The 72,089-nt window shown below is 36.4% G+C and overlaps 2 protein-coding genes across 8 annotated transcripts in view; one reads left to right on the top strand and one right to left on the bottom strand.

Annotated features, from left to right (window-relative positions):
* The first annotated feature begins 16,106 nt into the window (after positions 1-16,106).
* On the top strand, positions 16,107-70,679 carry KCTD3 (potassium channel tetramerization domain containing 3). 7 transcript variants are annotated; one of them, XM_009441479.4, is made up of 18 exons: positions 16,107-16,570; positions 22,647-22,700; positions 22,937-22,982; positions 24,767-24,840; positions 26,540-26,598; positions 26,871-26,951; positions 27,906-28,043; positions 28,819-28,909; positions 35,393-35,583; positions 44,217-44,332; positions 50,837-50,924; positions 51,055-51,171; positions 53,098-53,268; positions 56,986-57,141; positions 60,791-60,887; positions 67,836-68,020; positions 68,109-68,241; positions 69,007-70,679. In XM_009441479.4, the coding sequence occupies exons 1-18, from the start codon at positions 16,488-16,490 to the stop codon at positions 69,566-69,568; spliced, it is 2,442 nt and encodes an 813-aa protein (XP_009439754.1). In that variant the 5' UTR covers positions 16,107-16,487; the 3' UTR covers positions 69,569-70,679. The 7 variants fall into 7 exon arrangements, with proteins under 7 accessions (XP_009439754.1, XP_514196.3, XP_016794128.1 ...); XM_514196.8 differs by having other exon boundaries at positions 68,103-68,241; XM_016938639.3 differs by lacking the exon at positions 26,871-26,951 and having other exon boundaries at positions 16,360-16,570; positions 68,103-68,241.
* Positions 70,680-71,822: 1,143 nt separating this feature from the next.
* USH2A (usherin) overlaps positions 71,823-72,089 on the bottom strand; it is a 798,713-nt gene continuing 798,446 nt past the window's right edge. The window contains exon 71 of the mRNA XM_016938662.4: positions 71,823-72,089. This exon is cut by the window's right edge and continues 2,712 nt beyond it. The gene's annotated coding sequence lies outside the window, so the exon portion shown is untranslated.

Below are 72,089 nucleotides of genomic sequence, written 5' to 3'. Positions count from 1 at the left end.
TTGGTGGATGAATAGTTTGCAAATATTTTCTCCAACTCAACATGTTGTCTCTTCATTCTGCTGATTGTTTCATTTGCAGAAACTTTTCAGTTTAATATAGTCGTATTTATCAATTTTTTTGTTGTTGCTTTTGAGATTTTAGCCATAATATCTTTGCCAAGGCCAACATCCTGAAGTGTTTTCCCTATGTTTTCTGTTAGTAATTTTATAGTTTCAGGTCTTATGTTTAAGTCTTTAATCCATGATAAGTTTATTTTTATATATGGTGAGAGTTAGGGGTCTAGGTTTATGCAGATATCCAATTATTCCAGCACCTTTTATTGAAGAGGTTGACTTTTTACCCCCAATGTATATTCTTGGTGCCTTTGTCAAAAATCAGCTGTCTATAAATATATGGGTTTATTTCTGGATTCTCTATTCTGGATTCTCTATTCTCTATCCATTGGTCAATGTGTCTGTTTTTATACCAATATCATGCTTTTTTGGTTTCTATAGCCTTGTAATATATTTTTAAGTCAGGTGGTGTGATGCTTCCAGCTTTGCCCTCCTTTTAATTTTTTTCTTTTTGAGACAGAGTCTTGTTCTGTCACCCAGGCTGGAGTGTAGTGGTGCCATCTCAGCTCACTGCAACCTCTGGCCTCTGGGTTTAAGCAATTCTGCCTCACCCTCCGGAGTAGCTGGGATTACGGGCACATGCCATGATGCCTGGCTAATTTTTGTGTTTTTAGTAGAGACAGGGTTTTACCATGTTAGTCAGGCTGGTCTGAAACTGCTGACCTCATGATCTGCCTGCCTCAGACTCCAAAAGTGCTGGGATTACAAGCGTGAGCCACCACACCTGGCCCTGCCCTCTTTACTTAAGATTACTTAAATAAAGCTATTTCAGTTCTATTTTGGTTTTATACAATATTTAGGATAGTTTTTTTCTATTTTTGTGAAAAATGTCATTGGTATTTTGATAGAGATTGCACTGAATTTGAGGATTGCTTAAGGCAGTATGGTGATTTCAATGATATTAATTCTTGTAATCCATGCACGTAGAATGTATTTCCATTTGTTTGTTCCCTTTTAAATTTCATTCATCAGTGTCTTGTAGTTTTCCTTGCTGAAATCTTTCATCTTCTTGGTTAAATTTATTCCTAGGTACGTTTTTTTGTTTTGTGTTTGTTTGTTGTTTTTTGTTTTGTTTTGTTTTGGGTAGCACTTGTAAATGAGATTGTTCTCTGGATTCCTTTTTCAGCTAGTTTGTTACTAGTATATACAAACACTACTGATATTCTTACATTGATTTTGTATCCTGCAACTATACTGAATTTATTTATTTATTTAATTTTTTGAGACACTGTTTTTACTCTTGTTGCCCAGGCTGGAGTGCAATGGCGTGATCTCAGCTCACTCCAACCACCACCTTCTGGGTTCAAGCGATTCTCCTGCCTCAGCCTCCTGAGTAGTTGGGATTACAGGAGCCCTCCACCATGCCTGGCTAATTTTTTGTATTTTTAGTAGAAATGGGGTTCACCGTGTTAGCCAGGCTGGTCTTGAACTCCTGACCTTGTGATGTGCCCGCCTCGGGCAGATCCCAAAGTGCTGGGATTACAGGCATGAACCATCATGCCCGGCCTATACTGAATTTATTTATGAGATCAAAGTATTTTGGTTTAGTTTTTAGGTTTTTCTGGATATAATATGGTATCAGCAAAGAGGGACAATCTGACTTTCTCTTTTCCAATTTGGATGCCTTTTATTTCTTTCTCTTGTCTGATTGGTCTGGCTAAGACATCCAGTACAATGTTAAATAAGAGTGATAAAAGTGGACACCCTTGCCTTGTTATATGTCTTACAGGAAAGGCTTTCATCTTTTCCCGATTCAGTATAATATTGGCTGTGGGTTTGTCATATATGGCATTTATTACATTGAGATATATTCCTTCTATGCCTAGTCTGTTGAGGGTTTTTATTATGAATAGATGTTGAATTCTATACAACATCTGATGCTTTTTCAGCATCAGTGGAGATGATCATATGGTTTTTGCCCTTCATTCTGTTGATGTGATGTATTATATTTATTGAATTGCATATGTGGAACCACCCTTCTATTCTTGGGATATATTGGATTCAATTTGCTATTATTTTGTTGAGGATTTTCACATCTACGTTCATCAGGGATATTGGTCTGTGGGTTCCTTTTTTTTATCTGGTTTTGCTATCAGAGTAATGCTGGCTTCATAGAATGACTTAGGGAGAAGTCACATTTCTTCAATTTTTGGAATAGAAAAGAACTGGTGTTAGCTCTTCTTTGGATGTTTGATAGAATTTGGCAGTAAAGCCATTCATTCATGGACTTTCATTTTTGGGAGAGTTTTTATTACTGACTCTATTTCATTACTCTTTATTGATCTGTTCAGGTTTTCTAATTATTCCTGATTCAATCTTGGTAGGTTGTATGTGTCCAGGAATTTATCCCTTCTCCCTAAATTTTCATGTTTGTTAATGTATACTTGTTCCTAATGATATTCAATAAAATTTTTTATTTTTGTGGGATCAATTTTAATGTCTCCCTTTTCATTTTAATTTTGTTTATTTGGATCTTTTCTCTTTTTTCTTGGTTAATCTATTAAGTAGTTTATCAATTTTATTTCTCTTTTAAAACATCAACTTTTCATTTTGCTGATCCCTTCTATTATTTTTTAGTCTCTTTCATTTAATTCTTCTTTTCTTTATTATTTATTTTCTTCTACTAGTATTCGGTTTCATTTGTTCTTGCTTTTCTAGTTCCTTGAGGTGCATTGTTAGATTGTTTATTTGAAATATTTCTAGTTTTTTTATGTAGGTGTTTATTGCTATAGAGTTCCCTCTTAGCACTGCTTTTGCTGTATGCCATACATTTTAGTATGTTGTGTTTCCATTTTCATTTGTCTCATAAAATTTTTGCTTTTATTCTTAACTTCTTCCTTGGCCCAGTGGTTATCCAGGAGTATGTTGTTTAATTTGTATGTATTTGTACAGTTTCCCTAGTTCCTCTTGTTATTGATTTCTAGTTTTATTTTATTGTGGTCTGAGAAGAAACAATATGATTTCAATTTTTTTAATTTGTTGAGACTTGCTTTGTGTCCTAACATATGCTCTCTTCTGGAGAATGTTTCATGTGCTGATGAGAAGAATGTTTGTTCTGTAACTGTCAGATGAAATGTTCTGTAAATATCTGTTAGGTCCATTTGGTCCTATGTGCAGTTTAAACACAGTGTTCCTCTGTTAATATTCTAGATCAACTGTCTAATGCTTAGAGTATTGAATTTCCCACCAATTATTGTATTGGAATCTCTCTCTCCCATTAAATCTAATAATATTTGCTTTATACATCTGGGTGCTCTAGTGTTAGGTGCATATATGTTTAGAATTTTTATGTTCTCTTGCAGAATTAATTTCTTTATCATTATATAATGACCTTTTTTGTCTGTTTTTACTGTTTTTGATTTAAAGCCTTTCTTCTATTCTGACATAAGTATAGCTACTCCTGCTCACTTTTGATTTCCATTTTCATGGAATGTCTTTTTTCATCCCTTTTCTTTCAGTCTATGTGTCTTTATAGGTGAGATTAGTTTATTCTATGTTGAGCCTTTTTTCCCTTGTCCACTCACAGTCTATATCTTTTAAGCTGTAAGTTTATATTCAATGTTATTGTTGATATGTGAGGACTTATTTTTATCATTTTATTAATTGATTTCTGGTTGTTTTGCATATCTTTTGCTCCTTTCTTTCTCTCTTACTCCTTATCATTGCAGTTTGGTGGTTTTCTGTAGTGGTAACATTTGAGTCTTTTCCTTATTTAAGTATTTGCTGAATCAGTGGTTTTTATTTTTTTGTGTGTTTTCATGAGAGTAGATATCATTTTTTGGTTCCCAGCATAGGACTCCCTTAAGCATTTCTTGTAAGACTGGTCTAGTGGTGATGAATTCTTTCAGTTTTTGCTTGTGTGGAAAATACTTTTTTTCTTCTTTATTTATGAAACATAACTTTGCTAGATATAATATCCTTGGCTGACTTTCTTTTTCCTTCAGCTCTTTGAATATATTATCCCATTCTCTCCTGGCCTATGAGGTTTCTGCTGAGAAAATCTCTGTTAGTCTGATTGGTGTTCCTTTATAAATGACTAGATACTTTTCTCTTGTTGGTTTTAGAATTCTTTGTCTTTGACTTTTCACAGTTGGACTATAATATGCCTTGGAGAAGATCTTTTTTTAAATTAAATCTATTTGGAGATCCGAAGTTCCTGTATCTGGATGTCTGAACCTGTTGCTGGACTTGGGAAGTTTTCATTTGTTATTTTGTTAAATAGGTTTTCTAACCCTTTGTCTCCTCTTCACCTTCTGGGAGGGACATTGAAAATTCAAAAACGTGGTCACTTTATGGTGTCCCATATGTCATATAGGCTTGCCCATTCTTTTCACTTTATTTTTGTCTCACTGGGTTATTTCAAAAGACCTTCAAGTTCAAAGATTCTTCCTTCAGCTGCATCTAGTCTATTGCTGAATATTTCAAATATATTTTGTATTTCATTCAATAAATTCTTCAGTTCTAGTTCCAGAATTTCCATTTGGTTCTTTTTAATGGTTACTTTCTCATTCATATCCATAATTGTGTTTCTGATTTTTTTGGTATCTCTTTTCGTATTCTCTTCTATCTCACTGGAGCTTCTTTAATATCAATATTTTGAGTCATTTTACCAGGATTTCAAAAATTTTTTTTGATTGGGATCTGTTGCTGAAGAATTAATGTGTTCCTTTGGAGGTGTCATATTTGCTTTTTTTCATGTTTCGTATGTCTTTATGTTAATATCTATGCCTCTGGTGGTAACAGTTGCTTCTTCTATTTCTTTTTTTTTTTTTTTTTTTTTGAGATGGAGTCTCACTCTGTTGCCCAGGCTGGAGTGCTGGGACTATAGGCACCCGCCACCATGCCCAGCTAATTTTTTTGTATTTTCAGTAGAGACAGGGTTTCACTGTGTTAGCCAGGATGGTCTTGATCTCCTGACCTCGTGATCCGCCCGCCTGGGCCTCCCAAAGTGCTGGGATTATAGGCGTGAGCCACCATGCCCGGCCTGAATTTGCTTTTATAGGGGAGAATTTTTTCCTAAAGGTGTACCTATGGTATTGGATGGGTAGGGCACTTTGGCTTTGATATTCTGGATGTGTGCAGTATTGCAATCTCTGCATGATTTCTTTGGCTATAAATAGTGTCAGTGGTGTCTGTGATTTCCTTGGTGGCTCAGGATGGTGTTGTTAACGGAGGCTATGGCAAAGTTTTGGGATGCCACGATGTCTAGTCTTCAGGCACCAGTGGCGGCATCAGTGAGCTGAGTATGCCTGTCCTTCTGTCCCAGGTTGGCATACACTGACACTGGTTTTAGCAGATCTAGGCAGGTCAATTTTGGGGCCTCCAGATAGCCTGTGTGAGTTCCAGAAATGGCAGCAATGGGGTGGGCAGGTGGGTAGATTCTTGAGCCCTCAGTAGTAGGCATGGTGTGAGTGATGGCAGTTGCAGTAGTGGAACAATGCTCTGGGACCCAAGCTGTCAGTGCTGTTGTTGTCAGTGGCTGCAATAGGCTGGGCGGGTCAATTCCCAGGCCTGCAGGTGACACATGTGGGTGGGTGCAAGCTGTGGTTGTAGTGGTAGTTTGGGTGGGCCTGACCTCAGACCCTGGAAAAATGTTCAGCTGCCAACAGTGTTGGACTGGGCTGAGCAATTCTCAGAGGCCTAAATGGCATGCCCTTGTACTGTGTGTAGGGGAGTGGCAGAGGTGGGCTGAGTGGGCCCATCCTTAGGCCCCCTGGTGAGGTGGGCATGCACTGGCTGTGGTAGGCAGAGGTGGGGTGATTCCCTGGCCTTCAGAAGAATGCTCTGGTGGGAGCAGCAATGGGTGTGCTGCAGCCTTGCTACTGAGGAGAGGTGCATTGTTTTCAGTGGGAGCAGCTATAGGCAGGCAGCTGGCAGGGCATGCTTTGCTCATATTTCGGCCCCTCTGTAGCCTGTAGTGGCAGCTGCTGCAGGCAGTGGAGTTTGTCCTCAGGGCACATGAAAATGCATGGCTGCCCTTTGGCTGGGGAGTCAGGATAACAGCCAGTGGCTCCCGCCTAAGCCCTGGTGGCAGCAGTTGCAGGAAGGGAATATCACTGTGGCTCCAGGGTTATGAAGATGCAGGGGTTTGGGGCCCTAGGTTAGAACGTAGCTTGATGAGAGCTGGGCTCTCAAAAAGGCACCGTGCTGCAGCTGCTCAGGACTCAGGGATTTGTGGGACTCAGCCTGGGCTCTCTCTTTGAATTGTCATTTGCAGCCTCCAGGAAGCTCCCTATGTTAATCTCAGGGCCTGCAAGGGTAGAGGGACTCTCCAGTGGCAAGGATTGTAGGAGTCTGTGAAAGGAATCTGGACCACTAAGGGCTCTCTCTTACCCTTTCCCCATTTTAGGGAGCTCACCAGGATCCCAGCCAATCCCAGCTAAGCAGGCTACCTGGCTGACCTCTCCTTCCATGCTTTCAGTGCTTCCCAGCACTTCTCTGTAGAATGCCAGTGTTCTCTCTTAAATAATCTATTTGAGTTATGATTATCTATTTGCTATTTCGTTTCTCCTCCATAGAAGAGACAAGTACCAGATGCATCTAGTCAGCCATCTTGAAGCCCCTCTACCAACACAAGTTTTTCCCATCTTTTCTCAAATACCAATACATTCTAGTAGCTTTACTCACCTATACATTCTAGTAGCTTTTTAATAGATTCCTTTAGGTTTTCTACATAAGTGGTTGTGCTTTTCTAAGCAAAGAAAATTTTATTTCTTTCTCTTCATTCTGGGAGCCTTTTGTATGTTTTCCTTGCATTATTATACTGACTAAAACTACCAGTGCAATGTTGAGTAGAAGTGGTGAGGAAAGACAATCGTTGCTTTGTTCCTGACCTTTGGAGGAGAGCAGTTAATCTTTTACCATTAATATGATAACAGCTGGGTTTTCATAGATGTCCTTTATCTAGTTAAGGGTGTTTCCTCATATTCATAGTTTACTGAGGGTTAATATCAGGAAAAGATACTGGATTTTTAATGAATTTTTTGTTTTTTTTTTTTGAGACAGGTTTTTGCTCTTTCACCCAGGCTGGAGTACAGTGGCACAGCTCACTGCACCCGCAACTTTATGGACTCAAGCACTCCTCCTGCCTCAGCCTCTTGAGAAGCTGGGACTGAAAGCATGCACCACCATGGCCAGCTAATTTTTTCTACTTTTTGTGGAGGCAGAATTTCACTAAGTTGCCTAGGGTGGTCTTGAACTCCTGGGATCAAGCAATCGTCCTGCCTCAGCTTCCCAAAGTGCTGGGATTAAAGGCATGAGCCACTGTTCCTGGCCCATGCTGGATTTTTTTCAAATTCTTTTTATGTGTTATAAACAATGACTTTAATTTTTAATTTCTTAATATGGTGTATTACATTGATTTATTTTTAAATTAAGCCAGTCTTGCATTCCTGGGATATACCTCACTTGGTCATGGATATATTATTCTTTTTGTGTGTGTTAGATTCATTTTGCTAATATTTTGCTAAGCATTTATGTGTCTACTTTCATGAATAATATTGGTTTTTAATTTATTTATAATGTCTCTTTGTGATCTTCACATCAGAGTAATACTGACCACCGAGGATGACTTAGAAATTCTTCCCTATTTTTAAGTTTTATGGAAGAGTTTTATAGAAGGAATACAATGTTTTCCTTTAAATATTAGTAGACTTCACCAGTGAAGTCTTCTATGCCTGCAGTTTTCTTTTGGGATGGTTTTAAACTACAAATTCTTTTTTAGAAATAGAGCTATTTAGGTTATTTGTTTCTTTTTGAATTTTTGTAGTGTATATCTTTCAAGGAATTTGGCCATTTCATCTAAGTTGTCCAATGTATTGGCATAAAGTTGTTCATAACATTTAATATTTTTCTTTAATATTTGTATAATCAGTAGTGATGTCACCACCCTTATTCCTGAGATTGGTCATTTGTACCCTCTCTCTTTTTTCCTAATCAGGCTGGCTAGAAGTCTATCAATTTAATTGATCTCAAAGAACCAGGTTTTTGGGTTTTTTTTCCTGTTTTCTATTTCACTGGTTTCAACTTAGATTTTTGTCATTTTCTTTCTGCTGCTTCCTTTGGGTTTACTTGGCTCTTGTTTTTCTGTTCTCTAAAGGTTTCCCCAGAGGGAATTTATTTTAGAATTTTCTTCTTTTCGGAGATGAGTTCAATGCTAAATATTTCTTCTAAGTTTTACTTTAGTAGCATCTCATACATTTTTGATAGCTATACATTTTTGTGTTGTTTCAAAACACTTTCAAACACTTTACACTTCCCTATAATCTATACATTATTTGAACTATGTTATGCAATTTCTAAGTATCTGAGGATATTCCAGATATTTTTCTAATATAATTGCATTGTGGTCAGACACCATAATTTATATGTCTTGAATCCTTTTACATTTATTTAGACTTGTCTTATGACTCAAAATGGGATCTATCTTGGAAATTGTTCCGTGAGCACGTGAAAAGAATATGCATTCTGTTGTTGGGTGGAATCTTCTGTAAACGTCAAAAGTAACATCTAGTATTATTTGCGTTGTTTTACTCTTCTATATCTTCACTAATTTTTTATCTATTTGTTCAATTAATTATTGTGAGAGGGATATTGAAACATCTGACTATAATTGTGGATTTGTCTTTTTCTCCTTGCAGTTCTACTAGTTTTTTTCTCTGTATTTTTAAGTTTTCAGTTATCAAAGGGATAAATGTTTAAGATTGTTATGTTTCCTGAAAGATATGATTCCTTTCTCATTTATAAAATGACCTTTTTTTATCTCTGATCATATTTTTTGCTTTGACATTTATTTTCTTTGATATTAAGATATCTATTCAGGCTTCCTTTGATGTGTGTTAGAATGGCTCATTTTGTTCTGTTCTTTTACTTTAAATTCATTTGTGACTTTATATTTAAAGGTTTCCCTTTCTTAATTTTTTCATTTTTATTTATTTATTTTTTTGAGATGGAGTTTCACTGTTGTCGTCCAGGCTGGAGTACAATGGCGTAATCTTGGCTTACTGCAACCTCTGCCTCTTGGGTTCAAGTGATTCTCCTGCCTCAGCCTCCCAAGTAGCTGGGATTACAGGCATGCACCACCATGCCCAGCTAATGTTTGTATTATTAGTAGAGACAGGGTTTCGCCATGTTGGCCAGGCTGCTCTTGAACTCCTGACCTCAGGTGATCCATCCACCTCAACCTCCCAAAGTGCTGGGATTACAGGTGTGAGCCACTGCGCCTGGCCAGGTTCTCTTTTAGGTAGTTGATATCTTTTGGATATTCGTTCCCTTCAAATCTCATGTTGAAATGTGATTCCCCAATCTTTGAGGTGGGGCCTAGTGGGAGATGTTTGGGTCATAGGGACAGATCCCACATGAATGGCTTGTTGCTGTTTTCTCCATAATGAGTGAATTCACAAGATCTGATTGTTAAAAAGAGCCTGGCACCTCCTTTGCTCTCTGTTGCTCCCTCTCTCACCATGTGCCACATCTGCTTCCCCTTTGTTTTGTGCCATGAATAAAAGCTTCCTGAGGCCTCACCAGAAGCTGAACAGATGCTGGTGCCATACTTGTACAGCCTGCAGAATCATGAGCCAAATAAAACTTTTTTCTTCATAAATTACCCAGTCTCAGGTATTCCTTTATAGCAATGCAAAATGAATGAATACAGCAGTATATACTTAGGTCTTGCCTTTTCATCCAGTCTGCAAAACTTTGCCTTTTAATTGTGTTGACACGATTTAAATTTAGTGTAATTATTGATATGGATGGGTTTACATCTATCATTCTGCTCATTGTTTTCTTTGCTGCTCATGTTCTTTGTTCTGAGTTTCCTCTTTTTTTGGCTTCTTTTGGATTATTTTTATTATTCCATTTTTATTAAACCATTTTGATGGTTTAGAAAAATGAAGACCTCTCTAATAAGGTGATACTTGAACAGAGACCTGCAAGAAGTGAAGCAGCAAGCCCTTTGGTTTTCTCAAGGAAAAGCTTTATAGATAGAAGGAAGAGCAAGTGCAAGGTCCTGAAGCAGAAGTATATTTGACATTATGGAATAATAACAGGTGACTGGTGTGCCCAGAATGGAGTAGAGAGGTAGGAATAAACATAGGGAGGAGAGAGTAGAGAGGGATTGGGAGTTTGTGGGTGAGTTAGAAGCTCATTTCTGGGCACGTAGAAGTCTTTGGAAGAATAGAGTTTTCTGAACTTCCATTGCTTCAAGCAAAGGTGCCTGCCGCCATCCCCCTACTCCCACAAAGTAAAATGAAGCTTTTTTCGAATCACCACCACGATCTGCCTAATATAACCTCTGGACTAATCTGTTTATGCCTATTTGCCCATTTTATAATGGTCTGCACAAAAGTCCAGTACCCAGGTCATCACTCATTCATCATTCTCTTTCCTTCCCCAAAACATGAGCTTTCCAATGTGCCCTTTGAAATTCATGATTCATTATCACAAAAATCCCCTTTATCCTCATACTCTTTTTCTGAATGTTGCGGGTACAGAGTGGAAGCCGGCACTTCCCTGTGGACGCTAATTCTTTACTTCTCTCTCAAATGTTTTCTTTCCAATGAGCTTTATAACATTGTCCTGGAAGATAGATAGCACACTGGCCTTTCACTGTTACTTCCAAATAATTGTCTTTCCCACCTGTCCCAAATCCACACCTTTTGGTGACTGTGTTATCAGACTAGAAATGTATATTCATATGTTTAGGTTTGATAGACGAGATCCAGCAAACCTTCTAGTCTTCTTCCTATTTGCCAACGTCTGCCTTTAAATATTGACAGTTCTGTGGCAGAAAGTTTTCCCTATTTTTGTTCCCAATCTCAAGCCTGTGGTTTTAAGGGCTCTTTTGCAGAGTATATCATTAGAGTCATACCCAAAATAGGCTGGGGGTGGTGGCTCACGCCTGTAATCCTAGCACTTTGGGAGGCCGAGGTGGATGGATCACTTGAGGTCAGGAGTTCAAGACCAGCCTGGCCAATATGGTGAAATCCCATCTCTACTAAAAATACAAAAGTTAGCCAGGCGTGGTGGCAGGCACCTGTAATCCCAGCTACTTGGGAGGCTGAGGCAGGAGAATTTCTTGAACCCAGGGGACAGAGGTTGTAGTGAGCCGAGATCATACCACTGCACTCCAGCCTGGGCAACAGAGTGAGACGCTGTCTCAAAATAATAATAATAATAATAATAATAATAATAATAATAAGTATATCTAAATATAGAGTGGGTTAGAAGATAACAATAATAGCAGCAACAACGAACACTGGGCAAATTACTGATCCTCCTTGTGGCTCAGTTTCTTTATCTTTACTTGATGCCTAGATATCTTCCTCATTTACTCAAAGATGTTACTCTAATAATTATCTTCTGCCTCTCTTGAATGGTCAGATTTTTGCTACCTACTGATTGCTTTTCATCAACGTGGTTATTTTTTTTTTAAAACATCTTTACAAAACATTCTCTTGGCCTTACTTCCTTAGCTTGCTACTGTCTGTTTCTTAGCTCTTCTTTATAGCAAAACCCCACCAATTATGCTTTTTCTCCCACTTCTGCACTAGAACTGCCCTTACTTCCACCACACTATTTTTCTTCATGTCACTAAATCCAAAGTCAATTCTTAGTTCTTATCTTACTTGTCCTGTGATCTCATAGGACCCCATGCTCCCTTGGTTTTCCTCCCATCTGGCTGAAACTCCTTTCTAGTTTCCTTCACTGGAACTCCTCCCCAGTCTCTTAATATTGGATAGTCAAGGGCTCCATTCTGATTTCTATTTTTGTCTCATTCTACACTCACCTCCTTATGATTTTAGGCAGTCTCATGGCTCTAACAGCCATCTATATACTACTCATTCCCAAAGTTTTATTTCAGTAAAAATAAGAGAATTTTTAGCTTAGTTCTCTTTCTGAAACTTCTAGGTCCTTTATACAACAGCTTACTCAACACCTTACTTGGATATCTAATACAACGCTACTTTAAGTGTGGTTACTACTTTTAGTGTACTACTTTTAGTATAACCACACTTCAAGTAAATGCTACTTTAAGTGTGCTACTTAAGTGATAATAAACGCTACTTTAAGTGTGGCCACTTAAGTGTGGTTCATGAATTGATGCCCATCCACAAACTGTGAATAGTCTGCAATTAAATAAGCACAAAAATGAGACTAAGAGGTTGGAAACTTTTTTTTTTTTTTTTTCTGAGATGGACTCTCGCCTTGTCACCCAGGCTGGAGTGCAGTGCTGCAATCCCAGCTCACTGCAACCTCCATCTCCCAGGCTCAAGTGATTCTCCTGCCTCAGCCTCCCGAGTACTTGGGATTACAGGAGCGTGCCATCACGCCTGGCTAATTTTTGTGTTTTTAGTAGAGACAAGGTTTCACCATGTGGCTAGGCTGGTCTCGAACTCCTGACCTCAGGTGATCCGCACACTTCGGCATCCCAAGTGCTGGGATTATAGGTGTGAGCCACAGTGCCCGCCCGAGCTTTATATATATAAAGGGGAGTTTACCCATCACAGAACTAATGGAATATACATATATATATATTCCATATATATAATATATATTTATAAATACATATATTATAAAACATATATATATTCCATTAGTTCTGTCCCTCTAGAGAGTCCTGACTAAATCACCCCATAAATTGGAAATTGAACTAGTTCTTACCTGAGATAGTTTGACAAGGACTGGTCGAGTAGACATCACAAATTCAATATAGTCACTAAAGAAGGTAATATTATTTAAATAATGTTTTATTTACTTTGTATTGCCTAAGTATTAAAATAACATAAACTTTAAAAAGCTGTCATGGGGACAACCTTGAATGTATCTACTCTATTTATTTACACATTCATACATACATACGGGTAGTACATGAAAGAAAACTCACTGTAAACAATTAAACAATATGAAAGACCATAGGGGTAAAAGGTTCTATCCGTTCACCACTGCTACCTTCTCCTCACTGATTCTAATGATCTGTCTAGAGGTTATGTTTCTTCGTAGTTTAATATGTATTTTTTATATAGAAATATAAGTGGATATACACATGATTTTAGTTTTTCCATTATTTAAATGAATGAGATTGTACTCATAATGTATTATTCTGTAATGTGATTATTTTCCCCACTAAATCATATACTTGGAGACCATTTCTGGTCAGTTCACATGAATTTGCCCCCAAAATAGTAATAGCTTCCAAAAGAATTTTAAAAATTATTCCCTTATTGTTGAACATTCTGATTCTATGTTTTTGCTATTATAACACTACTACCATGAATATGCACTTACTTCTTTGCATGTACCTTTGCCAATTGAGCAAAATGTGTGTAGGATATACTCTTAGAAGAAAAGTGCTGGGTCTAGGGTATTTACATTTAAAATGCTGATATTCTTGAGGTGCCCTCCAGAAACTCTGTACCCATTCATAATTTAATCAGCAATGCATGAGTATGATCATTTCACACTCTCACTGTCCTTGAATTTTATCAAACCTCTCTTAATTTTTGCTAATCTCATGAGTAAAAATACATTTTTTTCTGTTTTATTCATTTATTTATGTATTTATGTATTTATTTTGAGATGGAGTCTCGTTCTGTCGTCCCAGCTGGAGTGCAGTGGTGCGATCTCAGCTCACTGCAACCTCCGCCTCCCAGATTCAAGCGATTCTCCTGCCTCAGCCTCCCCAGTAGCTGGGACTACAGGCGTGCACCACCACGCCTGGCTAATTTTTGTATTTTTAGCAGAGACGGGGTTTCACCATATTGGCCAGGCTGCTCGCGAACCCCTGACCTCGTGATCCACCCACTTCGGCCTCCTGAAGTGCTGGGATTACAGGTGTGAGCCACTACACCCAGCTTTCTGTTGTTTTAATAAGCATTTTAGTGTTTTTATCAATTGGCTGTTGATATTCTTCCCATATTTTTCATTACTTGTTTTCTCAATTTATTTGTAGAATAATATATACATATATGATCAGATATTATATATTTTCAATCATTTGATATATGTTGCAAATATCTTTTCTCATTCTGCTATTTGTTTTTGTTAATGGTGTTCCAATTTATTCTTAAAAATTAAGTCACACCCTAACTTTAAGTTTTATGAGCAAGAAATGCCTCAGATATCTCTATATTGTTCTGGACATATCAAGAAGTCATGACCATTTGCCTTATAAAATACTGAGAACTTTTCCTTCTCTTGAAGAGATGTTCTCCTAATTTTTAAGTACAGTATAATAAAATGAACACGGTTTCATTTATTTCAGGAAAAATAAGAAGCCTTTCACAAATATATATATATTTAAATTTATAAGGCCTTATTCTAACTCCAACTTGCCTCTTGGATTCAAAAGCTGTTAGCAACTATTCTTTCATATTCTTCCAAGGTTTGGACCTAAGGAAAATTAAATGGCCCTTTTACCACTTAAATCTTCGCTGCAAATTTTAAAGCAAAGTTTCAGATCCTGATAGAACCAGATATTTATGTGTTAGGGCAAAGGCAGTTAACATTGTTTAAAGCAAGCTTGTCCAACCTGCAGCCCCATGGGTCGCATGCAGCCCAGGAAAGCTTTGAATGTGGCCCAACACAAATTCATAAACTTTCTTTCTTTCTTTCTTTTTTTCAGCTCATCAGTTATCGTTAGTGTTAGTGTATTTTATGTGTGGCCAAAGGCAATTCATCTTCCAATGTGGCCCAGGAAAGCCAAAAGATTGGACACCCTGGTTTAGATTCCTAGTTGCTGCTGCTTTAATCTGAACTGTTACTCATCTTCCCTGTCTAAAGTGAAGATAATGAGGTACAATGCAGTGGTAAGGACGGTGAACAGTGGCCTTGAATTCAAGCTGCTTGCGTTGAAATTCCTGCCATCCCACTTGCTACCTATGTAATTTTGAGCAAGTTTTCTGATCATTTTCATTCCCAAATTTCCTTTTTTAAAAATAATTATAACATTAGTTGTGACGAAGAAAGATGACAAAATATCTAAACCACCGGGTATATGATAAACGCAAATTAGCTATTATTAATCTTATCATCAACTGGGAGAAATAATACTTATCTTACATCCATATGTACTATTAACATCTTTCAAGTCGAATCTAGATAGAGCATATCACAACATTGGTATGCTTGCCAGAGGCTATTTTTTATTTTTTTGGTAAAAATTATGACAATGAGAATAAAAACTTAACATCAGATACATTATCAGTTTGAATTATTATGATACAACTATGACAAAACAATTCATGTTAAGAATTTAGTACCACAAACTAATGACTTCTGAAAATAACGCACTATCTTTGTTAGTCTTTGTTAGCAGGGCATCAGGTATTATAGTATTCCGATTTAAAAAATATTTTAATAGCCACTAAGGTTTTGGGTTTGAATAGATACCGTTTAAAGCAAAAACAAATAAATAAACAAGCGCATAAAATTGTGTGTTTTCTGCGTGTGTCTAACATTAGTTGAGTGCTTACTATATTCCAGAAATAGGTTGCTGGGCATTACACAGTCTAGGGGTTTTTGTCCTTTGGTTTCCTTCCTGCTTAACAAACAAAAACAAAAAACAAAACAAAAAAACTGCTTGGGAGATTGGGGATTAAATTGAAGAGGGTAAAGTAAGCAGTTTTCTGGGGTAAATGCTGTAAGGTTTTAAAATCTCCAAATGTTCCCTGCATTTGCACTGTCTACATTTAGGCATCAACTTTTACCACCTCTAGGATTAGTTTTTCCTTTCCCAATCCATGTTGACAAAGTGGGTCATAAAGATCTGTAGATCGTTTGCCCAGATCTGCCCTCAATCTGCGAATCAGCTTCCTCGTTTTAGAAAATCTGAAATGTAAAAGGGAAAGGGGCTGGGATCGCGTGGGGAGGAGGAAAGAAATGGAATCCCGCGTGGGCAGGCGGCTGGCCAGGAGCACTTTCCCCTAGCCTCCCTATGCGCCAGCCCCGCGGCGTTGGGAAGCTCCTCCCTGACCTTTCCTTCCTCCTCCTCCTCCTTCTAGGCGGCAGTGGCGGGCGAAGCGTGAGCGCTGCGGTATTTTGTCCCGAACGGTGACCCCTCCTCCCAGGCAGGCTGCGGCGGCGTCGGTGGCAGCGGAGCACGGAGAAGAGGCCCGGGCGGCCCGGCGGCCTGGAGGCCGCGAAAGGTGGAGGCCGGGCCGCCCTTGTGCACCGCAGGATTGACCCGGGAAGGGGCAGAAGCTAGCGAGCCCCGCCCGGCCGCCGGGAAGGTGGGGGAAGCCCCGTGCACCCCCCGCCCTCCGGCCGCCGCCGCCCCACTGGCCCTGCAGCCGTCGCCGCCGCCTCGGGCTACGGCCCCGGGCTCGGCGGTCCCGGCTGGGGAAGGAGGGCGGCGAGCGCGTCCGGAGCCGCCGGAGATGGCGGGAGGGCACTGCGGCAGCTTCCCCGCGGCGGCGGCCGGCAGCGGCGAGATCGTCCAACTGAACGTAGGGGGGACCAGGTGAGTCGGCGGGTAGCGGGCTTGCAGCGGGGATGCCGTGGCGGCCTCCTCCTCCTTTGGTGTCGACGGGGACCGAGAGTCGCAGGAACGAGGGCGAGCGTGGGAGGCCAAGCCTGGAGGGGGGAACGTGGGGGCCTCCAGGCGGCAAGAACGTCGGGCGGATTTTGGAGCTGGTGAAGCATCTGCTCTGGGAAGGGAGAGGCAGAAGGGACGCTTGGAATTACCGAGGACCAGGCCCATGTGGCAGAGTAGCTGCTGTCCTAGAATGCCAACCTTTGCCCCTCCCAACAGGCAAGGAGAACCATTACACAGCCTTCCTTACCTCATCTCAGATTAGAGTGTATTTGAGGACTTTATTTAGTAGAAACCTGGCTTTGTGGTTTGGATGTTGGAGATGAACTTGCCTTCCTTTCTCTTTGGTCAACGAGGTGTCGGTTTTCTTAGGGAAGAGTGCGGTGTTCTTTTCCGCGCCTAATTAGGGGATTTGTAATTTGAAAGATTTCTGTGATGGGAGTGCAGTAGGTTTGCAGTACCTAGTTATTTATTTTCAGAATTTCTTGGTGCATGGGCCTGAAGGATCTGTTCAACTTTTAGGACAGTGTGTCCAGAAACTGCAGTTTGAACATTTGCTTTTAGGAAGCTCTGGATATTGGCACGGTCTGACGCCCTTGGAGTAAACAGACTGAATGCTCTTCTCTGTCTGTTCTCTTTCTGGCCTTCCGCCCCCCCCCCCCCCGCCCCTTCTGTGCCTGTTATTAAGTTTGTTGGGGGAAAAAATCGTAGTTTTTGTGGATTTCCTATAACTTATGAGTCACTCCTCTCAGAAAAGGGAGTTTGCCAGCTGTTTGAAAGAAGGATTAGTTGAGTTTTAGGCTTGGTAGGAGATAAACAAGGAAATGCTCTGGAATACAGTTAATTTTTCTGTGCTTGAGAATATGATTTTCAACCAGCATTTTAAAAGTATTTTAGTGTCTTAGAACCATAGTGATAAAAAATGTCTACTGTAGAGCTTTAATCCTAAACATTTGATAGCTTTCTAGAATTTAACACAGAAAACCATGGTACTTCGTTCTTAGGGTTTTTCCTCTTCCCCCAAATCAAAACTTAGATAATTTACAACGTTATTGCAGTTGTATAGAAACCAGTCTTATGGAGATTTATGTCTCCTAATGTAAGAAATGGAGTTTTTCCTAAAATCACGTTAAAATATTGGAAGTTTGGTAACTTGTGGAATACCCCTAAAGAGGAGGCCTGCAATGTGTGTTGATTATACTGAAGAGTAGCAGTATAATCATTTACAATCCCTACACTGGTTTCTACTTGCTATTGATAGTTAATGTATTTCTTTTCTTTAATTTTCTTTTTTCTTTTTTTTTTTTTTTGAGACGGAGTCTTGCTCTGTCGCCTGGCTGGAATGCAGTGGCGCGATCTCGGCTCACTGCAGCCTCTGCCTCCCGGTTTCAAGCGATTCTCCTGCCTCAGCATCCCGAGTAGCTGGGTCACAGGCGCGCGCCACCACGCCCGGGTAATTTTTGCATTTTTAGTAGAGATGAGGTTTAACTACGTTGACCAGGATGGTCTTGATCTCCTGACCTCGTGATGCTCCCGCCTCGGCTTCCCAAAGTGCTGGAATTACAGACGTGAGCCACCGCGCCTGGCCGATAGTTAATATATTTCTATTCAGACATTCACAAGGACATACAGTATTATTGTAAAAATTAAGCAGTATTGTTATTTACTATGTGGATGGCTTAATACTGAGTGAACTCTTATTAGAGACTGCAGAATTCATTTAAAAGTTTTAACTCATAAGGCGGTTATCTTGGCACTGTAACTTTTTTTTTTTTTTTTTTTTTTTTTGAGACAGAGTCTCGCTCTGTCATCCAGGCTGGAGTGCAGTGGTGCGATCTCGGCTAACTGCAAGCTCCGCCTCCCAGGTTCGCGCCATTCTCCTGTCTCAGCCTGGCACTGTGACATTTTATCTTGTGTTTACATTATTTATGGAACTTGAGCTTATCAGGTTCTAATTTTTTCTAAGTGATATTAGCAAAGATACAAAATGGTACATATATTACTGGTTTGAACAGTTTACAAGACATGAAATTGTTAGTGGGAATGGAAACATTAAAAAAATTCAGAGAATTGTTAAGATAAAATGGCTTATAAAATAAGTAGTAATGGTATGGCCCGTAGAAAACAACATCCGACTCCATATTCTAAGAATATTTTCTAGATTTGCTTTGAATCATACACTCGTGCAGCATTTTAGAGCTAGATGAGATCTAGAAGTCACCTGTATCTTGTACAAAACACAGTGTAACATAGTCACTTAAGCCACTGTAAGAGAAAAATCCTGATATGATTGCCACTGAAGTTCAGGAACTGCTGTGGCATAGAATTGAAGTTCTGAAGTGATAGAGTAAAACTCAAAAGGAGAGTTTGTTGGGAGCAGAGAAGCATATGCTATCGGTAAGGTCTTTTTTTTTTTTTTCCTCAGGAGAATAGACATGAAAATGGATATACTCAAAGGAATTATAGAAATGACTAATTTTTATGGTTTAATACTTTGTGGGTGATTCAGAAAGTAGAGTAGATGAAGTTTCATTTAGAATTGTTAGTATTTGTTATTTACAAAAAGTAATGAAGTGAATTCACTATGACTGAATTTATGATTAATTCTGTTATGGGCAAGTGTGATTTTGGGCCTCATGCAAGAGGGCTGGGACTAGCCATTGAGGACTCCTGGACAAAGAGCTTTTGAGTCAGGTATATGTTTTCAATTCCCAGGCTTTATCTCTAACTAGCCTAGCAACCTTGGACAAATATTTTGATACTTAGTCTATTAAAATGTAAAGTGACAGACAGTAGTACCAATCTTATCAGATTGTTATAGGAATTTGAAGTAATAAATGTGAAATGCAAGGGTTAGTGGCATTATCAGTACTTACAGTGCAGAATAAATAACTAATTAGATTGCTTCCAAGTTAATTTAGTAGGAGGCAAGTTGCATGAAGTATAACTGTGGGTATGCAAATTTCTTTAGTAATTCCTTTGCTGAAACCAGATTGTACATGACTCTGTTCTTGGGACACTATGGGTATGGGATAAAAAACAAATCAAAACAGAAAAGGCTTTCAAATGATTATGCTCATCATGTGTAATTTTAAGTGTGTTAGTTTTCATGAAGTTATATTCGAGACTGGTTTTGGGGCCAGAAGTTTAAAAAAAAATTGGTGGGGATGAGGGTCTAATTCCTTTGCCCAGAAATTCCAGGTTACTAACCTTTCCCCAAAATGCTGATTAAAATTGAAACTGATAATATGATTTTAAGCAGACCTTTGTGATTTTCTAAGTAGCACATAATTTTAATTATTTGAAATTCAATTGGTGAATAAGTGGTGAATATAAAAGATTGCAAGTTATAAGCTGTCCTCATTTGGAATGAATTTGATGGCCTCCAAAACAGTGAATCTGCAATGTATGAATCCTTGGATCCTTCAATTTACCATTGAGTGGATTTGCTTTGATTTTGGACCAAGTCAGTTTTCTGTGACTGGGGTAATCTGTGTATTTTTTATTTTTCTTAAGAGTCTATTAAGAAACGCATTTAGGAGTATTTGCAGTGTTTTCTTAAAGTGACTCATTTGTTAATCAGATAAATGGGCGTAGGAACTGCTTATAAACACCTAGACTGTCCATAACCTGTGAAATTAGTTAGTAGTCAACTTCTATGTGTTCCCTTACTGTAGTTTACATTTAAATGTCTTTAATAAATGAATGTAGTAAGTAAACCCCTTACTGTAGTTTACATTTAAATGTCTTTAATAAATGAATTGTTTTACTGTCTTTCCTTCAGTTAGCCAATGAAAGAATACTTTTCCTTACAAATTGTAAAGTTGTAAGTGGGAAGAAGTGGAGATAAACTTTTTTTTTTTTTCCGAGACGGAGTCTCGCTTTGTCGCCCATGCTGGAGTGCAGTGGCGCGATCTCGGCTCACTGCCAGCTCCACCTCCTGAGTTCACGCCGTTGTCCTGCCTCAGCCTCCTGAGTAAGCTGGGACTACAGGTGCCCGCCACCACGCCTGGCTAATTTTTCGTAGTTTTAGTAGAGACGGGGTTTCACCGTGTTAGCCAGGATGATCTCCATCTGCTGACCTCGTGATCTGCCCGCCTCGGCCTCCCAAAGTGCTGGGATTACAGGCGTGAGCCACCGCGCCCAGCCGAGATAAACTTTTAATTGTGATTGGAAAGCATGTTTTGATAATGATAGAAAATTTATTTTGGAGACTAAGGCACCTTTTATGGAACAGTGCATACACGGCTTCTGCTGTTACTGACACTGAGACTGATACTGCTAAATGATTTAAGTGGGCAGTTTAGTGACATCTGTGTGTCAACACCAGTGTATTCTGAAAGTGCTCTGTTGTAACCATAAAATGCCTGCAGATCGTACAGAAGAATCAAGTCTCCGTTTTGTACAGAACATTTAACTGAGTTTTAGAGTGTGATTCTGTTTATCACACATCAGTTTCAATAAACATTTACTGGGTGTGTGCTAGGTGCTAAGAACAATGCTTTTAGGTGGTCCTCTCTGGCTTTAAGAAAAAACAACATCTACTTTTTTAATATAAAATCCATTTCTGAAACTGAGTTTGAAAAGTGAATTTACAGATAATCCATTTATCAAGATATGTAAAATATTATGAGCCATTGTTGCCTCAGGTGCCTGGATGGACTTGCAAAGTTGAGAGATCCGTGAGACTTCTGACACTACTCTGTATAAGCCTTGGTAGTCACAGTCACCCTGGCCTGCAATCCAGTGCTATTTAATAGCCCACTTAGAAGATGGGAATGGGAAGTAGGATGTATTTTGAGGTTTGTTATGCTGCAGTGAGCATAATAAAAAAAAGTAAGCAACTTCCACGTTTTTGATAATTCCAGGCTGCTAATTTAGGTAATGGCAGACAATAGATGGATGATACAGTATATACATGCACAGCCTGGGAAACATCCCTTAGCCATTTTGGCTGGGGTTTGGCCTGTGTTTCCTGGTGATAGTGCATGGTAACTAGTGCCACTATTCAGTCACCTTGTTTAGTTTAAGTATGAAAGGTAAAAATAAATTTAGGGATTTCATATAATGCCAGAAAATAAATGTGGAGTGAAAGTAGAGGTTTGCTAGGCTGGGTGAGATAACATTGTAGTTCAAGGTGATATCTTAAAATGAAAATACTCAGAGAAGGGCTGGACTGAACAAGTACTATATTGCTTTGTTTGCCATATCAGTTTACATAAATTATTGGTTTGTTGTCCCAGTCTATTATACTGTACTTTGGTAAAGATCCTCCCTTGGTAATATACAAGCTTGATCAAATGACAACCTCAGAACAGTGATGTATTTGGCTGAATGATTTTTGAATGAATGAAGTCAGCAGTTGCAGATAGCCCAAGACTGCATATAAAGAAGGTGTTAAATGAGTAATTTACAGTGAAATTACTATGAGCTTAAAAAGAGATAATACAGGATTGGATATTTAGAAAAACTATTACAGGGAAGGTAAAACCTGAGTGGTATCAAGAAAGATGGACGGATCTTGAATTATTGGACATGAAGAGGGTGATCTAGCTGAATAAAGATACCAAAATGGTAGTAAGCATGAATTTTTTGGGGATATGAAGAAGTTTTGTCCTATTAGAGGGGAAAACCAGCATTTGTACTGGAGAGATGAGATGGAACCTGAAGGTAATTTTGAATGTTATACTGAGAAGTTGAGACTTGGTGTGATGGGCTAATTGTTGATTCTTCAGCAGAGATTAGCTTATTGGAAAGTAGTGTTTTAAGATGCATTATATGGCGGATAACAAGTTGTTTATTGTTATTGAGAGCTGCTTGTATAATCTTAACTCTGAATTGAAAGTAGCAACATTTAAAAATATTAACTGTAATAAATATATTGGTACAGCTATAACTATAAAACATCTTGTAAATCATTAGCCAGTGTACTGAAACAAGTTAACTAATACTGAAATTTCAAATCATGTTCTCACTTATAATACCAGATGATTTTTAATTGCAGATTTAGTACCTCAAGACAAACTCTTATGTGGATTCCAGATTCTTTTTTTTCCAGGTATGTCTTATAATTCTTTAGTGTATATTTTAATACATTTATTTACCAAAATATAATAATGTTTGTCAGTTAAATTTTTTTTTTAATAAAAAAGGTTAACTCTTAAAATATATATATTTTTGAACTTGGAAGATAGATAACTTACTTTTAGTGGTCTTTAACATTTGGTAAAGAATTAGCACATTTGTTTATACTCAGATTTTAAAAACTAACTTTAGATTATTAATGACTTCCAGTTTGCTGAGTGGGAGAATTTCAACACTTCGAGATGAAACTGGTGCTGTGAGTATAATAATAATTGATACATATTCCTAAATTAATGCTTATAGTGCTTGGTCCTAACATATAGTTACTCTAAGAATATAGGAGAACTGATATTTTAATAATCACTGAATGAAAGTGGCATAATTTTATTTCTTGTCATATGTAGTTTTTTGTAATCAGAGAAGATCCCTAAGTAGGGAATACTATATATGGCAATTTAAGTATTCATGATTAGAGAGATTGTAGGATATGAGCTTACATTGGCATTAGAAGAAATTTTTTTAGATCAATAATTGAAACTTTAACAGTAAGTGGATAAATGTAAATATTCTAATATTTTTATATTAGAATATAAGAGGTTAAATTAGTAAACTCCTACAGTTTTTTATTTTATTTTGGAGAATAACCTTGCGAATTTGTTTATACAGCATTGGTACAGTGAGGGAAGGAAAGAATTGTAAAGTTTCAGTGCAAAAAAATTGGTTTATCCATTTGGAGGCAACAAAGTGACCAATGGTATTTATTTGCTGTGGTGAGATTTGCAGATGAAATAAGGCAACAAATGCAGATATGTCCATGTGAAATTATAAAAAGTTATCAGTAATAAGATCTCCACAAATCTGTGATGTCTCTTCAATTTTTGATGTGCTCTAATGAAAACAAAAGAAAATTTATAAAGCTTAGAAGAATCTCATTGATTGTATATATATAGTTGATCATAGTAGGAAGAGTTTTATTACTGGCTACCATTTCCCTTTCTAATTGATTTACATAAGCTTTAAAAGATGTTCAGTTTTTATGGCCAGATCTTTTGTAAATGATTCAAAATAGGTGTTGGTATAAATTTCCATAAAAAGTTATCAATTATGGGCTGGGTGGGGTGGCTTATGCCTGTAATTCCAGCACTTTAGGAGGTCGAGGCAAGTGGATTACCTGAGGTCAGAAGTTCAAGACCAGCATGGCCAACATGGTGAAACCCCCTCTCTACTAAAAACAGAAAAATTAGCCAGGCATAGTGGCAGGTGCCTCTAATCCCAGCTACTCAGGAGGCTGAGGCAGGAGAATTACTTGAACTTAGGAGGTGGAGGTTGCAGTGAGCCCAGATTGTGCCACTGCACTCCAGCCTAGATGACAGAGCAGGATGCTGTCTCAAAACAAACAAACAAACAAAAGTTACCAATTATGTATTTTACATTTTTAAGCAATTTGTTTTCCTCTTATGTATTCTGTGGTGCTTTAGTTAAAAAAAAAAAAAAATTGTCATTACCTTTCCCCAGCTCTGAAGGAAATTGAGATTAGTAAAAGTGTTATGAGAATAGTATTCTTTTCCACTTTTGACAGCAATGTGCAGTATTTACTTTTCTCAAGTACCCCTGTGTGCATTATTAAAGTACATTGTAGTTTTAATGATTGAACAGTATAAGAAAGTATTATTTATTCATGTTTTCAAAGTATTAATTGAATTCTAGACTGTTTCAGATAAAAATGTTTCCTCAGGTGTCACTTTTACCAAAGGTATCAATACAAGTGATTTTATTAGACAAGATTTTTTCTATGTATTAAAATATCAGTTTAATAATAACTATTCAGAGGAAGAAAAAGACACCATCTCAAGAAAAAGACACCATCTCATGAAATGCACACAGACTACATGCCAATTTTAGAAACATTAAAGTTTAAGAGTGGAAACAAGGAAATGTAGTATTTAAATAATTAAGACTTCATTCCCTATTAGTGTTACAGATATTAAAGTTAAAAGATTAATTTGTAATTTGAAAATAAAACTGTTCTCTTTTTTACAGATATTTATTGATAGAGATCCAGCAGCATTTGCACCCATTTTAAATTTTCTTCGGACAAAAGAACTAGACTTAAGGTAAGAAATGCACTCTTTTTAAAGTAAATTCTTACTGATAAATATGTGTTTTTAATATGTTTTGTGAAATAAAAGGTTTTTTGTTTTTTGTTTTTGTTTTTCCTTGAGTTGCAGTCTTGCTCTGTTGCCCAGGCTGGAGTGCAGGAGTGCAGTGGCATGATCTCTGCTCACTGCAACCTCCGCCTTTCAGGTTCAAACAATTCTCCTGCCTCAGCCTCCCGAGTAGCTGGGACTGTAGGCACATGCCACCATGCCCGGCTGATTTTTTGTATTTTAGTAGAGAAGGGGTTTCACTGTGTTGCCCAGGCTGATCGCAAACGCCTGAGCTCAGGCAGTCTCCCCGCCTTAGCCTCCCAAAGTGCAGGGATTACAGGAATGAGCCACTACGCCCAGCCGGAAAAGGTTGTTTTTTTTTTTTTACTAAGACTTTGATTAAAAGTTTCCTCACACTGAAACTGGATGTGGTGGTACACGCCTATAATCCCAGCTACTCTAGAGAAGAAGCTGAGGCAGGAGGATCCCTTGAGGCCGGGAGTTTGAGGCTGCAGTGAGTTATGATCATGCCTCTGGCCAGTACTGCTGTACTGTTAACACAAATAGTTTCAAAATAGAATAAGAAAGTTTGAAGCTTTTTTTTTTTGAGACTGAGTCTTACTCTGTCACCCAGACTCACTGCAGTCTCCACCTCCCGGGTTCACACCATTCTCCTGCCTTAGCCTCCCAAGTAGCTGGGACTACAGGCACCCGCCACCACACCCGGCCAATTTTTTTGTATTTTTAGTAGAGATGGGGTTTCACCGTTTTAGTCATGATGGTCTCCATCTCCTCACCTCGTAATCCACCCGCCTTGGCCTCCCAAAGTGCTGGGATTACAGGTGTGAGCCACCGCCCCCAGACACAAAGTTTTAAGCATTTTTAATGTTAAACTAGTCATAACCAGTTTCACAAATAAAAACAATTTAACATAGTAATTGTATATATTTATCAAGGCTGGGGAATATTTTTAAAATAAGGACAAATTACAACTGAAACCTAAGATGAATTATTAGTATTATAAATTCTGAATCTTCCATTTTTTAAAAATTTTATTTCATGTTACTTAACTTTACTACTATGAAGTAGCATCATTTCATCTGGATAACATAGCCCTTCCCAAGGCTAGTCTTTTTTTTTTTTCTATTTTATTTGTTCAACAAATATTTATTGCATAACTATTTTATACAAGCACTATGCTAGGCACTGTGAGGTATACAAACATAGATCAGAAATAGATCATGCTCACAGGGAATTTATAGTGTAATTGGGGAGATTAAGATAGATATGTATAGAAATAATTGCGATAAAAAGTTAAAAGCAACTAATGCCATAAAAGTATGGTTTCCATTCTATCGTTTGCCTTCTAGACAATTTATTTGTACTAGCCTGATAGAGCCCTAATCTCTCCATTAGTGACCCAATTCATATATATGTATATATATGAATGGTTTTTAAGTAGATAACAGAATATTTTTGTTCACATGCAGTTTTTATTTACACTTTTTAATGATTAAGGATAATAAGAATAAAGAGTATTAGGAGGAAAATAATTTTTAAAGCCTTATGACTATATACATGAAGAACCTAGAATTTTTTCCTTTCACGTCGGATGATAATACAGGTTTCCAGTGTTAGAGAATTTACATCATTTGTTTCTTTGTAGGGGAGTGAGTATTAATGTTCTCAGGCATGAAGCAGAATTTTACGGGATCACTCCGTTAGGTATGTGCTCTTTTAATATTTGGTGTTTATGATTTGACTCATGTATGAAAGTTGCCCTAAATGAAATGTGTTTATATCAGGTCCTGATTTTTGATGGACTTGTTCAGTGCTTAGTTTTTGTGGATTTTCATAGTAAAAAGATGTTGTCAACTCTGACTTAATTAAAATTTTCCTTTTCTTTCCTTATCCTCTTGAACTAGAGAAAATAAAAATGGAGTACTGTTTTTCTGTTTGCATGTACTCTTGACAAGTTTGCTTTGAAATGTTTTTAGTAAGAAGGCTTCTCTTATGTGAAGAATTGGAGCGTTCCTCTTGTGGCAGTGTCCTTTTTCATGGTTACTTGCCCCCACCAGGTATTTTCACTTTATTAAATCTTTTAAAAAATTCCTTGTATCATTAAGCAAGTACAAGCATATGAATAGGAAAAACTGTTCCTTGATTATTGAGTTTTTGGTCTATAAATCTATTAGAAATGGTAAGAACTTTTGATTTTTATAGAAATTAAGTCACATTATATATTGGAGCAGGGGTTTGGCAAACTTTTTCTGTGAAGAGCCAGATAGATTTTGTGAGCCAGAGGATCTCTGTGACAGCCACTTAACTCTGCTGTGTATACTACATGAAGACTAGGTTTAACTGTAACCACTACAACTTTATTTACATAAATAGCATTGATTGGGCTGGATTTTCCATGGCCCATAGTTTGCTGACCCATATGTTATAGCACTGGTTGTCAAACTGCTTTTTCGCAAAATTAAGGAATTCTGCAGAGATAAGTCAGTGTCACCTCAGCCCCACTTTAGTTAGAAGAGCCTGCTTTTACCTGTGTTATAATGGACTTCTGAGCAAGATTTCATTTTAAAAAATGTTCCCCTGTCAAATAAAAAATGTCTGAAAGTATGGGGAAATTCAGTTCTAAAGCAGTTAAATTATTACATAGTACCTAACACATAATACCTGTACCATAATTGTAAAGAGTGGCTGACAGACTGAATTAATTACCCATTAATTCAGTAACCATTAATTAATTACCCATTAATTCAGTAAAACAGTAACTGTTTACAATTTATTGTAAACAGTATGACAATACCAGAAATCTGTTGACAGAATTTTGTCTTTGTCTTTGTGTTTTTCATTTACATTTTATTTTTTAATTGTAATTAAATTATTTGTAATAATTTGCTATATTGGAAGATGTATTTCGGCTTTAATGAAAGTCACATTTTTGTTTCTTTGTCACAATGTGATATTTTTAATTTTTGAAAGGTGAACTTAGGAATGTATTTGTTTTCTTCTTCTCTTTATAGGTATTCCTAGTCGTAAAATAAACAACACAGTCAGATCTGCTGATTCTAGGAATGGTCTAAATTCTACAGAAGGTGAAGCCCGGGGAAATGGTACACAGCCTGTTCTCTCTGGAACGGGAGAAGAAACTGTTAGGCTAGGTAAGCAAAGATTACAGAAATAGAAAAAGAAAAATACGTATGTTTTTAGTGCTGGGTGATATTGAGTAATTACTTTTAAAGATTTTTGCCTCATCTCCTTTTTTATCCAGATTTATCATTTATATCTTGGAAAGGTCTCATTTAACACTTAATTTTTATTTAAAATGTTGTGTAATCTTCTATCTTCTCTGAATCTTCAGAACAGGGTTGCCAAAATTTATCTGGTAAGAGCCGGAGATTAAATATTTTAGGCTTTGTGGGCCACGTGTTCTCTGTCAGACCTACTCAACTTTGCCATTGTAGCATGAACACATAATGGACAATATGTAACAAGTAAGCATGGCTGGGTTCTAACAAAACTATTTTTTTTTTTTTTTTTTTTTGAGACGGAGTCTCGCTCTGTCGCTCAGGCTGGAGTGCAGTGGTGCCATCTTGGCTCACTGCAAGCTCTGCCTCCTGGGTTTACGCCATTCTCCTGCCTCAGCCTCCGGAGTAGCTGGGACTACAGGCGGCTGCCACCATGCCAGACTAATTTTTTGTATTTTTAATAGAGATGAGGTTTCACCGTGTTAGCCAGTATGATCTCGATCCCCTGACCTCATGATCCGCCCGCCTCGGCCTCCCAAAGTGCTGGGATTACAGGTGTGAGCCACTGCGCCCGGCTCTTAACAAAACTATTGACCAAAACAGGCAGAAGGCTGAAACTGGCCTGGTGGCTGTAATTTGCCAACCCCTGGTTTAGAATGTAAAATATTTCTTTTTCCAAAATCAACAGGATTTCCTGTGGATCCACGAAAGGTGCTAATAGTAGCTGGCCATCACAACTGGATTGTAGCTGCATATGCCCATTTTGCTGTGTGTTACAGGTAGTGTATAATTAATAATGCTTTGCTTTTACAGGTGGCAGTTTGAAAATTAATTGTGATTTTATATTTTTAGATTGAAAAGCTATTTTTTTTTTAGTCATCAAGTTTTTTCCCTGCATATTTTACCCATGTCTGTATCATCTGATTAAGATTTAGTGTACTTTTATTTTCACAGCTAATTTGGTAAATGTTTCTGATAGCCTTTATCTGTTGTAAACATTTAGCAGACAAGTGTGAATTGTCATGTAACTGAGATATCCTGATGCATTATTTATTGCTTATACCTAGCTTCTGAGACTGTAGTATATAATGATGTTAGACAGGATTATTAATGTGAGCTCCCTGATGGTCTATCTCTAATGATTCAGTGTTTTGTATTCTATAGCAAGGGAGAGTACATTGGTCATAAATACCACATTTTGGGAAGTGAGGTAGTAAAGCAGGACAGTTGTTGCACAAGTGGTATAGTTTAATATCTAATATGTGAAACTTACAAAGAAGTAGTTTGGTTTTACTAATGCTTACATTCTCAGAGCCTGAGAAGCAATGAAGAATAGTGTAGACCGGTGATTTTTTTTTTTTAATTGGGAAAGTGATAGGACTCTTAGTTCAAAATCACTGTACTCATTGAGAAATGTTGATGACAGAGAATGGTGTAGAAGCACAAAAGTGGTTGGAATATACTAGCTTAGATTATTATTTCATTTAATTGCAGAAAAATCAAAGATACATAAACTATTTGTTTATCACTGTTGAGTTCGGTTAAGAAAAATAGTCACAATAAGCTGAAAAATATCTAAAATGTCTTCTAAAGTTTACAGATATAGTTTAAAGAATCCCAGATGTATTTTTTTTTTTTTAATCTGAATTTATGAAAGGTTTGGCATGTCTGGTAAGTGCTGTTTATATCAGTAATCTCAGGTTTATATTTTCCTTGTAGTAATGATTAAGTGCAGACTTTATGTTTTAAGAGTGTTTTGGCTGGGCACGGTGGGTCACGCCTGTAATCCCAGCACTTTGGGAGGCCGAGATGGGTGGAGTTCAAGATCAGCCCGACCAACATGGTGAAACCCCATCCAAAAATTAGCCAGGTGTGGTGATGCATGCCTGTAATCCCAGCTACTCGGGAGGCTGAGGCAGGAGAATCACTTGAACCCAGGAGGTGGGGGTTGCAGTGAGCTGATAGCTCACCATTGTACTCCAACCTGCGCAACAGAGCAAGACTCTGTCTCAATAAATAAATAAACAAATTTAAAAAAAAAGTGTTTTGTGGATTTACAATTTTAATTATGAAATAGCATGGAAATTGTTTTTTGCATAATTTCTTTGGGGATGGTTTTGTATGAGGCAAGACTAATTTGCTAAAGGAATTTTTTTTTAGGAAGCATTGTTTTGAATTTATCATCTTATATATTTGAATTGAGATGACTTGTAGACTCTTGTTTACATATTATGTACATATTTTTGTCAATAAGGAATTCCAGAAGAATTGTGAAATGATAAGTGATCCAAGTGTAACAGCATAACTTTCTTTTTGTCACTGTACACAATACTAAAGATTGCTCTTTTCCAGAACCACCACATTATTACGCAAAATTTAACTCACTGGGTAATAATTGTAAGGAGGATGATGCTATTACGTTTTCCAGTCTTTGCGTTTGCATTGATCACGATCTTTCTGTGCTTTCACCAAGTGTCTGACATTTCAGAGCAATATACTCATGTAAAGTGACGAAGGAAGACAATTGAGGACATATTTGGATTTCCTCACATATAGTTAAATCATTCAACACAATGGCAATAAAAAGATTTCAAAAGAAAGAAAAATATTTAAACTGTTTAAAAGTGTAATCTTTTTTACAAGTTATTTTTCCTCAAGTTTTTGTATCAGTAAGTTACAAAACCTTTAAAAAAAGAGTAGTACAGTGAAGACCTGTATGATGTTCTCCTAGCTTCACTAATTTTCTACATGGTTAGGTTTTATGTTTATGTCCCTTTTTCTTGCTGAGTTTATGACAGTGTTACTTCTATTAACGAAGAGTAGTTGTGTGAATTGCTGCCCCCTTGGGGCTTATATTCCACTTTAGATCTTTAATCCTTGTGGAGTTTACTTTTTTGTATGTGGTATGAGATTTAAGGATTTATTTTCTTCTCAGTGGGTAGGTAATTATGTTCTGACAATTTATTACGTAAATCATTCTTTGTCAGTGAATCTGATAGCCCATTTTATCTTGCTTTATGTGTGTGTATATACTTGGATCTGTTTTTCAGTTCTCTCATGTCCTTAAGACATATGTCTATTCTCATACACTTGAGGTGAAGTATGTTCATAATAAGTTTCAAAATCTCACAGGGCATGTCCTCTCTACTGTATTTTATTGAGGTCTTCATGTAGGAAATAACTAGACGTAACTCTATTCTTTGCATAGCTGTCTTAACCAGAGGGTTGGTTCACTAGGCAGCAGTAAGATGATGGAGAGGTGAAATAACAGAGCATATTCTTGTTTTATATTTTGTTTTATTTATTATTATATATTTTTTGTTTTGTTTTGTTTTTGAGATTTTGAGACAGAGTCTCGCACTGTCACCCAGGCTAGAGTGCAGTGGCGTGATCTCGGGTCACTGCAACACCTGCCTCCTGGGTTCAAGCAATTCTCCCACCTCAGCCTCCTGAGTAGCTGGGACTACAGGTGTGCACCACCACACCTGGCCAATTTTTGTATTTTTAGTAGAGACGGGGTTTCACCATGTTGGCCAGACTGTTTTCAAACTCCTGATCTCAGGTGATTCACCCGCCTCAGCCTTCCAAAGTGCTGGGATTCCAGGCGTGAGCCACTGTGCCTGGCCTTGTTCTACATATTTTAAATGTATTACTTGTATGGAAAGTTATAGAGCAAATATGTACCTTCTTTGTAATTTTTTAAAAAACAGGTAAATTCACATATCTTATTAAGAGTTAAATTCTGTAGTTGTTACAGTTATTTTTAAATACACTGTCCTGATTCTTTTATCCTTTTTTGACATCTCTTTATTGTGTAATACCCTAATTACTATAGAGAAAAACAACTTAGAAGTAATATGTCTGTAAAAGATGAGATTATATAGTTTTTTTTTTTTTTTTTAAGTGAATCCAAGTTTATTAAGAAAGTAAAGGAATAAAAGAATGGCTACTCCATAGCCAGAGCAGCCCTGAGGGCTGCTTGACTGAGTATACTTACAGTTATTTCTTGATTATATACTAAATAAGGGGTGGATTATTCATGAGTGTTTCAGAAAGGAGCAGGCAATTCCCAGAACTGAATGTTCCTCCCCTTTTTAGACCATATAGGGTAACTTCCAGACATTAGATGTCATTTGTAAACTATCATGGGGCTGGTGAGAGTGTCTTTTAGCATGATAATGCATTATAATTAGCGTATAATGAGCAGTGAGGACGACCAGAGGTCACTTTTGTTGCCATCTTGGTTTCAGTTTTGGCTGGCTTCTTTACTCCGTCCTGTTTTGTCAGCGGGATCTTTGTGACCTTTACCTTGTGCTGACCTCCCTTGTTACGCTGTGACTGAAAATGCCTAACCTCCTGGGAATGCAGCCCAGCAGGTCTCAGCCTTATTTTACTCAGTCCCCATTCAACTCTAGTTTGAACACCTCTGACATGTTTTCCCCTTCCCTTTTACAAGGGTACTCTTAATCCTAAGGGTTTCAGAGGGAGGAAGATTCATCTTCTGTAACTTCTGCAGTCTGAATAGGGATGATGATATTTCTGCCTATTAGGGTCTTCTGCATTCAGAGTAGAGGAGAGCTCAGTTAGAAACTGTCAGTATGGTGAGAACTCTGATTTCTGACAAAAAGTGATGACTGAAAAATTAATAAGTGTTTGATTTAAGAAAGCACTGAGTAAGCTTATCTTGCATTCCTACACAAAGAGAACAACAGCAGTATATTCTACAATAACAAGGCAAAATAAGTAAAATTATCCCAAGTAAACTAAATAAGAAGGCTTTTCATGAACTGGGAAATTGTTGTAACCAAGCTGATATGGAGTTGGAACCAAGCTGATGTGCTAGCCAATTCCAACACATGCCCACAATTAGAATACTGATCCAGATTTCTGTGTTACCCATGCCTCTTGTTTCTTCTGAACAGCAGCCACAGATCACTGCTTGGTCCACAAGGTTAAGCAGGATGAGTCCAAATTGCAGAAAAAACTCAAAAACTACTGATGAGACAAATCTAATAAAAAGCATACCATAGTTTTTGAAACAATTTTCCTATTTTCAGTCTTTCATTTTTACTAAAGAAATCATGGTAGGACTGATTTGTTTGCAAAATAAGCTTTAGTCTTATTATACTTGGCCTGATTATTTGTATAAAGTGCAGCAAGAATAATTAGTTCCTATATAGGCTCTTTTTAAATTGACTTTGATAGAACTTTGATCCATAAAGAATCTCAAATTAGACTTCTTAAAGCCTTGAGCCTTGCCATGGGTTTATCATTGCCTGCAAATACCTGTATGAGTTGGGTAAATTTCTTTCCTCTTGAGGTTTCATGATAACTTGGGGCTTTTGGGCCTGTCAGAAAGTGACTTTCTTTACTTACCCCAGACAGGTCAGAAACCTTGTACAGGGACCGTGTAGACAAGATATGTGGCCAGTTTTTCCCAGGGGTTTTTATCAGCTCTATAAGTCAAATTTGATTCCTTAAACAAGTCCATATCTGAAAGCATGCTATTCCAGTCAAAGTCTTGGTAAAATAACCAGTTTCTCCAATTGTGTCCTGTTACAAAAGAAAACAGATTCTTATTGTAGTTACATATTGCTGTAAGTTAAGAATACTCACAAATAGTTTCCAAATTCTGGAGAAATCAGGTAGAGAGAAAGAAATATGCTCCAAATTTTGTTTATAAGAGTATACTTTACTCAGTTGTTAAAAGCTGCAAAATCTCGAAAGAAAAGTGTTCTTGACTCCAAAGTCAGCTAATTGGTGCTGCAGTCTATTTCCTTTGGGTCGGGGGTCTCTCCACTATCTCATTTCATGGTTTCCCAGGAAGATGTTACTGGAAAGGGGTCCTCATCCAGACCCCAAAAAAAGAGTTCTTGAATCTCTCACAAGAAAGAATTCAGGGTGAGTCCTTAGAGTAAAGTGAAAGCAATTTCATTAAGAAAGTAAAAGAATAAGAGAATGTCAGCGAATTTTAGTGTTTATTAGGTAAGTATTTAAGTATTTTCATTTGTTTATCTTAACAAATGAATCCCATCTGGTGGCTGAAGAGGGTGGTTACAAATTACACAATGCTTAGGAAAAATTGATACATTTTTCTCTATTGCTTTGGAGTTTAGGGAAATCATTAGTTCTTCAAATTAATATGCTCAATTGTATATTCTTATGAATTACAGTTGTATTACTTGGCATACATATTTAAGGGAAAATGAAGTTGATGTGTTTTTATTTAGGCCCTTAGGTGACCATCATTTATGAATACCTAAGTTTGCTTTTTGCAGTGAATGTCAGGTAGTTTGCAAAAGAACGCTTCTTTTCCTTCATCTTCTATATTCTCTTTAGGTAAGCCAAAAGAGAAATTTTATAGTTATGTTTGCATTATTTATTTAGTTTAAAAATAGATACTTCATAGTTCAACTCATTCATTATTATGATTACGTAACTGCTAAAGCTCTAAATGTATGAAGGCTGCTATACATATAATCTCATAGAAAACATTTCTTTAAAACCTAAATTCAGATAGGGCAGAAAGAATTATTAAAAACTGACAGGATATTTATTAGAGAAATTAGGTATTAAAGAATACATTAGCTTTTACATATGGGTAGTCATATGGAACTGTAGTTCCATACAGTTTTGCATTTAGACCTTTAAAAACTAGTCTTCAGAGGATATCCTGCACCCTATCCTTTTTTATATAATAGTGCTAATGTATCGGAATGCATGTGATACACTCAGTGTTTCTGGATAGACTGTCCATCTGAAGTACAAAAAGCAAGAGATTCAGTATGTGTCATTTCAGTTAATAAACCCTGAAAAGCTGATTAATAACTGAAAGGAATAATAATTCTGAAATTCAGATTTTTGCTGATTGTTCATACTCACAGAAGATGACAGTATCATTTGTATGTGTGTGCGTGTGTGTAGAGAAACATGAAAGATGAAACTATCTTTTTTTAAAGTTTCTGAAATTTTTTAAAATTTGGAGGACTTTACTAAATTATTCTTTGGGGAAATATAGAACTATAGTCTCTTTCAAGTCGTTATATGTGCTATGTATGCAAGTATACAATACCCCAAGGATAATATTGTGGCTTCATAGGCAATATAGATCAACAAAATTTTATTTGTAATAGGAAGGTGGATGGGTAACTGTTTAGTTTTTTTTTTGTTTTTTGTTGTTTTTTGTTTTTGGTGCATTGATGTGTATTCCGTTTGCTTCATTGCTGCTGAGTCTACCTTATGTGCCTGTTCTTCCTTAACAGAATCAAAGAATCTTCAGGATGGCAGCAAGTGTTTACGAGCCCATATTTGGACTGGACTATCGAACGAGTAGCTTTAAATGCAAAGGTGGTTGGAGGGCCACATGGAGACAAAGACAAAATGGTTGCTGTTGCCTCAGAGAGTAGCATCATCTTGTGGAGTGTTCAGGATGGGGGAAGTGGAAGTGAAATTGGTAGGAAGAATCTTGTTTATGTTGCAATTTGATGATATTAATATTTTGAAGTTTATAAAAGAGATTGACACTGAATATGAAAATTAACCTGGACTGTCAGTTAGCTAGAGCTGTCACAGTATTTAATGTGGGAGGAATGATCTGATAATGAAGGAAAAATGATGTTTTAGAAAAGACATGGGGAACATCTTTTCACCACTTTAAGTGAAACCTGGCTGCTCTATGAAAATATTGCTTTTCCTGAATCCCACTTAGTGGTGGATGTTTTCACTGTTTTCTCTCCACCCCTCTCAAACCACTGAACCTGAATGTGGAGTAAGTCACTTTCTTGCTCCTCATTGTTGTTGCTTCTAGACCAGACATTCCCAAACTTTTTGGTTTCAGAACCCCTTAATCCTCTTAAAAAGTTACTCAGGACCTGAAAAAGTGTAGGTTATTTTCTTTTTTTTCCTTTTTTTTTTTTTTGAGACTGAGTCTTGCTCTGTCACCCAGGCTGTAGTGCAATGGCACGATCTCAGCTCACTGCAACCTCTGCCTCCTGGGTTCAAGCAATTCTCCTGCCTCAGCCTCCCAAGTAGCTGGGACTACAGGCACATGCCACCACGCCCAGCTAATTTTTTTGTGTTTTTAATAGAGATGGGGTTTCACCATGTTAGCCAGGATGGTCTCGATCTCCTGATCTTGTGATCCGCCCACCTCGGCCTCCCAAAGTGCTGGAATTACAGGTGTGAGCCACCATGCCCGGCCTTTCTGTAGGTTATTTTCTATCAGTATTTACTATATTAGAAATTAAAATGGAAATTTTTATAAATGTTAATATAGTTATAATAATCCATTGCATAACTTAAGTAACATTTTTAATGAGAACCTCATTTTCCAAAAATGTGTGAGAAGAATGGCATTGGTTTACAGTTTTGTAAATCTCTTTTTGAACTGTGATATCTATTTCTGCATTCAATCTGCTGTGATACATTGTTTTGATTGAAGTATATGAAGAAAACTTGATCTTACACAGATATGTAGTTGGAAAAAACTTTTTTTAGTCTTTTCAGAAAATTGTGCATATACTTCTTTGATTCTTTATCAAAACTCTAAAATCATATCAGTGAACTTTTCATATTCTATTAAATTAAAATCCATCAGACTATTTTGTACTTTGAGTGGATCTTTTATCATACATGCTTTTATAAGATGTTGGGCATTTGGAAATTGTTGGTTTGCTGAGTTATGTAGATCTACCAAATGTTGATACCTTTCATTGTATAATATGAAAAAAAATTGCATTCATTGGTATCCCTGCTGACTACGTGTGAGGGAGTTGTCACACTCACTGTGGCAGATAAAAGTTTTCCAAACTGCAGATTTTCACTTGAAACGTTGAATTTTTATCATTGGCAACAAATAACATCAGTGGTTTTCCTTTAGATAACAGGCTTACTTTGTTTATTTTTTGAGGATAGTTCTGCCAAACACCCAATTCTGAATAACCATAGTCATCTCAAATTAAAATGGTACTTAATGAACAGAGCAGCTCCTGTAGCTCTTTGCTCCAGCATTTGTGAAGGTGCTTTTCCTTCACATAGCCATAGTACTTAGTCATACGGAATATTAAGATATATAGTTGAAATTAAGTTTTTATCAGTACAAATTTTTACTGCTTCATCAAGGACATTCTTTAGTTACTAAGACCATTACATTCTCTGCCACAGACTTTCGGGAACATAAAAGGCCAAATCTTTAATTTAATCATTAAATCTTTGATTTGGCCTTTTATGTTCTTGAAAGTCTATGGCAGAGAAGAATGCAATGGTTACTAGTAAAGTTTAGTGCCACTGTCCTGGTTTGTGCTAAGTAAGGTACCTGCTGTTTTTACCAAACGTTGCTTTGCATCATCAGTGTAAATGTCAACACAGATGTTCTAGAATAAGCCATGAAATTCATATAAGTTTTCAACACTTTGACTATTTCAGCACTTCCTGTGTTTGTAGCTATGCATTCACATAAAGGATTTTTAATGACCAGTTGGAGCTAATACCAGATGGGTACAAGTAAAACACCAGGTCTAGCTAATACCAGCTGGATACAAGCAAAATACGAGGTCCAGCCACATCTATATATTCATCTGTTTGCAAGACAAAAATACAATTCTACAGACAAGAGATTGACTCTCTGCCAAATCTTTAGATTGAAGAGTTACTGTATTATTGAAAAGTTACCATGTTATTTCTTCATGGACTTTTCATCTAGCAGGCATTCAGCATTGTCATCTGTTCAAGGCTTTATTAGTCTCTCAGCAATTGGGTATACTTTTCTAGCCACTGTGATGTCGTAACTTACCTTTGAGATGCTTCATTAGATTTTTCATTTCTAGTTTGAAGGTCTATACCAAACAATTTCTGGATTAAATGTTTTTTACGTCTTTATTTAAAATACTTAATTTCTTTTTCTTCTTTTCTTTCCTTTTTTTTCTGAGACAGGATCTTGCTCTGTCACACACGCTGGAGTGCAGTGATGTGATCCTAGCTCACTGCATCCTCAACCTCCTGGGCCCAGGCACTCAAGCAGTCCCCCCACCTCAGCCTCCTTAGTAGCTAGAACTACAGGCAGGCACCACCACGCCTGGCTATTATTTTTTAATCACTGTATAGATAGGGTCTCACTATGTTGCCCAGGTCTTGAATTCCTAAGCTTTAGTGATCCTGCTACCTTGGCTTTCCAAAGTGCTGGGATTACAGGCATGAGTCGCTGTGCCTGGCCAATTTCTTTTTGTTTAAACTCTTGGGTATTCAGTCTCAGTGAACCTACAACCGATAGATACTATGCAAAAATGTTTTGCTACATAAAGCACAATAAGGTTAAGTTATTAAGATCTATAAAGTTGAGGGAAGATTCCAGATTCCCAGAAGGAAAGAAGGTGTCCAACATAAACTGCATTGTTTATGCAGTTAGGCTTTTTGTCACCATAGATTAGGTTTCCTTTATCTAGAATTTCATGAGTAGAATTATATAGTATTTATTCTTTTGTGCCTGGCTTTTTATTAAGCATAATGCTTTTGAAATTCATCCATGTTGTTGCATGTATCAGTTGTCTGTTCCTTTTTATTGCTGAGTAGTATTCCATTGAAATAATACGGCAGAATTTGTTTATCCATTCACCCGTTGATAGACATTTGGCTTATTTCCAATTTGGAGATATTATGAATAAAGCTGCAGTTAACATTCAAGTAGAAGTCTTTCTGTGGACATTTACTTTCTTAAGGTAAATATATAGGAGTGGAATTTCTTAGTCATATGGAAAGTGTATGTTTAAGTTTAAGAAAAACTGCCAAACTGTTTTCCAAAAGTACCTTTTTACATTTTTACTTGCAGTGTGTGAGAGTCCCAGGTTCTCCACATCCTAATCAACACTTTGTATTGTCAGTCTTTTTAATTTGAGCCATTATTGTGGATTTTAATGGTTCAGTGATTTTAATTGTGGCTTTAACTGCATTTTTCTGATGATTAATAATATTAAGCATCGTTTCCTGTACTTAATGACCGTTTGTATATTTTCTTTTGAGAAGTGTCTCTGTAAATCATTTGCCCTTTTTAATGAGGTTGTCGTCCTGTTACTTATTTGTAAATGTTTTTTACATATTCTAGATTTATGTTTCACAACCAAGGAAATCTTATCCACCAAAGGATATTTGAAAATGTCTAGAGACATTTTTGGTTGACACAGTTGAGGGAGGCCTGTACCTGTCTCCCTTCCTCTTTTGTCCATCTCTCCCTTGCTCGCTCCCTCTTCCTCCTTTTGAGCTTTCTAGATCACTTTATATTAACCTGGGGTTGTGGGAGCCCTGATTTTTTATTTCATTTTTTTCTCCATTCTTCAGTTTAGATATCTTTTATTGATCTACCTTTAATGTCTTTTATACTTCTACAGTATTCAATCTGCAGTTAAGTTCATCTAGTGAATTTTCATCTGAAATGTTGGACTTTTTAGCTCTAGTATTACTTTTTGATTCCATTTTCTAGTTTGTTTCTTCTGCTAAGATTTCTTGTCTTTTTGTTCATTATGTTCAGCTGTTTAATTTGTTAAAGTATTTGTCTGCTAATATCAATATCTGGTTACCATGTTTTTATTTTCGGTCACATTTTCCTGTTTCACATGTCTAGAGAGTTTTGATTATGTGCTGTACTTGTGTGTGATACATTTTGTAGGGTTATGAATTATGTTGCCTTTCTTTAAAAGTTATGAGCTTTGTTCTGGCAGGCAATTAAATTACTAAAGGATCTTGAACCTGTTAGGCTTGTTTCAGTACTTTGTTAGGGGTAGGTATCCTCTTCTAGCTTTTTAGGGCAGGGCTCCTTTTCAAGGGTGTAGTCCTTATTTTTAAGATGTTGCTTTTCTGGAATCTTATTTAACTGAATGCCAGAGGGGCTCAGCAAGAACTCTCTACTTTTATTGAGTTGGAACTACTCCATCTACCCACATATGACCTCTGATATCTGATATCTCCAGTTACCTTAGTCCTAAAGCAGCTATCTCCAGTTACCTCTTAGTCCTAAAGCAGCCTTTCTTTCTTTTCTTTCTCTCTCCTTCCTTCCTTCCTTCCTTCCTTCCTTCCTTCCTTCCTTCCTTCCTTCTCTCTTTCTCTCTTTCTTCTCTTTCTTTCTTAGACAGAATCTCACTCTGTCTCCAGGCTGGAGTGCAGTGGCGTGATCATGGCTGACTGCAACCTCCGCCTCCCAGGTTCAAGGGATTCTCCTGCCTCAGCCTCTCAAGTAGCTGGGACTACAGGCACATGCCACCACGCCCAGCTAATTTCTGTATTTTTAGTAGAGACAGGTTTCACCATCTTGACCAGGATAGTCTCGATCTCTTGACCTCGTAATCCGCCCGCCTCAGCCTCCGAAGTGCTGGGATTACAGGCGTGAGCCACCGCGCCCGGCCAGCAGCCTTTCTTTCCTTGAGGATTCTTGCCCTGCCCAGGTGCAGTTAGGCCTTAGCCAAGGTCTTAGGGAAACGCTTATGCAACTTTTATGCCACCCCTCTGGCACAGTTCCCTTCTTTTTGTACTGTACCTACTAACTCTAGCCTCAAGTTCTTCGCCTCCTCAGTTCAGGGAAATCATCTGTCTTTATTTGATATATTAGTCTGTTTTCACACTGCTGATAAAGACATACTCAAAACTGGGAAATTCACAAAAGAAAGAGGTTTAATTGGACTTACAGTTCCACATTGCTGGGGAGGCCTCACAATCATGGCAGAAGGCAAGGAGGAGCAAGTCACATCTTATGTGGATGGCAGCAGGCAAAGAGAGCTTGTGCAGAGAAACTCCTGTTTTTAAAACCAGATCTTGTGAGACAATCCATTCCCTATCACAAGAACGACAAAGGAAAGACCTGTCCCCATGATTCAGTCATTTCCCATGGGGTTCCTCTCACAACACCTGGAAACTACAGGAGCTACAAGATGAGATTTGGGTGGGGCACAGAACCAAACTGTATCACTTAGGTCTCACCTTTCTATGCTGTGATAGAAAGTACTCTTATGCAGCAAGCCAGGGGGAATGTGGGGCTTGTCAGTGTGTTTCTGTCTCTCAGGTCCTCTGCTGCCTGTTGTCCAATACCTAAAAACAGTTGTTTCATATATTTTGTCCATTTTTTTTTTGTTGTTACTGCTGTTTTAAAGTGGAGAATAATCGGGTGCCATTTATTCTATCGTGATCGACAGCTTAAGTCCTCCCAAACAACTTTAAGAAAAGAAAATTTAACATAAAAAATTTTGAAATTATAATACACTGTTAATTAAACAGAAGGTAAACCAGTTGTGGTTTCTTTTTTCTTTTTCAAGTAGCTATTTGTAACATACCAATAAGTGAAAGAAATTTTATTACTTGCTTGGTGTTCAAAGGCTAATTTGATAGGTAGCTATGTTATGAGCTGGTACAATAGTAATTTGTTCATGCCCTGTAAAAGGAGCCATTTGTTGTTAACAAATATTCTTCAGAACATGACAACACTATCCAAAGAAAATTGTTAGGGCTGGTATATCCATGATAAAGCTCTCCCAGAGGCTGAACTCCCTTCATTATAACTTAGATAAGACGAGAGTTACTGGGTTTCTGCTATAAGCAATATTTTACCAAGAGGGCCCCTTAAGACAGGAACTGGTCATTACTTCTGTTGTCTTCCCTGTCGCTGGTGCTCAGGATTGTTTAGCTTAAGCAGGAGTGACACTTTAAATTTCGTGAGACCATTCAGAGTGTCTTTCTTGATTTCCTAGAACCTCATCCTCCTCTGGAGTAATCGATGTTAGTTGGTTTTCCTGTTTTCATTTCTGCCTTTCACGTAGCCCATAATACTGAATATAGTTGGCTTCACATGTTCTAAAAAGACATGTTCACATTGTTTGTTATCATCATTAAAGTACTATTATGTAGAATCCCTAAAATTGTATACAACGTAAAATAATGACTTTATGCTTTGAAGTGGCAGGTTCATTTCTTAACCAATTCTGGGCAAAGGACTTAGCTTTGTGTGTGTGTGTTGTACTTTATTTTGTTCTAGTTTTTTGGGCTGAGATAATGTGTTTCATGCACATGCTTGTATAAATATGGATTTTATACATATAATTAAAAATGTTTATATAGAAGATACTTCTAGCAATACTTAGCAGGTTTTTTGTTTTGGTTTCTTTTTGTCATGTATTGTCTTCTTGCTAGATGCCTTGCTTTTACAAGACTGATTAAAAGTTTTCAAGGTGTTGTTTGTCACTGGTCTTGTGTATAGTACAGTTCTGAACAAAAAGAGAATACCTAGCACCAGTATAAGATTCAAAAGAAATCAGTAATCTTTCTGGCTTATGCTTTTAAAGCATGTTATAATTGCATTTAGTTGCTTTGTTTTTCCCATGAGTTCTTCAAGGTTTCATGCATTTTTTTTCTCAGCTAAATGCTGACGAAGTTGTCTGTATTGGCACAGGTACTTTTTAAAAATAAACTGATACTTGAAGCAGCCAAAGATCTATATAAAACAGTATTGTAGAGGTGAGACTTATTTCCCAGCATTATTAGATAAAAATATATTTCCCATAAAGTGTTTTTCAAATGATTAAGATAATGCTATTTAAGTGCTAGAATTGGAATACAACTTTTTTTTTTTTTTTTTTTTGAGACAGTGTCTTGCTCTGTCACCCAGGCTGGAGTACAGTGATGTGGTCTCGGCTCACTGTAACCTCTGCCTGTGGGTTTAAGCAATTCTCTTGCCACAGCCTCCCCAGTAGCTGGGATTACCGGTGTGTGCTACCATACCCAGCTAATTTTTGTATTTTTAGTAGAGATGGGGTTTCAGTGTGTTGCCCAGGCTGGTCTTGAACTCCTGACCTCAAGTGATCCACCTGCCCTGGCCTCCCAAAGTGCTGGGATTGCAGGCATGAGCCATCATGCCCGGCCGATTATAACATTTTTAAGCTCAAGTGATCATTGAAACATTTAGCTTAGACCCTATTTCGTAGTTGAGATAAGAACCAAAAAAGTGGCAAACAAAGGTACTCTGAGAGCCAGGATCCCAACCCTGGTTCTCCTGACTCCTAGTACAGTACTCTGCTAAAGAGAGACAAGTGTATAAGGCCAATATGCCGCACCAAGGTGAGCCTAGAATTCTCTGCTTAGGCATTGCTGGGTCTTTTGCTACTGATGTGTGATAGGTGCTGCTTACAACCTCTCTCACCTACACTTACTCTTCTGTTTGCTCTGATTCCCTGAGCTTGCCCATATTCAATCTCCCAATTTGATGGACTCCTATTAACCTTTAAAAACTCCAACTCAGATGGCTTCTTTTCTAAGATATATTTTCAACCCCCTTTACATACCCTTTTTACCCCATAGATACTATTATACCCTGTGCATCCTTCTGTTATTATTGTATCAAATTATAATTGGTTGCAGTTTTTTCTCTACTAAAGTGTAAGTTCTTAGTAATGTCTTGTCTTCTCGTGTTTTTTAATCCTAAAGCCTGATGTAGTGTCTTTTGAATTAATTAAATGGAGATTGCAGTGCTGGAAAACATGGGGTTTAAAAATAAGCTCTGAGTAAAAGGCCCGAATGTTTGTTTTTAGTATCATGTGACTTCTTGCTGCTTTTTTCTCCTTTTTGCTTATTTCCAGAATTTAGACACATTCTAGATAGTTAAGGCTGCCAAGTCTGTGTGTTCAGATCACTAGTTCTTAAATATCGGGTCCATGAGCAAGCTGCATATAACTCACCTATGGATTTTGTAACAATACAGTGGGTTTTCTGATTTAGTGAGTCTGGCATGGATCCCAGGATCCTTTTTGTTTTGTTTTGTTTATTTTAAATCTATCAATCAGGTTATTTTGATGATCAGCTGAGGTTAGGAACCAAGCTTCAGGATAAGGTGTTACAGCAGTATGAGATGGCTTGGAGCAGACTCTTCCTTGCTTTAGTAGTTCTGTAAGCTGCTTAAGAGCTTGTGAGTTTCTTATTTCTAGTCCCCAACACGTATAGCACATAGTTTGTAGTAATGAGAATGTAAATTAGTCACCTTTAAGATGTTTTTAATCCAGGTTTTGATTAATTCTAAAAATGGTGACTGATTAACCTTTTTATTTTTTATTGTCATTTAAGGAGTATTCAGCCTGGGTGTTCCTGTAGATGCTCTCTTCTTTATTGGTAACCAGTTGGTGGCCACGAGTCATACAGGGAAAGTGGGAGTGTGGAATGCTGTCACTCAGCACTGGCAGGTTAGTTTAAAGCATATTGCAGAAGTGAAAATATTTCTGAAACGTATGCTGATTATGTATTTTTTTTTTCCTTGTAGAATTCATACTGTTTCTGGTTTTGGTTATACAAATATTGAATAAATGTAGTGGTAAATTTTTTTGCTAGATGCATGTTTGAGCATATTTTCAAGAGTTTAAGTTACTTTGGAAAATAAGTGAGTTTTTTAAACTGTGGTTTTGCATTTCTCCATTTATTTTAAATGTTCGAAGTTCTATGCCTTGAGCATGGTAGTCCAGGCAAATTTTATTTCCAGAATAGGAGCACAGATCTGTGTGAAAACCCATAATCTGTTCAGAGATGATAGCACGCTAAATACTCTCAAGTACTTGAGAGGAATAAGAAAGAGATAAGACTTTAAAAAGGTTAATACCTGATTCTTAAAGGAAAGAGGAAAAAATTAAGGACTTTAAGCAGGGAGTGACATAATCAGATCCATGTTTTAGAAAGATAACAGTGGTTGCTAAAATGAAAAGTGGACTGGAGGTCAGGAGGGAATCTACTACAGCAATCCAGCAATCAAGAAGCAGAGCACCTCAACTAATGGCAGTGGTGGTCGAGGTGGCAAAGATGAGTACATTTGAAGAATATTTCATAGACCTTCCTAAAATGACAGGTCTGCTGTCTGATTGATGTGAGAAATTAAAGGAAGAGAAATGTATTTCTAATTTTGGGTTTCTAGTTTGACAATCCAGTAGCTAGTAGTATTTTGAATTGATAGGAAACATAGGAAGAGAAGCAGAGAGGCTGGTGGGTAGGGTGAAGAATTATTAGATTGATTAATATCTTTACTTTGAGATCCCTATGGTTGTTCAAGTGTAGATGTTAAGTATATAGTTGGAAGTACTCCTTTGGAATTTGGGAAAGAAGAAAGGGTGAGAAATATTTGGAGTCCATAATATTTATGTGATAAAAAATTAATAAGATTTTCCATTGAGTGGGTATATAGAAAGAAATAAAAGTCAAAATTAGAACTCTGGGGGAACATTAGCATTTAAGGGGACAGGATAGACAACCAAGAGCCAAAGGGACACATTATATGATGGAGAAATGACATTAATTTTGGCAGTAGATATCATTTGCAAATATATATTAGTTAGGTGTTGGTGGAAGAAAGCTAGGTTGCAGGAAATGAGGAAGTAAAAGATCAGAGAAAAGAGACAGCAAATTCAAATACCTTTCAAGAAGTTTGGTGGTGAAGGAAAGCAGAGAATCCAAGTGATAGCTTAAGGATCAAGGCTGGTTTGAAAAAAAAAGATAATCGGTGCTTTATTTTTCCTCTAGGTTAGGACAGGCTTGAGCACACTTGTAGCTAGAGAGGAGAGTTGCCAGAAGGACCTGAAGACTGAAAGAATGGAGATTATTTCCGGTCCCATAAAAGTCAAGAGTGTATATGGGATCTACAGCACAGCTAGAAAGGTTTGACCCAACAGGGAGTAGAGACATTTCTTTCTCTGTGACAGAAGGGTAAGGAAGGAGTAAAGAGAAAGACATTGAAGAATATTATCAAGTACTGCAGAGATTAATCGTGCATTTGCAGTAGACCTGGGATCCCATGTAGTTCTTTAGTTACATAATCAAGGTAGATTTTAAGTATTTGAGTCAAATGAACCAGGTTTGTATGTAATCTTAAAAGTTTTTTGCAAAATCATCAGGACAGTTTCAATAAAATATTAATGAAAATGTTATAAAAGCGTTGACTCTGATTTGGGTAAGAAAAGTAAAAAAAAAAAAGAAATGTTTCAGTTTCTTGTTTCCTTTTTTTGTTTAATTCCACCCCCTCGCCCACACACACAGAATTACGTTACAAAAGAAGATTAATAAGGAATTAATTGGTATTGTCAAATAGGTAGCCTAGGCTGTTACATAGCCTAATAGCAATTTTTAGGCACTGTTTCCCAAGTTGATATTTTAAATTTAGATTTATATTGGAAACATAGGTTATACATGTTTCATTCTCATATCAAAGTAGACAGCTTTGGAAGTTAGCTCTAGAAAGGCATTATGTACTTTACTTCCTAAAGAATCAGATAACTCTGTGTGTATTCTGAGAAATAGAGATCTTCAGCCATAGTACCATCTGAGTGATAGCCTAGCCTCTAAATACACAGTGGAGGCTGAGTTTGGGGAGGAAATATTGGTTCTGGGAACAAGAATTCAAAGTGAATTTCTGTGGTCTGATGGGCTAGGCTGGACAAGAATTTGGGAGACTTGTTTGATTTAGCTTCTCTCTTTCCTGTTGTGAGGCACCTGTAGCACTGATGTTAGAAGCAAACTTTTTTTGTGTGTGTGATAGGTTTACAGACCTGTGCATATTAGGAATAGGAATAAGGCAGGCATCCTAGGAATCCTAGGCCCACATTTTGTTGGGGAGAGAGGGGATTGACTTTTCAGTATTATGTCTTGACAGCTGTCTTAACTGTGGTCTGTTTGCTTACTTACAGAATTTATGGTAAGAAATATGAGATACTTACTTAGATTTAGACTTTCTAAATTTATATATAGAAATACTAGATACAAATATTGAAACAATGTATATTGTTTATACTAAGTATTAAATTAAGTTAATTGACTAGTTTGTTTATACACACTTGCATACCACATACCAAACTAAAGGCTCTGGGATCTGGGATTTTAGCAAAAGTAGGAGGCATGATTTCATGGGACAGTAGAAATTGAGCCTCTTACAAAAATCTGAAGTTTTAAGTTTCTCAGTCCCTGAGAAGACTGGGAAAAGTTTGCCCAATAATCTTGGAACAAGAAAGTTTGATGTGTGTTTGGTGTCTTGGAATGGGAAAAGGAGATGCAAGAGGAAACCATTAGAAATTGAAACCAACATATTCAAATTAGGAGTGAATTGAAGCACAAAAACTTGCCTTTGTTCTATGAGAACTCCAATTTGAGAAACTGATCTAGGACTATTGACATTTCTAGATACAGATATGACACCAGTTAGAACACTTTCTCAGAAGAGAGCACACAAGAATCCTGTAGAAGGAGTAATTTCTACTAAAATAACCTCCCAAAACTTATAAACTTCATATGGAAACAAATAACGAAAAGTCATTAAACAAGAAAAAATTTGCAATCCCCAAATTGGAAATAATGGAACAATTAGAAAGCTGCTGTGTTGAAGGAATAGGACAAATCAGAAAATGGAGGGAAATAAAATACTGAAAATTAAAAGGTCATTGAAAAAAAATTTTTTAGATTTATTTAATGGTTAAATAGAAGCGCAGCTAAAAGAAAATTAGTAAATTGACAGACACATCTGAGAAAATCATTTCCAGTTGAGCCAAGAGTGAGATAGAAAATATGAAAAAGAAGGAAAAAGTGAGAAAGCATTTCAGATAGGAACAGACTAGAGGAGCCATATTGGAAAAGATAACAACTGCTAACATTTTGGAGAAATGAAAATGGGCATGAATTTATTGATTAAAGAAATGTACCAAGTTTTCTCAGCCTGAATGTTTAAATGTGCTATAATAAAAGATAAATTACGATAAAAAGTATTCACAGAATAGTGACAGTTTGCCTGTCATTAGACTTTGATCAGATTTCTCATCACCAGTAGTAGACACCAGAAGACGACAACGGGCATTCTCCAAATGGTAGAGAAAGTAACTTTCAGCCTAGGTTTTCATACACAGCAAAGCTATCATTCAAACCTGAATGAGAAGGGTTTTTTTTCAGAGAGAATTTTTGAAAGGACTACTAAAGAAAAATGCTTTTTGAGAAGAACGTTATATTTGAAGGGGAAGAAATGGAATGCATTAAGCAGTGATTAGGAAAGATTTGGTAAATACGATGGTAAATTTAGATAAGTGATTATTTAAAAAGTAATGGACGAAGGTTAAAACATCCTGTAAAAAATAATGATAAGTTTACAGGTATAGAGATTGTAGTTAAAAGATTCTAGGGGTCCTATATGGGAAGATAGACTGGTATTTTTAAACTGTAAATTTAAATTTACATGTAGAAATTAGTGGTAATCACTGTGTGCTACCTTATAAGAGAAAAATCCACTTCCATTTTATATTTGTGACCACATGACTGAACCATGCATACTAATCAGTATGGTTTCTTGGATTCTTGCCATGAAGTTGTTAGGACGAAGAAGAGGAGGCCACACAGTGGCTGCTTCCTTGCTTGTGCTGGGAGAGAAGAACTCAGCAGTTGTAACTCACTGTAACTCTGCTTATCCTCTGCTTTCTCTGTTTTCCCGTATGGAGGGGTAGACATGGAAAGAAAAGCAGGTCATGATTAAAGGTTACAGAAGAAGTAGCAAGGCTTTAATCCTAGAGCCCATCCTCCCAGAGAATAAATGGTAAAAATGTTTGCCTTTGTGCCTTGGGAAGCGCTAGGCTTCTGCTGCTCTTTCATTGAAAAAAAAAAAAAAAAAAAAGTATCCAAAGGGAGAAGAATCTCATGGCCTTATCTGTCCCCATTTTCCTGCCATGAAGAATCTGGGGTAGGAGTTGAAGCCCTTTCCTTTAGTGCTAGAGCTAAAATGATTTAGCTAACTTGAGTAAGAAAATTAGTTAGTGGTGTGTAAAGCAGTCTCCCCTCCATCCTTTAGACATCTTTACTAATATCACTGAAAAGTACTCAATGTTTTCCTGGTGTAAAATGTTTTGGCATTGGCTTTAATTAAAAGCCTGACCTCAGGATAGGGCATGACGATTGAGTTCTTTGAGATATTTCTTGTGTAACTCATAACTGCATGACATTGAGAGGGTACAGAAATTAGGGTTATATACAGGAAGAGCTTAGAGGAATGATTATTTCCAAGTTTTAGTTATTTCTGTTTTTAATTAGAATGAACCTAGATTCTGTGCTTTTTTTACTTGCTCCTCAGATATTCCCTTTCCCCTTGCCCTACCTAACTCATAGTTGACTTCAGTCTTCAAGCTTCACTTCCTCTGTGAACCTTCCTTGATCTTTGCTCTTCATCCACCAGCATTGAGATGGCAATTCTTCCCCTCTCTCCTGTGATTGTATTGTAGTCTATTCTAGTGCCTGTCACACTATAATTGTCTTATTTTTCTTTCTCACAAGTTACCAGCTCCTAGAGAGCAAGGGGATACCTCACATCCCTTATCTCTAGTTCATTGTTTGTTTTCTTGGATAATAAGTGGTACATAAAGAGTACTTAAATGTTAAGCAGATAATGTTTAGATTTTTACTTTTCAAATGAAAGCCAGGTATAGTATATGAAAAGTAAAAGTCCCTTAACATTTTTAACTTTTAAATTATTGGAAATCTTTTAGACTTGTATGCAAAACTTGGTGTCTTAGTAATTCATTTAAATGTCATCTGTGAAGAAGCTTAACAGGCTTGTCTGGCCTGGCTGTAAACAGGGAAGATTCATTTTGATGAATAGTAGAATATCACTCTACTAAAATAGTATTGCAACTATCCTAGCAAACACATTTTTTTTTTTTTTTTTTGGAGACCGAGTCTCACTCTGTTGCCCAGGCTGGAGTGCAGTGGCACAATACCCGCTCACCGCAACCTCTGCCTCCCAGGTTCGAGCAATTCTCCTGCCTCAGCCTCCCGAGCATCTGGAATTACCGGCATGCGCCACTACGCCCAGCTAATTTTGTATATTTAGTAGAGACAGGGTTTCACCATGTTAGCTAGGCTGATTTCGAACTCCTGACCTCTGGTGATCTGCCTGCCTCGGCCTCCCGAAGTGCTGGGATTATAGGCATGAGCCACTGTGCCCACACTTTTTATGTTTTTTGTTTGTTTGCTTTTTGTTTTGTTATGTGGTAAAACTCAAGCCCTTTGCTGTTTCTTTTAGCACAAATATGGGAAGGTATTAATTTGTAAACTAGATTGATTTTCCTGGAAAAACTAATTTTTTTATTCCTGTACTTTAAAAAAATAAATACAAATGAGACTTTGTTTGCCTTGCCATTTCCTAGAAAACAAGTAACCTTTAGCAAGGAGAATGAAAAATAGAGAATACCACCTTTTCAGAGAAATAATAAATTGTCAAGGGAGCAAGTACTTTCTGGAAATCAGTTGCTTTGTTTACTAGTTCTGATTCTGTCACTTGCTTACTGTGTAACTTTGGACAGGTCATTTAATCTCTTGTGTGAGAAAGGGAAAAGAAAGGGACCTGGTCAGACTTGGCCTTCCAGTTCTAGTGGGCTGCGATCTAGTGATCACATGCAAAAAAAGAGGAGACAACCCATCGAAATTGAGAAAGGAAAGTACTGCTGTGGGAAATACAATTTAAAAAAATATTTTGAAGGAAGCATATTGATGGTTTTCCTCTGTAGCATGTTTGTGTATATGTGTGTGCACGTGTGCACCTGAAGAAAGTTTATTCCCTAAGCCCTACTAAAATTGGATATTGGTTGCCTCTTTACCAGAAGAATCAAAGTTTTGAGGAAATTGACCAGAAAATAGAAATTATAATTACTATCTAACATCTGATAATACTCTCACTACATCAGGTTCAAGATGTTGTTCCTATTACTAGTTATGACACTGCTGGATCATTCCTTCTGCTTGGATGTAACAATGGATCAATATATTACATAGGTAAGTGTTCAGTCACTTAAAATGCTCCTGCTTAATGTAATTTTTTAAATGAGAACAAGAAAACATTACCTTTCAGTTTTAAATAGATATGCTATTTATTTTAATGCTGTTTAAAATTTTTATGTTTTAGATATGCAGAAGTTCCCCTTGCGAATGAAAGATAATGATCTTCTTGTAACTGAACTGTATCATGATCCTTCAAATGATGCTATTACTGCTCTGAGTGTTTACCTCACACCCAAAACAAGTTAGTACATGGCCAATTATATACATTCTTGACTTTTTATCTTTTTATTCATTAGTTTATTATGTGACTAGGTCAAATTAAACTGGTTTATTTCTTTTTGAGAACTGCAGTGCCTAAGGATTTCATCTCTACTAAGTCTAAAATTTGTATTCAGTTTTATACTGAAGTCAAACATGACCAGTAAACAAACATAATTTGAGGTGGAAAATTGGAACTTCCCTTACGCTGAATTGCATTTGTTGAGCCATATTATTATAATATTAGCTGAAATTTCAAAAAAAAAAAATTCTGCACATTTGTCTTCTATTAAAATAACTAATTTTTCACTTAAAAATTAGGAGCTTTTTAAAAAATAAAAAGTTCTTAGACTACTACTGGAAACTAAGCTTATTTTCTTGGGAATTTAAAAATTTAAGCTGTAGAAAAAAGGCATTTTATAACTTTCAGTGCATTTTAGAGGCCATTGCAATAAAAGTAACAGACTAGTTCTGTAAAGTAGTAAGAATTTTTGTATTCTGGAGTAAAAGATAAGCACAAATGGGAAATTTAAAATTTATCTGTAATGAAAGGGGTTCTAAGAAACAATATGTATTCAGTAATACTAATAGGTTTGGATGTGCTACTTATATAAGTCATCATTTCATTTAAGTTATTAAAAGAAACCATAATTTTTAGTATGAAAGAAATATTCAAGAGTATACCTATGAATTTGACTGAAACCATAGTACGACTTAAATTGTATTGCTCTAGAAATAGGGTTTAGTAAACCATGGATTTCTAGCCAAGCTGGCTCTTTTTGATACCACTGTCTTTGGCTGTTTTTATGCCACAATGACAGAATTGAGAGGTTGTGACAGAGACAGTGTGGCATGCAGAGTTTAAAATGTTTACTACTTGGCCCCTTACGGAAGGTGTACCAACCCCTGCTCTAGAATGAGCTGTGGATTTTTTTTTAAATCTAGTTAAAAGGCAGGCATAAAACTGGGAAAGTTTTACAAATCAAAGCACTTCTTTTGTAGTGGCAGGGGGATTTTAAGGCATGAAAAATGGAGTCATCTTTCTGGTTCTAGGAAGTGTTTTTCATGACATGCTTTTTTTCCTTTGATTCAAGTATTTTCAGATGAATCAGTTAGTAAAACTAGAACAGCCAGTAAAGCTAAGATGTTCTCTATCCATGAAGCTTTTAAGAGTATAGGTCACTGAATTTTTTCCTATCTAAATTTGCAATGGGGTCTGGGCACTTTTTGAAAAAAAGAAAACAAAAGACACAGCTGAACCTTAGATGATTAGAAGAAACAACATATTTTAAGTATGATGTAAGCAATGTAATGGGTATGTTTATTCCCTAGCACAGTGTTTTGAAACTTAAATAGTATATTTAATGCTTGATTATTTGAGAATGATTTAGTATTGTAGTTTAAGTAAAGCAGATGGTAATTCTAGGCTAGACATAATAAGGAATATTGCTTTTGGAATACTATGCTGTTTCAGTAGTGTTCTTGGCATGGCAGATTTATGAATTCTTTAAACTATGTTGAGTACCTACGGTGTCTCAGGCACTCTGTGAGGTGACAGATAAAAAGATGGTTATGATTCAGTCTTTGTCAATAAGGAATAGAAGTAGCTAGACATAGAAATAAGTACAGAATTAGTGTGTTATAATTACTGTGATAGAACCTAATAGTGCAAGGCAGGAGGTGAATAGTTACATCTTGGAGTGAGGGTTAGGAAAAGATTTATCAAGGAAATAATGATTTTAAGATGACCGGAGAAGTCTTAAGATTTTGTTTTTTACTGAACTGGATTTGGGGCTGATATAAACAGTGAATCCAGCTCTGCCTGTTTTATCATAGGGAAGCTTTGCGAGGGTAGCTTTTTTATTATCGTTCCATATTGTATCACCTGTCAACTCTTGACTTTATATAGGTGTCAGTGGTAACTGGATCGAGATCGCCTATGGTACGAGCTCTGGAGCAGTACGAGTGATTGTACAACACCCAGAGACAGTTGGGTCAGGTCCTCAGCTTTTTCAGACTTTCACAGTTCACCGAAGTCCCGTAACAAAAATCATGCTATCAGAGAAGCATCTTGTATCAGGTAAAATGATTTCATTATACTGGTAAGGAACTTGGCTCTGTGTGTTATTTTCATTAAAAGAATGAAAACGCAGTGTTTATGTGAGAAAAATATACTAAAAGAAGTACTAGAAAAGTTTAATCACTGAAGAAATTATGATTGTCTTGTAAAGATTTCTTTGAGCTGGTCGTGGTGGCTCATGCCTATAAATCCTAGCAGTTTAGGAGTCCAAGGCAGGTGGATTGGTTTAGCCCAGGAGTTGAAGACTAGCCTGGGCAACATGGTGAAACCCCACCTCTACCAAAAAAGAGGAAAACAAAAAAAAGATGTTTTTTATTTTACCTGGTTTTAATATACTTAAATTTAGGAGATGTGATTTTTTTTTTTTTTTTTTGCTCTCTTGGCATATCTTATTGCAAAATATTTATTATGACCCTGCTAAGAGGAATTTTTATTAAATTTTTCAAGTTGTACTTTTAATATAAATTGGGTTGATTATATTATGGTTTAATGCTAAAACTGTAGATTTAAATGTGTATTTTGATATTTTGTCATCTCAAAAATAATAAAAATTAAAATTGTAGAGATTATTTGAAGAAAATAAGCTTTTCTTGGGTTTGTAGTTCTTCATAATCATATAAAATTTTTAATTAAATACTAATTGGATACATAAAAAATTAAATACTAATTTTCAAGTTTAACGAATAGTACTTTCTGATTACAAAGTAAAATTCTATTGAAGAAATTCATTGTGTATGGAAGATGATTTCTAAAAGACTTTGTGAAAATTGCATTGTGAGTTGGGTATGTCAGTAAAGCTTGCTTTCTAGAGGAGTCTTACATTAACTCCTTTTGTAGAGCAGTTCTTGCCCAACTTAAAATTTTTACAAACATGGTTTTCATGTATCAGATTTGTTTTTGTGAAGGCTGGCTAGAAGATAATGCATCTTTTGTGAAAGATGTAGTGAAAGTTTCTCAATCTAATTAAACACCATGTGGAGCTGAAATTCAGTCCATAGCTGAATGATTATGCTTTTATTGAATGTGTAATTGTTTGTGGTATAAGTATGCCTTGCTAAAACAGTCTCTGTTAGGTTTTCATAAAACATTACTCCCCTGCCCCACTGAGGAGTTTCTAACTCTTGCTGGTTCCTCATCTTTTGCACAATTGCTGAGTGTTGGATTGCCCTTGAGCTCTTTCCTGGACTCTGTATTCTTTATCTGCACTTTCCCAGTTATTTGAATAGTAATTATATGTCAGTGGTTCCCAAACTTTCCTCCACCTATGACCATCCAAAGAGTTCCAAACCCTGTATATCCAGTGTCTGGATCTCTGGTTGTATGTTTAATAGGCATCTCAAATTTAAGTAGGACAAAATAGAACTTAATGATTTCTCCCTCAAAAGCCATCTTAGTATACAGTATCACCATCTACTTATCTACTCAAGCTGAAAATCTAGGAATCACCCTTGATTTCTCCCTTTCTTTCACCTCCTACATAGTACAATTCATCAGTAAGTCCTGTTGGTTTTGCTGCTACATTATGTCACAAATCCAGTCACTTTTCATTGCTGTCAGTCTAGTGTCTCACGTCATCATCCTTTCTCCCCTAGATGACTGTAGTAACTTCTCAACTTTTCCCTCTCTATGGTACATGTTCCACACAGCAGCCAGAAGCATCTTTTAGAAACGCAAACGAAGTTTGATTCCTGATGGCTTCTAATTGTATTTAGAATAAATTTAAATTTCTACCATAGCCTGTATGGCTTTTCTTGTTCTAGATTCTACCTACCTTTAAAATTTCTTCCCAATCCCATGTCACTTTTCTCATTGCTGATAACACTCTAACCTGTTGGCTTTTCTGTTTCTTAAAAATGCCTTCGAACTTTTGTGTTTGTTCTTTTTATTTGAAATGGTTTGCCCATAGGTATTTGTTTGACTGCATTCTTGTCATTCTGGTGCCGTTTCAAAGCCCTTCTCAATGAGTGCCCCTTGGCCACCTGCTTTAAATTAAATTAGCCAAACCTCTGTCCAACAATAACTTTCTCTAACGGTACCTTGCTTTGTTTTCTTCATAGCTTTATCACTTATTCATTTATTTGCTTGTTTATTATCTCTATCTCTTCTAGAAAATTCTCCAATAGCAGAAACTTTGTTGTGTTCTCAGCACTTAGCATAATTCTGACACGTAAAAGATGCTGAATAAATGTTATGAAATAAGGCAACTCAATTCTCTGAGAAAATGGGCCGTTTTGAAGGGTTATTGTGATGTTTAGATGATAATGTATAGAGATACTCTGTAATAATTGCTATTATTTTGGTGGTTATAATGTTATTGTGGGATGTGATACCAAGGAACTACTTTGTAAAACTTGTATTTTAACATCAGATATTTCATGTAGGTTTGAAACTTTTGTAAGTTTGTCAAGAGAAATATCCTTTTTAACAAAAAATCTGGAGTATTTTGTGTATACTCAGTTATGTTATTCTGCCACCTGGTGGATATTAACACATATGTAATGACATTGTTTTCCCTATAGTGCATTTTAATCCCTTAAAGAAAAACTTTGGATAATGACTAATATTAGCAAAATTGACGTAATTGTCCAATTGAATCAACTAAAAATATTTAAATTATTTTTCTGAATCCTAGTAAGCTTAGTAGTGAAATCAGGAAATGATTTCCCGTGAAACTAAATAGCCTAGAACAAAATGTCCCCTTTTCACCAGAAAACTGACAGTCTAATAATTGAGAATTTTGTTATATAAGAATAGAAAGTACACAGATGTTACTTATTGCTGTTTGCCAAAATTAAATTTCTTTCTAAAGTTTTGTTTAAAATATGTGTAACTGTAGAATATGTAACACATTTTTACCCAGTAGTAAATATTATGTATGTGTGTATATAAGAAATTTTAGATACTTTCCTAATATTTACTGATGAGTTCATAGTTCATTGCTAATAATAACAGATTTTCTAAAATCATAAATGGCAAAATCAGTATATTTTTTATTAAAGCATGCCAAAAAAAGTAGTTTTTGCATTAGTGATACACTTTATGGTGTATATTTTCAAATAGAGTATCTACTCAGACAAAAAAAAGTAGAGCTAGACGAGGAGACATTTCAGTATATGCTCAGTTAATATTCTATTCACAAAATAAATAAAACTAATTGGAGTATGTTTTTTAAATACAGACTTTATATAAAAATAATGCTCAGCTTTAGTACAGAATCTTAATTTTCCTTAATGTAACTATGAGTTGGCAATAAATAGCTGATTGCTCAAGATGTTTGACAAATGTCATTTGTGCCAATAATTTTTCGGTAAGTTCTGATCTAGGTTAATAGTTGAGTAGCATAAGCAGAAACAGTTTCTATAGTTAGGAAAAATAAACTAGGAAACTGTTTACTATGTAGTTTGGCCACAGAACAGGATAATATTCAGCATCTTTTTTCTTACACCACATTATTTTTAACCTTTACTACATTTATAACCTACAAGCTATTTTTATGAGGATCTGTAGGTTTACTTAATGTACCTTATATTTTGCAGCAAGGTAAAACATTCAGTTTTCTCACTTTTGTTAAGTAGTCACAAATCAAGTATAGTTTTAAGATAAATATGTCATTTGCCACTTATACTCTGATCTGTGTAATATAGATGATAGTGAAAAAAGTTAAAATGAGTTTTTAAAAGTAATTTTGTATTCTTTTGTGTTCTCTTTCTCTGCTAGTCTGTGCAGATAATAATCATGTCCGGACGTGGACAGTAACACGATTCAGAGGAATGATCTCTACTCAGCCAGGTTCTACTCCTTTAGCGTCATTCAAGATACTATCCCTGGAGGAGACAGAAAGTCATGGTAGCTATTCCTCTGGAAATGACATAGGTGGGTTAGGTTATTTTAGGGCATTTTTAGGTACTATATTAACTGTTCAGAAGAAGCATATCAACTAATAAAACCACAAAAATGAGTTTTAAATACAAATTTTCCATTTTAATTTTGAAATTCTAAACAGAATTTTAGTGTATTTTTCTGATTAAATTCTATAAATTCACAAAATTATTTTATTGCAGCGTTTTTCATTAAAATGTTAGAGCAAATTTTTCCTCTTATTAATGTTTCATCATTTAAAGAATGTCATCTTCACATGTTAACTACTTTTATTTATTATTAAAACTATGATAACTGTGTACATTTGACATTTGAAATTTTTTTTGTTAATCTACTGAAAATAAAATTTGAAGCTAGAAAAACGTTGGTCCCTATAAATGAGAGTCATTTTGATGACATCGTAATATTCATTAGGAAACAATGTAGTATGTCTCCATTGATATTCTCTGATTTCAGCAAAAGGTGTATAAGTTTAGTTTAGGTTTTCTCTCTATACACCATACATACGTGTGCACATGGGCACTCACACATCCACACATGTGTGCATACACATATACAGTCTTCATAGAGATAGATCATTCCACCCCCGGCCCCATTTGAAAGAATCTCACTGTCCTTATAAGCTACTTAAGAGAATTCTACTACCACAGCCTTACTATTTTTAGAAAGAGAAATATGCAGTGTTACCAGTTTTAACAGTTGTTATATAATCCCAGTTCTCTGCATGATTCTAGGCACTGGAAGTTTATATTGTTATTTATTCAACAAATATTTATCGAGTACTTGTGTTCTAGATATTAGAAATTTTAAAAAGTGCGGTGAACATCAACTTACAATGTAGTGAGCAGTGGGAATTAAAATAAAACAGTTGCATTTTGCAACTTTGCTTAAAGGCATAGGTCAAAAAGAACCCGGAGGAGATAGTGCCAGGATCTATGTTAGAGGTTGTAATATACGCTCTCGTTTAATCTTGACAATTTAGGAGGTAGATACCCCACTTAATGTTGACAGAAGCTGACATTCAGACAGAGAACACACAGAGGTTTTAATGTTTGAACTGATACATGAAGGATAGACATTTGTTGGGTGTGGAAGGTTCTAAGGTTGGAACATTCCTGGCAGAGAAAACAGCAAGTTAAAAGGGTAGAGGCCAAGGGAACTTGACAAGTTTAGAAAATGTCAAGAAGGTCATTAATTGTTGGATTATAGGATATGTGGGTAAGAATAGTAAGACATACTGAGTGAATAGGCCAGTGCCGGATCGTGGAAGGCATCTATACATCAAACTAAGAAATTTAGATTTTATCTTATAAGTAATGGAGACCTTTTGAAGAATTTTGAGAATGATACTAGATTTGTGATATATATAATTCATCTTTCAAGAGCATGCAAGAAGACTTGACAGTGAAGACATGAGAGAGTGAAGCAAGGAAACCAGAGAGGAGGAATTTATTAACCAAAGTGCATGGTGGTCATTGACTAGATGTGGCAGGCATGAGAGAGGAGGGAGTCTAAAGTGACCCTAAGGATTCTTGAGAAATGGAGTAGCTGAGTATTATTTACTAAATAAAGAAATATAGAAAGAAGAACTTATTTTGAAAACAAAGATGAATTCAGACTTGTATATTTTGAGTGATGATGCATATGGATACTATTCTGTGGTATGAAGATATACCTGGTTCTGTGGTATGAAGATATACCTGGTTTCTGGAGAAAGAACTTAACTAGAAGTTATGTTTATGAGTATTCAGCATATAAGAAGCACCTGAAAGCCCCAGGAGTAGATGTATTGTTCAGGGAGAGCATGTGTATTGTGAATAAAGAGATATTTATAAACAGCCCTGTAAATTAATTATAAAACCCAGTAAGATAAAGGGGACAGGGAGGCTTTTCATTCCTCTTTATAGTGGTATTTAAAATATATATATCTTCAGAGACAAATGGACATATAGATTAGTGGAACAGAGTAGAGTCCAGATTCAGTAGAGTGGTAAAGGTGAAATCTACATTGTAATGGGTAATGGGGTAATAGATATTGGAGGTGACCATGAAATAAAGAAGTAATGGAGCTAGTTGGAAGGCAGGGAAGTTCAAAGGTCATATTTTTGCACATGATCTTAGCCAAAAGGCCAAGAAGCGATCAAAGGTCATTTTTTTTATTCCTCCAACTTTCTCCCTCATTAAAGTTAAGAAAGATCTAGGAATATTTTGTATTCCAAGGAAAGGAGCCAGTTTGGGAAGGGAAACTATAAATGGGAGGTGGGGGAAGCGAGGGCAAAGAAGGTATGAAGAATAGGTTATGGGTCAGTCTCATGTCAACATGAAGTTCAAAGGGAGAGAAGATACAGTTCTATAGTCTTCTCATTCCTAGTTATTTTATTCTGAGTTATTCATTGTCACTATTTTGACTTTGTTTATGAGTTATTGAATGAGGACTGTCATTTCATTTTAATAAAATTAGAGATCAGAAGGTTCCAGTAATTGAGCAACTGCATAATATACTGAAGAGCCAGGCAGGTTTGTTTGAATTCCACTTCCATCCTATAGGACCTATGAGAACTTTGGTTAACTAATCTCTTGGTGCCTTATTTTTTTCATCTGTAAAATGGAGATGGTAAATAATAGTACCTCCCTTATGTGGTTATTATGGTGATTAAAATGAGTATATATTTGGAAAGCATTTACGGTGGCACATAGTAAGTACAGTATAAGTATTAGCTAATAATAAAGATGACATTGGTTCATTTAATAAGTACATGTATGATTCATGTAACATAACGGGATATATTGTCTTTAAAATTTTTATTGTAAATCTTTTTACAATACTTTTTATGAATTGTAAGTTGATATTATTTTAGCTACTAAGTGTAATGGGAAAAGAGAATTATTAAAATTTTATGTTTAAGTTTTAAACAAAAACTTTTTTTCTTTACATTGTTGTTCAGGATCTTTCTAAAATATAATGGGCTATTTATCTGTCTTGCCAAATACAATAAAGTGAAAATAATTGAATCTTTCCTTTTAGATTGAAAAGCATCAGGGTGCAACTCAGTAGTACATTTTATACTGTACTTTAATCTTCATACTGTGTTTTTCTCTTGGTTTACCAATTACCTTATATAAAATTGTGTGTGTGTTTTTTTTAATTTGCATCTTTAAAAAGAAGAAATGTGGTTAACAGAAGCTTCAACTAATTACATTCCATCTGATGAAGTTTCACTTTATATTTTAAGATTTTGTGTGTTGTCCTCTAAAAAGTAAAATCACTACATGAAATGACTTAATGTATACGTCTCTTTTAAGTTATAAGAATCTAAGCACATCCCCAAAGATAGTAAATATCTTAACAGGTCTCCTGCTAGTACTGTTAATGTGGCACCTTAGGAAATTTTTTCTTTTAGCTTTTACAGCCTTAGTTATATATAAAATATAATTTAGAAATAATTGTGTATTTCTTTAAAAATGTTTTAATGCAAATTGAAGTACTTGTATACATTTATTGCATGTCTGATGTTGAGCTGAAATGTGATACCATATTGGTACGTATAAGAAATTCTTTTCTTATATTAATATTAATGTTCTTTTTGTAAAATGAAAAAAAAATTTTTAATTAATTTTTTGACATTTTTGTTTTCTGATCAAGGACCTTTTGGAGAGCGAGACGATCAACAGGTGTTTATCCAGAAAGTTGTTCCCATCACCAACAAACTATTTGTAAGACTCTCATCGACTGGAAAAAGGTAACACTTTATTGTAAAAATATTTGTATTCAGAAGCCACCTTTTGTCTTACAAAACATATGGCATAATTTGACATATTGACCAAAGAGTGCTACTAGAAACAAATTGTTGGGACAGAAGTCTATTATCTCATAATTATAACTCAAAATTAAGACAGTATACTTTATGCTTACTTTCTGGGATTTAAGAGTTTCACTGATGCTGTGGACAGTTAGGAGGGACTAGTGATAGAATAAGAACACAGTGAACTTTTTTTCATGGCCAAATATAAATACTTATTAATTTTGTTATTATAAACAGTTTCTATCTTTAAAAAACCTAGAACTTAAATATTTTCCATCCCATATAAATCTGTATACATTATTGATGTTTCTCAAATAAAACATTACAGATTTCCTGATTCAGTATCCCCTTTTAAAATAAAAATGATATTAATAACACTAATTTGCATAATCTTGGCACAGCTTACAACATAGCACACATTTTTTTTTTCTATTTTAGACCTATTTCTATCTACTTTAACATGGAGAGAAATTGTCTGTCTCCGTGAGAGTAGGATTCCTGTCTTTATGTAGTCTCCTCAGTATTTGTTTGTGAATGCTGCCCTTATGCTTCCATTATATGGCACTGGCAGTATTCCTCTGCTTTTGTCTTCAGAAATGATTTCTATTCAAACTTAAAGAACATAGTGAATTTGCTGGCAGACGGCTGAACTAATTCTGGCACTTCCTGTTACTAGCTATGTAAATACAACTCAAGTTATTTTATTTCCCTTATCCCAGTTTCTTTATAAAATAAGGTTCAATGACTTTGGCAGGATTTCATAGGATAAAATAAATTTCAAAAATGAAATATCTCTCATAGTACCTAACCATAATAGATGTACAGTAGAAGTTAATTTCCTCTTCCTTTTCTATTGACTGAAATTTTACTTCTTTTAAAATTATTATTTATAACCTCAGATTTTGCTTCAACATTCCTCTGCTTTAAACAAATTTTTTTGACGATGAGAACACATGGACACATGGGAGGGAACAACACACAACAAGGAGCCTGTTGGGGGTGAGGGGGGCTGGGGAGAGAGAGAGCATCAGGAAGAATAGCTAATGGATGCTGGGTTTAATACCTAGGTGATGGGTTGATCTATGCAGCAAACCACTATGGCACATGTGTAACAGACCTGCACATCCTGCACATGTACCCCAGAACTTAAAAGTTACAGGGAAAAAGTTTTTTGCATGTCAAACAAATGAAAAAAGTAACTTTCCTGTTAATAGTCCATTAGGAAGGTTATTGTTTTCATTTTATTTATTTATGAATGAGACGGAGTCTTGCTCTTTTGCCAGGCTAGAGTGCTGTGGTGTGATCTCGGCTCACTGCAACCTCCAGACATGTGTCTGTTCGTGTCGTTTGCCCACTTTCTAATGGAGTCATGTTTTACTTGTTGATTTGAGTTCCTTATAGATGCTGGATATTAGACCTTTGTCAGATGCTTAGTTTGCAGGTATTTTCTCCTATCCTGTAGGTTGTCTGTTTACTCTGTTGATAGTTTCTTTTGTGGTGCAAGTGCTCTTTACTTTAATAAGGTCCCACTTGTCAATTTTTGTTTTTGTTGCAGTTGCTTTTGGAGTCTTTGTCATGAAATCTTTGCCAGGGCTGATGTCCAGGTTGATATTTCCTAGGTTTCCTTCTAGGGTTTTTACAGTTTTAGGTTTTACATTTAAGTCTTTACTGCATCTTCTGTTGATTTTTGTATGTAGTAAGAGGAAGGGGTTGAGTTTGAATCTTCTGCAAATGGCTAGCCAGTAATCCCAGCACCATTTATTGAATAGGGAGTCTTTTCCCCATTGTTTATTATCAACTTTGTTGAGGATCAGGTGGTTTTAAGTATATGGCTTTGTTTTCTGGGTTCTGCATCCTGTTGCTTTGGTCTATGTGTTTGTTTTTGTACCGGTACCATGCTGATTTGGTTATTGTAGCCTTGTAGAATAGTTTAAAGTTGGGTAGTGTGACATCTCTGGCTTTGTTCATTTGCTTAGGATTGCTTTGGCTATTTTATTTGGGCTCTTTTTTGGTTTCATAGGAACTTTAGAATAGTTTTTTTTTTTTTTTTAAGAGACAGAGTCTCACTCTATCGCCCAGGCTGGAGTGCAGTGGTGTAATATCAGCTTACTGCAAGCTCTGCCTCCCGGGTTCACACTATTCTCCTGCCTCAGCTTCCTGAGTAGCTGGGATTACAGATGCATGCCACCACGCCTGGCTAATTTTTTGCATCTTTAGTAGAGACGGGGTTTCACTGTGTTAGCCAGGATGGTCTCGATCTCCTGACCTCATGATCCGCTCACCTCCGCCTCCCAAAGTGCTGGGATTACAGGCGTGAGCCACTGCATCCGGCCTAGAAATAGTTTTTTCTAATTCTGTGAAAAATGTCATTGGTAGTTTGATAAGAATAGCATTGATGTAATTACTTTGTGTAGCATGGCCATTTTAACAATATTAATTCTTTCTATCCATGGTCATGGAATGTTGTTCCACTTGTTTGTGTTGTCTGCTTTCTTCGAGCAGTGTTTTTGTAATTCTTGTCTTAAAGATCTTTCACCTCTGTGGTTTGCTGTATTTCTAGGTATTTTATTCTTTTTGTGGCTTTTGTGAATGGGATTGCATTCTTGATTTGGCTCTCAGTTTTAATGTTAATTGGTGTATAGAAATGCTACTGATTTTTGTACATTGATTTTGTTTTTTAAAACTTTGCTGAAGTTGTTTATTAGATCTAGGAGCCTTTGGCAGAGACTGTGGGGTTTTCTAGGTATAGAATCATTTTATTTTCATTTTAATGTTACTAATCCTGTTCATTTTAAAATTTTATGGCTGCATTTTCAACATATCTGTTAATATTTTGATGAATAAATTCTTTGAGATGAATTTTTTACATCAAAGTTCATTATCAAATTGCATAAATTACTGTGATGTAGTGTTCTCTGCATAGTGAAGAAACTGCCAAATGTTATTAAAACTGGTATCATAACATTCTCTAACAATGTAGTATATCATATTTACTTATTCAATTCTAATATCCCCTCTTCTGTTATTTCTGATATCCCCCTTTCTGTTATTTCTAACAGTAACACTGCAATTTCTGCATGATAAAACAAATTTTATAATTTTTAAGTTTATGATTCCAAAGGAAAAGCTATAGTTACAAAAATAACATGCAGAAATTACTCTGTAGAATTGAATAGAAAATTAGCCCTTTATAAAGCTATAGTGAACCAAAGATTTTGTTTAAGGACAGTTCAGGCTCTTAATAGTGAGAAGTGAAATGAAAGGGTTTTATTTAAAGGAAGCAAGAAAAAACCTTGTAGAAAATTTTAAATAAAGGAGTAGTTTTAAGAAATCTATCCCGGCCGGGCGCGGTGGCTCACGGCTGTAATCCCAGCACTTTGGGTGGCCGAGGCGGGCAGATCACAAGGTCGGGAGATTGAGACCATCCTGGCTAACACGGTGAAACCCTGTCTCTACTAAAAATACCAAAAATTAGCCAGGCGTGGTGGCGGGTGCCTGTAGTCCCAGCTACTTGGGAGGCTGAGGCAGGAGAATGGCATGAACCCGGGAGATGGAGCTTGCAGTGAGCTGAGATCGCGCCACTGCACTCCAGCCTGGGTGACAGAGCAGGCCTCCGTCTCAAGAAAAAAAAAAAAAGAAATCTACATAGGGGGAAAAAAGATCAAAATTATGTTTGTTTTGTGGAAGCAGAAGGGTCACAGCAGATACCAGTTTAACAAAAGATAGGCTAGCAAGAGAAAACATTACAAATTGATTTTATTATACTTTTATATGACACGAGAGCCTTCAGAATGAAGACCCAAAGACACAAGGAAAAGCGTCCATTTTTATGCTTAGGTTAGAAGAAGCAGGGACAGCCATGTAGAACTGTGACTGGACAAAAAGTTGTAAGTTAACAGAAATAGACTGAGTAGGGAACTCCAGCGGAGACTGTCTCTGTGTGGCATTCCTTTCTCCCAGGGATGGGGCAGAACCCCTCTGTAGTGAGGGCCTTAATTTCTTTATGGCTAGCTGTTCACAGAAAGATAGGGAAATGTTAGGGTAATATTTTTATGCTTCATGGCTAGCTTTGGGGAAAGAGCGTTCTGGTTTCTGTGAGCCACCTTGGGGAAAAAGAAGATTGTCTCTATGGCTTGCCTTGCAGGTCAGAGAGAAACTTTGCTTCTGAGGGTATTTTCTGAGACCCAAGTTTTCATATGCATACAAATGTTGATTTGTTTTATTTGAAACATAAACAGGACTCTGAGGAGGGAGTTGTTGAACATTTTAAATCAATTTACAGATATTATTTAAAAATAAATGTAATTCACTAAATTATGATCATCTTGATAAATACAGGAATAAAATCTGATAATTTGTCACCTATTTATGATTTTAAAAAACCCTAGCAACTAAAAAAAGGGGAAATTTTAAAATCTGATAATGCCCATGAAAATAATTCTTTCAAACTTTATATTGGTGAAATATTAAAAACTTCCAGGCCAGGTGCGGTGGCTCACACCTGTAATCCCAGCACTTTGGGAGGCTGAGGTGGGCGGATCACCTGAGGTCGGGAGTTCAAGATCAGCCTGACCAACATGGAGAAACCCCATCTCTACTAAAAATACAAAATTAGCCAGGCCTGGTGGCACACGCCTGTAATCCCAGCTACTCAGGAGGCTGAGGCAGGAGAATCGCTTGAACCCAGGAGGCAGAGGTTGCAGTGAGCCGAGATCACGCCATTGCACTCCAGCCTAGGCAACAAGAGCAAAACTCCGTCTAATGAAAAAAAATAATAATTTCCTTTGTGTGATATTGTGAAATACATATTTGGTCTTTGTCTCTGTTTCCTGGTATATTCCTTCAAAAATTCTTAAAGTCTTCCAAATGATAAGTGTCTTTTTGTATGCCGATGAGTTGACTGATGGCAGGTCACCAGAAAGACCAAGATGGGAGTAGAAGGTTGGCACTTTCAGCCCCACCCAGCAACCTTTGAGAAGGGGAGAGGAGCCGAAGGCTAAGTTGATCAATGGCCAATGATTTAATCAATCATGCCTATGTAATGGAGCCTCCATTAAAATAATAATAATAACTGAGTTCAGAGCGCTTCCAGATAGCTGAAAACCTGGAGGTTCTGAAGGGTGGCGTGCCCAGGGAGGGCATGGAAGCTCTATGCTCCTTCCCACACACCTTACCCTGGGAACCTATTGTTCATCTGTATTCTTTGTAATTAACTCGTAAATGTGAGCTTTCCTCTGAATTCTGTGAGCCACCCTAGCAAATTAGTTGAACCTAAGGAGGAGGCTTTGGGAACCCTGATTTACAGTCAGTCAGTTAGCACAGGCAAAATAACCTGAGGCTTGTGATCAGCCTCTGAAGTGGGGCTCAGCTTTGTGACACCGAGTCTTCTACCCATGTGATATGACAGATAGTGTCAGAATTAAATTGAGTTAGAGGACACTTAGCTGGTGGCTGCTGCAGAATCGACTGCTTGCTTGGTGTTTGGTGAACCCCTCCACCCCATTTGGTCACAGAACCCTTTTTTTTGCCAAGGAGTGAAGGACATTCTGCCCCAAAATAGGCCAAATTGGTATATTGATTATTTTGAGGTGAAAACATTAGAGAGATTGTCATTTCAGAAGGGGATAGCTGACCTCTCTCTTCCTACATGCAGCAAGCCAAAAGATTTTCTCGGAGTTTTATCCTCCCTGTACCAGGACAGGAGAGTGGGAACTGGGGGCTGCAGTGGACCTGAGTGAATATGCTTACCTTCCACTAGTTTTACATTGTCCCACTATATATATATATAATGTATATATAAAATACATATTTAATATATATTAAATATATGTTATATATATTTAGTATATACGTAATATATATTAAATATATAATATATATGTATATCTTCTAGTGACTCCCTTAGAAATTTACTGCCTCTAGTCAGATTTTCTTTATCCTGTCATTTGTTCTACAGTTTATCATTCTTTGTCTGAATTGTATAAAAGCATCTTGCTGTGGCCACTTCTTTGGACCTCACTCTCTTGTGAAGATTCCCATGTACATGTAAAACTAATAAAATGTATATGCTTCTCTCTTGTCAGTCTGTGTGGTGTCAGTTTGGTTTCTAGATCCAGCCAAGAGCCCACATAACTAAAAGGGCATTTGGAGGTAAACTTTCACTTTCCTTAGAGTTGATTGTTGCATGAGAGTACAGGAAAAATACTTTGGTTTGTTTATTCCTGTATTCACAAACCTTGAGATCAAGAATGAGACTAGGATAGTCTTTATCACTACATGTGGGCATGTAGGAATTATCTTTTTCCCTCCTTTTTGTCCGGCCTACTAGGAAGCTCATCTAAGCTTCATATTCTATTCCTGTATGCTTCTCAAATTCATGTGGATTGTATTTTTTTTTGTCTATTTTTTTGACCTTGCGTTTGCCTATACTGATTTTTCTTTTTTAATAAACTCCCTCAACTCTTTTGAAGTAGGCTGGGATAACTAATTCAGTCAAGTACAATTCAGTTAGCCCTTACATGACTTTGGAACAATCATTTGCTGATGTGTTATCCCATTGTTTCCTCATTCGTCAATGTGGATAAAAATTGTTCTCTCTCAGGTTCTTTTATCTTTTATGAAAATCAACTAAAAAGTCATAAAAATCTTTTTTTGAAGTTAAGAGTATTATCCTAATGATGGATACAATATGGGCCATCTCCATAGAGCTGTATATTTCTTCTGGTTTCAGATTTTAAAGATTTACACATAAATTTTAAATGATTTTTTTAAAGTCTTTTCTAGTATAACATGTTTGCTTTCTTTCTTTCTGTCTTTTTAGTTTCATAGCTTCTTTTTAAATAATTGCTCATTCCCATCAGGGCTCTTTCTGCTTTTCTTTTGCAGAATATGTGAGATCCAGGCTGTTGACTGTACTACAATATCCTCATTTACAGTGAGGGAATGTGAGGGATCCAGTAGGATGGGCTCAAGACCAAGGCGCTACTTGTTCACAGGCCATACAAATGGCAGTATTCAAATGTGGGATCTGACCACTGCTATGGATATGGTTAACAAAAGTGAAGATAAGGGTAGGTTCTCATACAGAAAGATGTTTGTCCCAAGGTTAAGCTTTTCACTTAAGTGATTTTAATGACTATTTGTTCTCCTAAGATGTAGGTGGTCCAACCGAAGAAGAGCTACTCAAATTACTGGATCAATGTGATTTGAGCACATCTCGCTGTGCTACTCCTAACATCAGTCCAGCAACTTCCGTAGTTCAGCATAGCCACTTACGAGAATCAAATTCTAGGTAGGTTAAAGAGTTGGGTATTATAAACAAAATTTATTTCTTTTGGGGAAATTGACTGAAATATTGTAATCACATAGTTGTTCTAGAAAGCCATACTTTTCAAGGTACATTTTAAATTCAGACATTATGTTAACTTTTTAACAGTTTTACCAAATTTCTTGATAGGCATATCTGGTTCTTTTCATAGAAAAACATTTTTAACTTTTAACTTATTTTGTGAATTGCTGCCAAATTGGAAGCCTATTATGTGATCAAGAATTTATTCAAAGGAAATTAGGAAAATTACATGTCACCTTGGTTAGTATGTAAAGCTTTAATTATTGTCCTGTCTCAGGGACAATATTTATCTGTGGTTCTATTATGTTGTCTAGTCTTACATTTAAGCATTATGTAATTTTAATACAAAGTTCCATAATGTCTTCTTAGTTATCATATTGATAAATTCCAAAGTCTGAAGAACCAAGGGCTAAATACTGAATTATGTTGGTTTCATATTGGTTTCAAGGATTTTTCCTCCCATCTTTTTTTCAGCTGTTCAAAAATTCAGCATGTCTGTGAATATTTGATGGTATTATTTGTGTTGGTAATTTTATATACCATCTATATAATAAAGAGTACTTGATAAGTATATTTTTACAAAGAGAAATATGGATATAATACACTTTATGTATGTATATAGTGTGTTTTATTGGTTGTATAATTAATATGTTCCTGAGAAATCACAGAGTGAAATCTGAACTGTCATTTTTAAAAACTGTATTTCAGCCTTCAGCTTCAGCACCATGATACCACCCATGAAGCAGCTACTTACGGTTCCATGAGGCCTTACAGAGAAAGTCCTTTATTAGCAAGGGCAAGAAGGACTGAGAGCTTTCACAGTTATAGGGACTTCCAGACCATTAATTTGAACAGAAATGTAGAAAGAGCTGTCCCTGAAAATGGTAACTTGGGTCCAATACAAGCTGAAGTGAAAGGGGCAACAGGGGAATGTAATATATCTGAGAGAAAGTCTCCTGGAGTAGAAATAAAAAGTTTGAGAGAATTGGATAGCGGATTGGAAGTGCATAAAATAGCTGAAGGTTTTTCAGAATCCAAGAAAAGGTCATCAGAAGATGAAAATGAAAATAAAATAGAGTTTAGGAAGAAAGGAGGATTTGAAGGGGGAGGATTCCTTGGAAGAAAGAAAGTTCCCTATCTGGCGTCATCACCAAGTACTTCCGATGGAGGAACTGACTCACCTGGTACTGCGTCCCCATCTCCTACAAAGACTACTCCATCTCCTCGGCATAAAAAAAGTGATTCTTCAGGTCAGGAGTACAGCTTGTGAAAACTCACCAAAATGAATAGTTGTTTCGTTACATTTAGATGAAAGTTAAACTTTACGGAATTTCAATACATTAGTTTTTACACTAAAACTTTACAAGATAAAATTGGACTTCATTTAGTATCTTTTTAACAGAATTACTTGGAATAATGAGATACAATAATCATATCTCTTTTGACATTTTGGAAATTTTTTTAATTTTACAAGTACATTTAACAGATCATTTATAAAGCAGGAGTCCATTTTAACACTTACTGACTTTTTTTGGTTTGGAAACATATTACCACGTCTTAATAGGATGGTGCCCATATAGGTGAGCATCCCTTTAGATCTTGGGAACCAGCAGACTGCATTCCTAATCTTCATTATGCCTGAGACTTGTCTTACAATGTTACCTTTAAGTGAATCACATAATTGTCTTTGGAACTTGGTCTCCCAACACTTACTGTGATTGCAAAGTGTTTACCAGATATTTGATGAGGTGCTATGTTTGTGAAAAACATATCATGTAATTCAAAAACACTATTGATATTGAATACCAGATACCACTATGTAGTAAGTCTTTTAGGATGATTTTAATTTAGTCGTGTGTCATTTTCTGATTCTCATCATTGGGAGTTCTTAAATCTTAGCAAGCATTAGCAATATTAAATGCCAAAATTCCATTGAAACTTTCAAGTTGGAGCAATTGTCTGTGTTTGAAAAGATGAAATAAAAATAATAATCAAGGGCAAAGCTTTGAGTGCCCACAAGGGAAAGCCGTACCAGTTGCTAACCTGTCTTGTTTCAGGAGCCACCATGTTTTTTTTTCAGTGTTAACAATCATGATAATTAAATTAAAACACTATTTTGTTCACTTGTAGGACTGCAGTTCTGAATTTTGGGTTAAAGGTTTTGGCTGCTGTAAGAATGTGAATTTGAATGTATTTTGAATTGTAAGAGCAAAAGAACGTTTTTGTACAATTTTTTTTTCATTTAATTGGAATGATCTTCAGGTTTCTACAAATAGGGTAATTGTAAATTTAAAGCATTAGCATTTATTGGTGAATAATGTATATATCCCCATTCCAAGAAATATAAGTGAGTGAAGTTGAAATAAAATCTTTAAAATTTACTATATTGCCAGTGGTTTCACAACAGTTCTCTTGTATTTATCAATTAAATAAAAATGATTATGTCAATGCGTTTTCAGTTATTTAAGTAACAGTTCTGTTTAAAGTGTGCTATATATGTTTGTTCATTTCTTTGCTTCTTCCCATAATTTAAAAAAAATGGGGGGAGGGAGAACTTAATATATGTGGAAAATAAGTTATATTATCAATGAAAGAAAATATTAGGCAAAGCATAATTTCAAAATTACGAAGATTGTAATTATCTTACACCCTTCTTCCTCTTTATGACAGTTATGTGAAAGTTGGGTGGGCAAGTAAGAAAATGAAAGAAAAAACTAGACTCTAGTGACCAGGAATAAAAGGCCCTTAAAAAGAAGATAGTAACTATTATGTAATAGAATCGCATAAAAAGGAAACTGACTATACTAGATTGCATTACAGTACAAGTCAAATCTTGTTTCTTTCTTTTGCTTACAGGAGATTGAACCTTGATGCAGTGGTTTATGTCTACTCTGACACTAATTTCTCAGATTGCCCCCATTATGCCTTAATTTTTTCATTATACTTACCTCATTAGGGTTGCTGTGGTGGGAAGAAAAAAAGTTGAAATGAGTCTGTGTACTTTGTGTGATTGATGAAAAATGAAAACAATTGTAATTTTCATGGAAAGAAGTATTTTCATACCAATAGGGTAAGTAAGTAAGTAAGTAAGTGTTGTTGTTATCCTCATTTCACAGATGGGATCACTGAGACCCACAGGGGTTAAATAACTAACTTAGTGACAAGGCTTATTACCTACTGAGCCAACTTTTGAACCCAAATCTTTCTATATTTCAAGAGTCTATGGTCCTGTTCCTGGCTCTTATGCAGGCTTATGTATCAGAAATGGCTGAGGTTAGACACATGGTTGCCCAGGCCTCACTCCCACTCCAGTCCTGCTGAATTTGAATCTCTGCTGGTTGAGACATAATAGTATTTTGGAAAAAAAATAACAGTTTTCATTCTAATGTACATTGTTGGTTGAGAAATTATCCAGAACATCCTACTTACTTTCTTAAATAGGTATAGCTTTATCATCATTTATGTGTAACTCAGAGCTGTTAAGAGTATTTTTTAATAAATAGATGATTAAGCCAGAATTAGATCACATTTAAATATTTATTAAGCAAACCATCTTTAGATTAGTTTACATGATATTTGTGCATTGGAAACCAACTATTCATTTGTGACATAATTAAGTTCCTTATTAATGAATTCTTCCACTTGGACTATGTTTTATTTACCGGTGTGTTCATGGATGCCAGCATGATTTTTACATCAGTATATGGTACCATAACATTAATATTTGGGTTCCATTTAGTGGAAATTACAGTAGATTATAAACACATTTCTTAGAGTTTATAAAAACAACT

The sequence above is a fragment of the Pan troglodytes genome, chromosome 1, assembly GCF_028858775.2.
Source record: "Pan troglodytes isolate AG18354 chromosome 1, NHGRI_mPanTro3-v2.0_pri, whole genome shotgun sequence".
NCBI lineage: Eukaryota > Metazoa > Chordata > Mammalia > Primates > Hominidae > Pan > Pan troglodytes.
The sequence above is the reverse complement of the archived record's forward strand: the minus strand, read 5'-3'. Positions and strand labels throughout refer to the sequence as shown.

Bases quoted from the DNA above. Each gene is read 5' to 3' on its own strand.
- KCTD3 (XM_514196.8), top strand. From the start codon at position 16,488: ATGGCGGGAGGGCACTGCGGCAGCTTCCCCGCGGCGGCGGCCGGCAGC. The intron at 44,333-50,836 runs GTTAGTTTAAAG...TCACTACATCAG, and splicing joins CTGTCACTCAGCACTGGCAG to GTTCAAGATGTTGTTCCTAT. The intron at 53,269-56,985 runs GTAAAATGATTT...TTTCTCTGCTAG, and splicing joins AGAGAAGCATCTTGTATCAG to TCTGTGCAGATAATAATCAT.